Source organism: Prinia subflava, chromosome 7, assembly GCF_021018805.1.
Source record: "Prinia subflava isolate CZ2003 ecotype Zambia chromosome 7, Cam_Psub_1.2, whole genome shotgun sequence".
Lineage (NCBI taxonomy): Eukaryota > Metazoa > Chordata > Aves > Passeriformes > Cisticolidae > Prinia > Prinia subflava.
Genome location: NC_086253.1, coordinates 5,246,573 through 5,315,542, shown reverse-complemented (window position 1 = coordinate 5,315,542; position 68,970 = coordinate 5,246,573). Strand labels below are relative to the sequence as shown.

The window sequence follows — 68,970 nt, the reverse complement described above, 5'->3', positions numbered from 1 at the left end:
CCATGTGGAAAAAGCCATTTCTGCAGATACTTCCTTCAGAAATGCATCATGGGCTGGAAACCCCTTTAGTAGTTAACTAGATTTCTTACTTTCCAGCTAAACTTGTAACTTGTCGGTGTAATTCCTTGTAGTGAATAATATTCAGACTTGAAACAAGCAAACTAAAACTTTCTTCTTCTTCCTACACAGGAGGTAATGAAGGAAGCTGACATATATTTATTTCACTTTGGAGATAATTGAGGGCCAACTGAGTAACAGGCAGAAGGCATCAGGGTGGAGACACGGGTGTCCTGCATAATTAAAGCAAAATGATGTGGGGTGATTTGCAGCCTATTAAGTGTTAAGTTGTGTGTTTCATTGTGTATTTCAGAATTTTGACTCGGACATCAGCAGCGTGGGGATAGATGGGTGCTGGCAGGCTGACAGCCAGAGGATCCTCAATGAGGTGATGGTGGAGCACTTCTTCAGGCAGGGAATGCTGGATGTAGCTGAGGAGCTTTGTCAGGTAATAAATGTGGATGTTGAAGGTTCTCCACTGAGGAAAATGAACCTTTGTTTTACCTTCCTCATTTAAACGTTGCAGGTTTAAGTATTGAATATTTAAACTATCAGATAACCCATTGTTTTTCATGCTTTAACTAAAAGGTGCCTTTTTTGTTTTTTTCCTTTTCAGGAATCTGGCCTATCAATAGATCAAAGTCAAAAAGAACCATTTGTGGAGTTAAATCGAATATTGGAAGCATTAAAAGTTAGAGTTTTGAGACCTGCACTAGAGTGAGTCTACTCATTTCTTTTCCTCACTTTTTTAAAAAATGCTTTGAACAGTTCTTTAGTTATTCACTTTCAATACTGTCTTTAGTATATTCTGATATGTGCCTGCTTGTCCTTTAAGAGGGTAGTTACTGAGTGGATCTTTCCTTGTGTCATTCCCCATGGGAAGTGATTAGCTAAGGGTCTCTTTCTTAGATTAAGGATTCACTTAAATCACTTGTGGTACTGCTTTAAGGAAGAAACATCACTTAGAGGAAAAGTTAAAGTTGTTAGCCAGTGATGGTGCTTGACCTTCTGTGGTATCATTAGTGAACCTTATTTTAAGAGGGCCCATTGTGAAGGATACTAGGATTTATTAAAGGTGTTGGGTACCACAAAGCTTTGGGGTGAGCAGAACTTGACTTGGGATCAGAGTTCTCACTGTCACCCTCCCTTTCCAGACAAGGGACCAGAGGGTGGAAGAGCCTGGGGCTGGCAGTGGCACTTGTGAGATTCCTCCTGAACAAAGTAATAAGAAGCCCCCTGAAACCCCCTCATCCTGGTTTTTTTTATACTTTTCTAAGCTTAGTTTAGTCTCAAATGTAAGAAAAAAAATCAAAACACAGGAAACAAGCAACCAAACAAAACAACTTAACCAACTTTAAAGTGACCTTTTAAAAATAAAAAACAGTGAAGCCAAAATAGATTCAAAATTTCTTTCATTCCAGAGCATAAATCATATACTTGAGATATAAATTTTTGCATTATTCAGTTAAATACATTTTCATATTAACAAGATTTTCTTTCCCCTTTTACATGAACCAACATGGGTGTGTCAATTGATTACTTACTGGCATCTAAACTAAGTGCAGGGACACTCTGATATTCAAATGCTGGTGTTCATCACTAAATCCTGGGTAATGCCTGTGTGTCATGCAAAGTTTGACCTAAATATTTGGTCTTTAAATCCAGTTACACAGGTGGAGAGCTGGGGTGGTTTATTGCTGTTGAATTGGCTAATTGAAGGGATGCAACACTGATAATACAAGTGAAACAAGATTTACTCTCAGCTACACCAAATACATCTTGTAGTTCAAATAAAAACAGAGCTGTTGTGAAGGATAATCCCTGAGGAACAGTAACTTGCTGTTATGACTGTTCCCTTGAAACCTCTAAATTCATTTCAGCTCCAGTTTGCAGTGCTTTAGGCCTTGCTCATTGCAACTGAGTTGTATCATGTAGTTTCTGCAATTTGTTAAATATTTTTCAAACAAAGGAGAAGGCATGGTCACCCCTCAGAGGAATTTCTATTTTCCAGCTGAATGGGCAGACAATGGGGTGTATTGTCAGCACAGTTTGTGTGTTGGTCTCCCCCATCCCTGTCTTATTTCTGTGTATAATGTTTATTCTGTTTAAACTGGACAGTGCAAAAGCTGTCTGCCTCTCTTGGCTGCTGCTGGGCACAGAGGGGCCTTATTTATAGTGGTGCTGCTGATGTGAAAACCATGGCTCTTGGGAAGGATGATCAACATGTGACAAAATGTCATGGTTTGAGCTGTCTGCTTGGGGAGGCAACCAATGCATTAACTCCTCAGTTATCCCACAGAACTGCTGATGCTTGTGAAGGTATTTCCCTTCTGTTTTCTGGCACACCCAAGTGTTCAGGAGGAGGGATAGAAACCACTGCTGTGAAAATGGCCTCAATATGAGAGAGAGAGAAAGTGGCATTGTGCTCCTTGGGCTAAAACTGGCATCAATAAATAAAGCTTCAGCATCAAGCAGTCCCAGACTGGCCCATTGCAGGGTCAGGTTGCTGACAGGGGTGATGAAGCAAAGTGTCACACGAGGATGATTAATTACAGTCTCCTGAACCAGGAAGTGGAGTATAGCAGGTTTTATCCATGCAAAATTGTGAAAAGCTGGGATTAAAAGGCAAACCAGTCTCTCTGGCTCTGCCAGCGCTCTCTGCTTGTGCTCAGCTTCACTCAGTGCTGGAAAAAAAAACAAACACAAGTGGCACCTGGTCACTGCCATGGGAAGGGAGTTGTCAGATTAATGACTTTTCAAAAAGACTTTCAAAGCCCTGCTGAGGTGATGGAAATTAGTATTTGTGTCTCAAAAAAAAAAAAAAGACACAAACTATATTTGTTATCCAGGTTTTCTGTCTAATACAAATTTCAACACTTAAAAATACTACCTTTCAGATTTTAATAGAGACCAAGACTGGCCATAACTTTTTTGTTTTCCCATGTGGGATGTGGAAGTTGACTTTTGTAGAGGCCTAATGTGGCCTTGCACTCTGAGCTGCATAATCTCTGTATGCCTTCAAGATCCCATTAATTTCCAATTTTCTTCAATTTTTTTCAGTAGTTTGGTGATGGGAAGGGAAATCCAGTTATTTTCCAGGGTGTGTTCTGTCCCTTCAGAGCCCAGGTTGGCCCTCCGTGTGAGGTCCTGGTGGAAATGACTTGGAGGTTCAGAGCTTTGGCTGTAATTTGGAAAAGAGATGCTCTCTTCTCTTCTGCCTGTAAACAGCAAGTTGCACAGGTCCTGGTATTTGCTGGGTCCTTGGGGTGTGATTTAAACTTAATTTAATCTTTAGTAGGCTTTGTTAAATTCAGTTTAACATCTCAACCCCATGTGGGAGCTGAAGAGAATCCTGTGTACCTGTGGTTTGCAAAGTATAGTGTAAATTTTTAAAAAAATTCAGATGGATTTGAGTCTCAGAAGTGAGAACACCGAGTGTCATTTTGAGAAGAGGTAGAAAGACAGGTGATGTGATTGCTAATAATTTTGGACAGTTGTAGAGAATATGTGGGTTGAGTATTTTAAACCTCCCTTGCTGGTTTTTTGTTTTCTGTTGGAAATAGGAACAGCATGTCCCAGACCAAGCACCTCAGGCCTTGCCTCTGTGGTTGCTTTCTTTTGATACAAATCTGTGCTGCCACTCAAAGACCTAAAAATGGAAAGCCTGCCTAAAAGCTAATTTGGAAAAATAGACTCGACCTCAGCAAGATGAAGTACTCTGTCATGTGGGTGCAAATATTGGCAGGGAGAGGACGGAGCTCTTTTGATGCAATAAAGATTAATATCTCATTGATGGCACTGTGGACTAGTCTTAGTATTTATTTATAATAGTTTTTTGTCCTTCATCTGCTTATTAGTCTATGTTGTTAACTTCAGGTTCTTGTTTTTGTAGCTGGGATTGAACTTTATTGCCATAATATCCTGTTTAAACTGCACACTGACCATAAAAATACAATTAACACCCCCCCAAATTGTGAAACCACCCCAAAACCCACTCACCACCCATGGTTAGTGAGTGTGCTCTTTACTCCTTCCTGATGGAGATTGAGGAAAATCTGAAACTGCCTGAAATTGGGGACAGTAGGGCTTGTTCTTAGTTCAAAGGCTCTATTTTTCACTGTTTCCTACTGAAAGGTTACTGTGTCTTTACAAAGCCTTGCCAGTGAAGTCAGACTCTTGATCCTTCCACCACAACAAATTGAAAGTGGATACTTGCTCATTAATGCTACATCCTAATGCAGCAGGCTGACTTGCTTTGAAAGCCTTCCCAATACAGTAAGAATGCTTAATTTTCTCATTTTAGTATTGATTGAAAAGAAGCCTCACATAGCCTGTTTTTTTTAAGGAACACAGACTTCCTCACTTCCTTGCTAAAAAGTGAAAAGCTTTTTGCTTAATAGGGCTCCCACAGTGAAAATAGTAGAACTAATTAACACTAATGAGAAACAGATGTATTGGAGAACATTGAAACTTGAGGTTCTTAAGAGAAAGATTGGATTGATTTAGGCCTGACTAAATGGAATTAAAGAAAAAAAATCACCAAAAAACCCTTCCAAAAAAACAAGAAAGGGATGGATAAATTCTAAATAATAAAGAAAAACTTGTATAAAATGCTTTGAAAATTTCAGTTCATTTTACACTATGTATGTGTAAGATTTCTTTCATGTTATTTAGGAGCCAAACATTAGTGTTGTCATGGTGAACGAGACACAGAAAATGAGAATTTTTTTTTTTTTTTATTTTTCAAGTTGAAAATAACACCGAAAGCAAAGTTTAAGCAGGAAAAAATGTGATATTTAAACTGATTTCCCTTCCACCACTGTGAGATCTTGATAATGTCTGTCTTTGAGGCCCCATAGATGCAGTTCCCCTCTCCAGGGCAACAGATGCACACACACAAACACAGTGACTTAGACAACATGTTTGGTGATTGAGGATGTTGGGAAATGTTCTTGGTCAAAATTCTTGACATGCAGCTGAAGAATTGTCAGTAATTGTTAAGATTCAGAGTGCTATTAATTGAAATACAATAGATTTGAGCTATTTCTGCCTTATATTGTGCCTAATTTAGTCTTGCCTTTCAGCCAGTGAAAGTTGAATTTTGCAGCGCTTAACCTCTACAGCAGCACCAGAATTAACCTCGTCCACATTTTGAGCACCCTTTACTTGTAAAAGGCCTTGCCATTTTCTGTGCTCTGCAGAGGCTCTCAGAAGTTGAGGGAACAGTCACATTTTCCTTGAAATAGATGGTAGATAATAGATAATTGCAATGATTTCATGTGGTGTGGGCTGCCACTAAATTACTCTGGTGTCACATCCCATTGTGCCTCCTCTCTTCTTCCAGGTGGGCGGTCTCCAACAGAGAGATGCTCATGGCACAGAACAGTTCCTTGGAATTCAAACTGCACAGGTTATATTTCATTAGTTTATTGATGGGTGGAACAGCAAATCAAAGAGAAGCGCTTCAGTACGCGAAAAACTTCCAGCCGTTTGCCCTGAATCACCAGAAAGGTAAATTTGTGGTCACATTAAGGGGATTTAAAGCTCTGGGGTATGGCACCTTGTAGTAAAACATAAATCATGTTGCAAATATGTTTTTCTCCATTATTTTCAGTTTGTTAAAGGCTTCTTCTTTTTGAATTTATGATGCATAACCCAAATCGTTACAATTAGCATTATCTTTTTTCTTTTTTAAGAGGGCTCAAAAATGATATCTGAAAATTCACACATTTGCTTGAATTTAAGGTTTTTGACTCTTTAAATAAAATGTAGATTACATCTAGAATAGGCCTGCTGCCAGAGTAAAGTGCTAAAAATGCAGAGGAATGTTCTTGGAATAGTCATCTGCTATTTTCTGCTGCGTGGGGTAATACAAAGAGAAATTAAACTTTTGAAAAATGGAGAACATGTGACTTAAATGAACCATCTGAAGCTGAATCCAACAAAGCCTATTTTTTAGGGTACTGTGTGTGTCAGATAAGAAAGCTTACCAAAAAGGTAAACCTGCTAGAAACAAATTCCAAGGCAGCACACCTTGGCAAACTCCCCAGCCAAAAAAGCAGCAGGAGCGGAGCTCTCCTGGCTGTCGTGGCTGTAATTGTTTTGTGTGGAGGTGAGGATGTGTGCTGTTGATCAGATGTTTCTGCCTGTTTTCCATGTGAAAGCTACAGCTGCAGACACAATCTCTTGTTTGTTGCCCAAACTGTGCTGTTGTGGTCCCTCGCAGATATCCAGGTGCTGATGGGCAGCCTGGTGTACCTGCGGCAAGGCATCGAGAACTCCCCGTACGTTCACCTGTTGGATGCAAACCAGTGGGCTGACATCTGTGACATCTTCACCAGGGACGCCTGTGCTCTCCTGGGCCTCTCCGTGGAATCCCCTCTCAGTGTTAGGTATGCTGCTTTCCTCTTGCTCTTGACAGCAGCTACTTTGTGGCATGGTTCCTGTTTCTTGTTGAGGACAAAAGAAATTACTTTTGAGCAGTCTTATCTAGCTTGCATTAAATACAGAATATAGTTACGATTAACAAGATCTGCAAAGATTAAAAACCAGAAATTCCTGTGTGCTGGGCTTTCCCCTGCACCACTGCAGCTCAAGAGTAAGCATTCCTGGATGGAATTTATCTTCCATAGTTTAGACATGACTGAGAAAGATGAGGCTGGCAATCAGCCAGTTATTCCCACAACAAATGTGTGACAACTGTCCCTGCTGTTCAACTGAAAAATAACCCTGAAAATGTGGCCGTGATTCCATCAGCATTTGATAATTTTGGTCTTTAATCCACACATTATTGGTCTTCTTCTTAGGAGAATGGTTAACAATAACATTGCAGTTTCAGCTGCTGAAATTTCCAAATTGTCTGCTGGGCCTCTTTAGCAAAGGAGAAAGAGGCACTTTTAAGCTCAGTAGCTAATCTGACAAAATGCAAATCTGTAGGAGGCTGTTGGAAATATGAAGAAAACCCAACCTAATCTCCTTCTAGCTTCTTTGAAGATAAAACAGATTAGCTGCTATTTAGCCTTTGCCTGTCAGTTCCCCTAGTACATTCCCCTGATGTTCTCATTTTCATTTGAGATGTTAAATAGAAAATAAATCATATGTATCTTTCTAGGGTGAATTTGTTACTTAGCAGAAGCTTAACCACTTCCTCTTTTTTGTTTGTTTGTTTTGGCTTTATTTTTTCTTTTTGCTGTTTCCATTCGCTATTGTTAGACTTCTGTGCTTGGTTTAGAGCTCTCACATTTGTTAAGCCTTCTGCTTTCCCTGTTTGTACCCCAGTCACAAAATACAACAGAAACAACAAAGGGAGCACTTCAGACTAATCGTTTTTCTACCGTAAACTTTCAAGTTTCAGTTGGAGTGTTTTGTAGGTATTTAGAACTTAAATCTCCAGCTTTTCACTTCCATCTTCCTCTTGTTTCATTCAGATAACCAGCAGTCCTTTAGATTTTCATTGCTCATGCACTGATGCTGCAATGCAGTTTTCAGAGCAAATGGCAAAGAGATTTTCGGTGAAGTGGAAAATCCTTGTTACTGATGTTTGGAGTGGTTGGACATTTGCTCTGCTCCTGGTGTGGAATTGATTTTGCTGAAATGTATTGACTGTATAGGTGATATTGATGTTTTTGTCATAAACAAGGCTGTTGTAAGCTGGTGTGACCTTGGAGTGCTGCAGGTCCTTTAGGAATTAAACAAGCTTGAAGTGAAATCCCTGCTGTAAAATATTTTGCTTTCTAGAACATGAGTAGCAGGCACTTTTTTAATGCTGATTGGCATCTCAGTATTTATCTAATCCTGTACAGGCCTCATGGTCTGAGTTATTATGTGGAGACAGTGAAAAACCTGTTGTGTTATAGAGGTTGTGATTTGGAGTCTTAAAGAACTATGGGAATTTGAATTTACTCTTCACTTGTGTTGTTATATTCTGAAAGGGTTCTTCAGAGATGTTTTCACACAAATACTATTTCTTACACTTTTCACAGATTAACTCATGTTACACTCAGGGCTGAATTAATGAAAAAGCAAAGTGTAAGGGTTAAAATGGCCAGTTGGAGGTGAGAGATAGAATTTATTTGTACTTACGTATTTTAGTTTAGACAAGAGATCCACAGGTTTCAAGTAGAGGAAAGGCATGACTTATGTGGACAATAAAACTTGCACAAATAGTAAAATAATCTGCCAAACAAATAGAGCAGGCTGATAGTAAGGTCAAATCCTGTTTCTCTTGCTGGTGATTTCCAGTACTGTCATTAGACTTAAATCCATCAAATCATCTGTTAATTTGTGGAAACTGTGTCATGCTTTCTGTTATAAAATATTGAAATATTTCTAAATAATGTGCTAAGTTCTGGTAGTGGGAAAATCCCAGAGGTGGCTGAACTGTTTGTTGGGACACAGACTTTGGGCAGTTTTATACTGATTTTTTTATCACAGGCCCTGGTTTGCTTCCTTTCCTTACCTACCTGCTTTTCCTACATTTCTTTTCTTGGTGTAAGGTGCAGGTGGAAAGACACGTTTCTTTACATGGTAATTATGTGTAATTAAAGGATTAGGGGTTGTGTGTACGAGTGGGTTACATGGAAACTCTCAGGCTGCCTGTACTCCACCATAGCTGAGAACAACCTCCTGTCTAAATTAATGTGATGTCTTCCTCCTGCACAGCTCAAAATCCAAGTAGGTGGTAGAAGAAATCAATTTATTATAAATCTCAGAGGAGGGATTAACTGTTGTTTTCTGTCCAGAATGTAGTACCTGAGGGCTCCAGCCTAAAATACATGGAGAACTGATAACCTACCCCAAAACTCTTGCTTGTCTGTACTTCTTAGCTCCCTCCAAGTATAACAAGATGTAAATGAAAAAATACAAAACCCTTGTGTCCCAGTTAACCTTTAAAACAGAAATGTGAGAAATGCTGGTTTTCTAACATGCCCTTTATGTCCTTTTTCTGCAGTTTTTCAGCAGGTTGTGTAGCATTACCAGCTCTAATCAATATCAAGGCAGTTATTGAGCAAAGGCAGTGCACAGGGGTTTGGAACCAGAAGGACGAACTCCCGGTGAGTGGGTGCTGAGCTACCCCTGGGGCAAATTTCTAAGGGGAAATGCTGTTTGCAGGTTTCTTTTGTGCTGTATATTATGGGATGTTTTACATGGCCACCTCCTCTGCAGCTCTGGGGCTTGGGGCTCACAGACACTGCCCCAGACACACAGACACTGCCCTCAGCACAGGACTCCCACACAGCACTCACCTCAGACATAAGTACAGACAGCCAAGATGCCTTCCTGCTCCTTGGCTGGAAATGATTGACATTTCACCAGTGAAAGCACAAACTCCAGATGCACAGGCAAACATGTACTCATGGATCCTCAATTAGAGCATGGCCCTCCTAGCCCCTTTTACACCCTTTTCCAGCTGGTCCTCTGCAGTCTCATTCCCCTGCACATTCCTCTTACAGTTAATTTAGTTTTACTGGCCCCCTCTTCTCAGAGACCCTCAGGTTTAGATTTGTATCTGTTGCAAAGTCCAGGTTTGGTTGCAGTTTTTTGATGACCTGTCAAGGTTGTTCTTACTATCTCCATTGTTTCTGTCCATCAGGTTTGTACCTCTCAGTTTTGTTTGTTGCTCCCCCTTTCACTTGTTATGCCCTTTTGCACTGAAAAGGTCTTTGATAAATGACCTTAAAGAAACTGATGCTCTCATGTTCCACTTACCCAGAGATGTTTCTGTATAACTGGAAAGAAAATGGATCCCACAGAGAAACATTCACTTCCCCTAGGTAGGCTTGAGCTGAGTGCAGGGCTTGCTTTGCACTGGCTCTTTATCAGGCAGACAGGAGATGAAAGAATTAGTGCTGCATCTGGGGACATGGGAATTGGGATCCAGTGCATTATGCTGCCAGCACATCTCATTTATATCAGTTGAAATGAAGTTCAGTTGTTATGAAACCCCAGTTTCCCTTTATAGCTCTTACTCAGTGTGTGCAGCTCTCCAGTGACCTGCTCCTGATTTGGAAAGGAAACTTATTTAGTGCAAACTGGGCATGAACTGAGTTAGCCTCTTTGACTGCAGCTGGAAGAGATTCATTTATAGAGTAAGGATGAGTGTCGAGTTTTCTCCCAGCTGTGTTTTCTGTAATGCTGAGAGTGTAACCTCTGAGTGTGACAGATTCCTGCCTTGCTTTCCAGCCAGGAATAAATAGCTAGGAAGCATTTGGAAAAAGGTTGCTGTCTGTTGCAAACCAGTTAATAATACATGTGTGACTCCTTGCATTTTCTAAACTGAAGGGTCTCTAGTGTGTTCTGCTAAGGCAGTATGGGGGTGGAAAACCTTACTTTCGTAGTGCAAAGACATATTAAGTAGCAGATTAAGACATGAAAAGGTCACATTGTCAGGTTTTGTTGAAGGTTAAACCTTTGGAATAGAGGACTGGTCAGAGACAGGTGCTTCAGGTACACAAGGTGTGATCTTTGCAGTTCTCAGTTAACTACTGAAGTCACAGACCTGTTTTGCTCTATGTCCCTTTCTGCAATAATTTTGTTGTCATGGCAAGAGTTCTGTTGCACAAGTATCTTCTGTGTTGGTACTGGAAATTAGTGATTGTGATATACTTTATTATTCACATGACATGAAGGTATTGGCAGAACCTTTCAAGAAGCTGTAGAACGTGAATATAGTCAATCCAAGGGTTTTTCTCTTTTTCAATTTTTCCTCTAAAATCAAATCTATAAACTACATTTTATTTCCTATCCAGTGATTTCCAGAAAGTCTTGATGGTTCAACAGCTCAGTTTTCCTGCCACAGAATAGATCTGCAACAAAATTTGCACTTGTCCCTTGGCAGAATATGCTGTTTTGTTGTTACTCCCCATCCTCAACATAAATCACCATTTTAAGATCACAGTTAAGTATTTTTGGCTGGGAAATTGTCAGGCTTCCACACAATGGATTTAGTTGCTTTCACAGCTGAATTGTGAAATCTGTTAAGTTAATGACCTAAAGGGATACTCTCTGGAAATGTAACTTCCCAAGATAAATTTTTATATTAATTTCTTTCACAGATTGAGGTGGACCTCGGTAAAAAGTGCTGGTACCATTCAATATTTGCCTGTCCCATTCTTCGTCAGCAAACAACAGATAATAATCCACCTATGAAATTAGTCTGTGGTCATATTATATCCAGAGATGCTTTGAATAAAATGTTTAATGGCAGCAAGTAAGTACCATTCTTTTATTTCAAACAACATAAAGACAAGGACACATCTTAAGACTGGAATACTGGTTTTTGGCAGTCCATAATTATGTGATTGGTGGAAGCTTGTTAATCTTGGAGAATGGCTTGAAAGCTGGATAAGCTGGGTTGATGCACTGGAGAAAAGCATAATAAAGTCTCTGGTGTTGTTGAAAGTGAGCTTGCGTGAAGGAATGCAGTGAGCAGAGTAATTTTTCGCATTGTAACCACCATTGTGTTGTCTTAAATTCAAACTGGAAGGATTTATACACAGTTTTTTCCTTGGGAGCAAGGTTAGTAGTGCATGAAAAATTTCTTGAAAAATAAAATTAAATCTCTGGGGGATATATGGCTTACTGATTGAGCAAGGAGGGGAATTATAACTGTGGAAATACTCCTCCTTAGATATCTGTGGGGTGCTTCAGGCTTTTGGGAAGCAGGAAATGGAAGAGAGAAATCTATACAGATTTTCTTTGGGAAGAACAGTGGTTATTTGGATTGAATATATAAAGCTTCTGTGGAGGCTGTCAGCTTAATTTAGAGCTGTAAGTCATTCTGGGAAATCCAGTGTGAAAATAAGTGAGACTATGAATTAAAATGTCAAGTTTGCATTCTGTGCAAAGTGATGTTTCCATTCTGTGCCCTGTCAGAAAAGTCTTAAGGGATGCCTTTGTGGGTGACTTTGGTAACTTTAGCCATTTTAAGCTGTAAACTTGCTGCTGCATCATTCCTGTCCCTGATCACTCATTCCTGGTGCTTTCATTGATCAGTTTTACTGAGAGCACAGCTCTGACAATATTAACTGTGGAGGAATGGGTGGGGGGAGAAGGTAAAATGCCCAAGCATAGGAGATACGGGGCAAAATGGATCAATGCTTCAAAAAAGAATCAATTTCTTCAAAAAGAAGAAATATTTTAAGTAGGTGGGATTGTAGGAGGGGAGACTTCAGCAGGGAGACCAGACTTGACCCTTCAGTCATAGCCTGCAGGAGCTGATCTAAGTGGGTTGGAAAATCACAGCATTTTGGGGACCAGACACTAAAATGAACTGGATATTGAGGAAGCCACAGTGAAAGCCACCAGCTGATTTAAAATTACTGCAAGGCCAGGCTGCATGGGGCTCCAGATAACCTGGTCTAGTGGAAATTGTCCTTGCTCATGGCAGCAGAGTTGGAATGAGATGGTCCTTAAGGTCCCTTCCAACCCAAACTGTTCTGTAAGTCTAAAATGCAGCAAGCAAATCCAAAGGTAGAAATAGTTACTATAGAGAAATTGCTCTTTATGATAATCTAATAAATCAGGGACTTGTGGGTGGAAGGTGAGAGACTATAACTAGAAGGAAAAGCATGGTAAGTTCCATCTCAGCTAAAGGTAATTTCTAATGGAGCCAAGTGTGGTGGCTTAAGAGTGCAATTTTTTCCTGCTCCAGGGGGTAACTCAATACCTTTAATGCTGTGTTGTCACACATTGCCCCAATTCTAACACATTGTCTTTGTCCCCAGATTAAAATGCCCCTATTGTCCCATGGAACAGAGCCCTGGAGATGCCAAACAGATATTTTTCTGAAGAAAAGTTTCATTATGCAGTTTGTAAGTGACGCTCTGGATTTCAGGTCCGTTTCAGGAGAATTAAAATACCCTTGTACTCTTTTATGCAGCAGACTGAGGACTCCTATGTTTGTATAAGCTAATGCTACAGAAACTCTGCCAACATTTAGTATACACATACCAAGTGGAAATGCTACAGAAATATTATTACCATAGGGCTTTACTCTTGGTCTCCATACCTGATCAAGTTACTACACCAGCAGTTGTCATTCAATGCAGGTTTTTGTACTTAATTATATGGTGACTTTTTACTTTTTAAAAGCAGAAATTGATCACCCCCATTTGTTTAATATTCTTCCTGCTATTATTCTATCATTTTATTGATAACTGTCATCTTAGAGAATGTTTGTGGACAAAGTTTTATTTCCTGTAATGTGTACATAATTAAAGGTAAATACTTCAGAAAAAAAAAAGTTTGATAAATTGAATAGTCGTTATAAAACTAATTTGTATTTTTTTCGCTGAAAATGCTGTGATATATTCTGAGTTTTTCTTTCAAACTTTTTTTCAACTTTTACATAAAATTCAAAGTAAATGTGCATATATATAAAGTATATAAAATATATAGCCCCAAGGGGCTACCTGTTGAAATCCATCACTAATTTATAAGGGTGATGTGTGGTTAAACTTCTACTGGGGCAGAGAGGGAATAGGAAATCCTGTTCCTCTGGTTTCACGATGGAGAAATGTTTGTGTAAGAGAACATTCAATAAATTCTGAAGTGGAAATGCTTTTAGTCAATGACATTTGCTCTCTGGCCTTTGTAGTCATGTTCTTTGAACTTTGTATTCAGGATTAGGCTATAAATGTCACGTTGCTGTATAGTTTAATAGTCATTATAGTGTGCTATTTATAAACAGTTATCAAAACCAAATAAATTGTAGAAGTATTCATTGTTAAATGGGGGGAAAGCATGTTCTGATGCAATCTACTGATCACAACTCTGCACTTGGCAGAACTGGGCCCTACATCATATATTAGGAGGTAGCAAGTTTTCTGTAGCTTGAGAACACTTTGCTTCTAGCCTTGTTTTTGTAGTAGAATATTACTGCCATTGCCACTTTCTCTGCTAAATTTGTCATATTGTTGACTAGGTAAATTTGTACTCATAAAGGAGACGTAGATCACGGCAGTTCAATCTTTTTTAGTGTGCATATATTTGTATTTATTGCACTGTCCTATAGTAGGGCAAGCAGCCATATAAGGCATGCAAAGCTACATGTAAAATTATATTTCTGTATTGTGTAGTTCAAAAACAACAACAACCAACCAACCCCACGCTTGTCTGGTTGAACACTGACACACTGGTTGAATGCACTAGCACAATGCACTACAGAGAAGACGTCTTTGGGAAATCCACACCTTCTGAATTTGTCACCTGACTGCAGAGACTTGAGTCGGACTCTTATGGGATCAGTGACAATGGACAAACTTACAGAGACATTATAAAGTGAGGAGCGAGTCAAGGCACACAGATTTTAAACTTCTGATGTGTTTGATACATGTGGAAAAAAAAACAGGTGTGTGATTTTCTGCAAAACTTACATTGTATTCACACTGAGTTCTAAACAGCCGCGTTACCAAGTGGTCAAATCAACAATAAACGGGTGAGGATATTATTTTCCATGTAGGTTTCCTGGTCTTGCTGAAATTGCTTTTAATACTTTCTTTTGACTGGAATTCCTTAATGCTTTGGATCTCTATGAAGTGATTAAAAACCCAACAAACCCAACCAGTAGTAACAAACCTCCGCACAACCAGCCTGAAGTATGAGTGCTGCATCTTTCTTTGTTACACATTGATGGTGTTTTAGTACTGGTGTGAACACCAGTAAATGTTGATAGCTTAGAGCCCAAGGCTGGAACAGTTATTAAATGGAAATAGGGTACAAATTCACCTTGGTTATTAAATATCACCTTAACTAGTGCATGTTATGGATCCACAGTTAATTCAGAAACTTTGTTTTCGCCAGATCTTTGCCATTCTTTCCCTGTCTGCCTGTACATTGACTTAAAAATCCTTGCCTGCAGTTGTGCAGCTCCACCAACAGATGATGCTCATGGTTCAGTACTGGGAGCGTGCGTGCTCACCCTAATGGGAGGCTGTGCTGGGCACTGGGGAAGCAGTTCTGCAGTTTGGGTGGCACAAAGAATCCAGTTTACCCTGTGAAGTTATGTGAGTTCTCTCCTGCTACTGCCTGTTGTGCTGCTGGTAACTGGAGAACGTGCTTGCAGGGGAAAAGTGAATAAAACTCTGTGGTTTCCATACTTATTTTGGCATCTGATGGGTGTGCATTGTCCCTGTCGGAGTGGGAATATCCACAGTAAAAAAGGATTTGATTTTGAAGCTACAGTGGTATCTGAGATGTCTCTGTTACACTTTTGTACCTTGCTGTGATTGTGAAATTGTGAAGCCTTGAACTAGTCCCCAGAGTAGCCCTGTGTGTCCCAAGTGCCTTTCAGTGCAGCAGGATGGAAGTGAAGACACTCAGCGTGTTTGTATCTGCATCCAGATCACCATGCCACCCCTTGGACCTCTGGCCTTGCAGCTGGTGCTTCTCTCCTTTGCTCTGAGCAAGTGCACCATTGGTGGTGTGGATGGGCATCAAATCAGGAATTTTTTGACCAAGCTTACATCAAGTTTAACTTATGGGTGCTCTGAAAATAATGGGTGTTTATAAACTTGATTTTCATAGCAGCAGCTTGTTCGTAGTGTCAGTTCAATGTCTATTAATAGACTTGAATTTTAATATTTATAAATGGCTTAAATAGGGAATGTATTGTGTTCTTTTGGTGTTTCAGGTCTGACTTGTGTTATAAAGCATTATCAAAACTGCAGAAGAGTAGGAAAGGAAAGTAGCACACAGCCTTTTTAAACTTGAAAGGTATTATTCATTTTTGCTTGTCATTCACACAAAGTTCATGTCCTTACCTTTTGTTAGTACTCTGGATGTTCATCTGCTCTCTGAAGTATTTTTTAATTAAGTCTTTTCCTGCTGTGACCTCAGCATTGCACCTTGCAGCTAGGCATGGATGAACTAACAATCTTCCCTCCTAAAGCACTGTTCCTCTATGGAAACACTGTATTGATTTCAGCCTCTTCTCTGCGAGGATAATTAACGTGTGGAGAAGCTGAAGTGGATGCTGTGTGTTACCAGTAATGAGTCAGAGTGTCTGATCTCTGTTAGCTCAGACCTGTCTCCATCCTCTTGCTTTGAATCTTTCTTCTTGCCACTTTACAGGATGGCTGCTGCCAAAATTCAAGGTTGAAGTTACTTATCACTCGGAGCCAACTTGCCAAGTTAAAGGCAGTAAGTTTGGGTTAGAATTTCCTTGCAAGGTTTGTTTGCCCATTGAAAGACAGAGTTTTTCTTTCTGTGCTTATCACTTCAGAGGTTGATTTGTCTCTTGGGCAGGGAGGGATAACATGGTCCTTAATCCATCCCAAGCCTTGCTCCTTTCCTTTTGTGAATAGGAGACTGAAGTGTAGGGAAAGAAGCTTTTGGAACAAGAGAATAAAAAAAAAAGAGCCTGGCAGCAATGATTTGTAGTGAGTAAAGCTGTAATGTGTGGTTACATCACTACTCTGAATTTAATTCAAGCCTTAATATGTAAAAAAGGAGGAGTGGTTTACAAAAATGTACATATGTGAGATATGAGTGACTTCATCTTTCTTTATGACTTCCAAGTTTGCATTAAATTAGCAGCCCTGTAGAGAAATACAGGAAGTGGAGCTGTTTACAGCCTCCTATGAGCTCTTACTGAGTCCTGCTGGGTCTGTTTGTAGAAACTGGTGTTTCATATCATGCTTACTTGTACTAATTTTCACAGGACAGCTGTATCTGTGTACTCAAATGCAAAAGCCCTGGAAGTGTTTTCCAGTTCCTGTTCCACTTCAGAACATTTCGCTTTCTAGAGAGTGTTTTAAAACAGCAGTGCAGGCTGGAACAGAGACTCAGTGCTGAAGCTGGTGGGGGCTGTGACCTGGGCTGCAGTGGGCAACCCTTCCCTGAGTTCAGCCTTTCAAAGGAGATCCCCTTCTCTCCTGCATTTCCTCTGCCTCGTGTTTATTTTCAGACCTGGAGACTGCTCTTGGTTTCTTTCTTCTAAGTGTCAGGTTATGGCTAGGACTTTTCCTTTGGCTAGAGAAAAAAGGGGATGGGAAGATGCAAATAATGTTTCAGTTCAAGTCTTGAGCATTATCCATGAGACATTTACCAGTGGGGAGAGGAAATAAAATATGAATGTAGCTATTTTGACTGACGATTTTTTCCCCTCAGAACTGAGAGCAAATCCAGCATTTTCCAAGGTTTCTAAATTATGGGGGAAGTTTCAGGGAATGTGGAACACAGACAGAAGTGGTTGATCTCCCATGACAAAAATGTACATGTATTCAATTTATTCAGCACAGTTCAGGATGGGAATCTGGTGATGGAGAGGTTGTGCTGACCCTGCATGTCAAAAAGTTTTAATGTCAGATGAATCAGAAGGAAGAAACCTACAGGAAGGTTGTGCTTCACTGCCTATTTACTGTTCTCCCAGAGGTTTCTGTACTTTTTTCCCCGCCTTAATTTGCTTGTCTGTGTTGAATGCTGCAGAAGCAGCAGCAAGGGGATGGTTTTGGGATGCTTCCAAGCACTTGCACAAAATGCACCACAGAATTAGTCTGAGGAGTCTGGGAGGAGCTTACTGTGACAGATGACCTGTCACAGGTTACTTCCCTGTGACAGGGCATCTGTCAAATACAGGCTTGGACAGACAAAGTGACTTTAACTGACCAGTCCAGTTACTGGCTCTGGTGGCATCATCTTGGCTGTGTTTTGTATCTGGAGTTCATTTATCAAAATCTTTTCTCACTCAGAAAACAAATTCTGGATGCTCTGTGTTTTGGGGGCATCCAATACCTTCCTCATGTTCACAGGCTTTCAGCGACCATCTTGAACTCTTTTTTTTCTTTATTAGTTGAGGTTATGCTTAAATTGTGCAACAGCTCTTGCTCTCCCCACCATCAAGTTAATTCCTGGGTTGTTTGTCTTAAGCCCATCAGACTCTGAGTTATGAGCTACTGCATTATTAGTTTGAAGCAGGTATGCAATTAGGTGACCATTTGAACAAATGTATTCCCTCTGCTCCTCTTTGAAAGTCATTCTCTGTGCCAGCCTCCACTCTGCCCTGTGTCAGCCTGTAACAGCTTCCAGCCTTTTCCTCTGCCCCCTGCTCACTCAGCTCGCCGTGGAACAAGAACCGCTTCCATGTGCTGTGACCAAAAGCTGTCAGATCTGTAGGGCCTGTCCAGCTGCAGCTTCCTGCATGCTCAAACAAACACCCTTGAGCTGCTCCTCTGCACACCAGCTCAGCCAGTCCTCTTTTTATTGGTGCAAGCAGCACTCCAGGCTCCTTGCCCACACACTGCCACTCAACCACAAACCCAGCCAGTCTGGGTGAGCTGGCATGATTTGCTAGAGGTGTATGCATGCAGGGCTGGAGTTGCTCTTGGCATTTTCCCTTCTCACTGCTGCACTGATACTTGCAATTGCTTCTTAATATTTCAGTGCAAAAGTTGGCAGTTTTGGTTTTGCCTTCTGCTGGTACCTTATTAGTAGGGGTGCAAAGGTCTTCTAAAGGAAATCCAGATTGTAAGTGGATTATGAAGAATATTGTTCCTCAGCTCTACCTGTCAGTGGAAAACTTTACAGGCTCTTTTGAGCCATAGGTTTAAATCCAAGGTGCAGTGCTGGGTGCAGCTGAGTTGAGCTGGTACACAAGCAGATCAAGGGACTGTGTAAAGAAGAACTGGGAAAGGAAAATCAGTGTTGCTTTGGAGAGCTGTGCTGGGTCACTGCCTCTGCTGGAGGGTTCTGTGGTGAAGTTGGTAATTTTTGGGGTATTCAGTGAGAAACTGTGGCAGTGACTACAAAAGGATTTGTTTTGGTGCTCACCCCAAGCTGTTCTGGTCCTCTCAGCCTTCTGGCCTGCTGCAGAGAGCATTGTGCTGCCTTTGCAGCAAAGATGGAATCAGCATTTCAGTGCAGTGCATTGGGTGTATTTGTAATAATACAAATTAAAGCTAAAATTTAAGGAGCTCAGTGATTTAAGGAGCTTGTGTAAGAAGAGACAGAAGAACAAGTTTTACCTGCTGGGTATCTTAGGATGGACAGCAGTCCATGAACATGTAGGATCTCACTAAAAATCCACAGGTGCAGAGCTGGATTTGCTTTTCAACTTCCCTTATAGGCTTATGCTAACTCATGATACCTGTTACAGTACTAGAGGTCCAAAAAGGGAAGATTCCACTCTGCAGTGGATTTGGGGCTGTGTTCAGGGGGATCATTACCACTGTTGGTGTTGTAATTCTTTTTTTAGAGGTTGATTTCCTGTGCAAGTAAAAGACTGCAGAGCAGCACCAACAAACAAACCCAACAAAATGACGAAAAAACCCAAACCCAAAGATTTCCTACTCCCAGTTCTTCACTGCATCAGTCTTGTCTGGATCAATATTGCTTCAGGACTTAGTGCAGCATCACTATTAGTAATGTCAGGTAATAATGCCCAAATATATGTCTTTTTTATTGCTTGGGGTTTTATTTTTCTCTGTTTCTCCTATTCTAGGATTCCATGCAGTTGTGAGGATTTTTTGTACATGTGTTCATCTTATTGAAATGCTTTGTTAAGTTTAAATACCTGTGTCCCATTTCTCCCCCCAGGATTGTCCTCTGTAGGCTCCCAAGCAGTAAACAAGGAATAAATAATTAATCTCTGGGTCAGGACATAGTAATTTAATTTAGAAGAATAACAAAGCTTACAGGGATTGCAATACAGAAGAGTGCTTTTGCTCAGTTTCCTGAATTCTGTTCAATGTTCATTTAATTTTGGTGTGTGTCACCTGCCAGATTCAACAACATAGGATGGAGAAAATACATTTTCAAGGCAATGCTTCCCATGGCCTTTTGTTGGGAAAGAACCCCTGATGCTACAGTCAGATCATTGCACCTCCTTTGTACACAATCATTGGAAAGGGCTGGAGTGGGAGGGGAAGGGCACTCTGAAATTGTGCAGATGATTTGTTGGAAGATATCCAGGCAGTCACCATAGCAGGGATCCTTCTCTTGCTCTGTGTCCTGGTTATCCCATGCCTCCCAAAGCAGCCAGAACATGCAGCTGCCCCCCTGAGGGGCAGGGCTGTGGTTTTAGACCAATCTAGAGAGGATAGAGGTGAGCCTGTGTCGACAGAGCACGATGGCAATGCCCAGGAGCTGGAGCAGCAGGAAACAGAGGCTTGCCAAGCGCACCCAGAGGAAGACGAGACAGGAGTGATCCAGGTCTGCCTGCATGCTGCTGCCTGCAGGAATAGACAAGAGGAAGGTCAACTAGTGCTCACAGCCAGTTCTGGTGGAGCCAAGGGAGCTGCCCAGGGCCCTGCCTGGTGTGCCTGAGGCAGAGAGCTTCCCCCGGGCCTGCAGTGATGTTCTACTGCTGTCAGCATTCCTGGGAACTGGAGGGAGGACATGTGGCCAGACGTTTTCCTGTGTCCTCTGATGGGGCTAAAAGCAGACCTGGGCCCTGAGGCTCTACCTTCCCTCCCCCTGTTCCTGATGTGCCTGTGAGCATGGGACATGCTCATGATTTTTACATCATCCTTAGCTTTCCCTACGGGGATAAAACAGTGAAATTTAATCCTTCCAACTCTGCTTAAGCCATATGGATTTTCACTCTCTCCACACCCCAAAATATCTGCAGGATCTCTCTTGGTATAAGTGGACAAGGGTCGAGCTCTTTTCCTCCCCCTCCCTGCATCCAGGCTATCTGGATCTGGTGTCTTCAGGCAGGAGTCCTTTTCACTCATGCCCCACTGGGTGGTGGGTGCCACTACAGTGGTGTCTGTAAGTGAAATGGATGAATTCAGCATGTGGGGAAATAAAATAAAAACTTAATTCTCTCCTGCCTTTCTGCTCTCCTCCCTGGGCATGGCAGTTCCTGTGCACAGTGAACACCCCAGCTCTGGGGGAACTTCACAGAGCCCCTTTTGGATGGGGACACCCCCAAGAAGGGTCTCCCAAGAGCCAAGAGGGAGCTGCAGCCTCCTGACTTCTCACCTTCTGACATCATCCTCACAAAGCCTGAGCCCCCTGAGCTTGGTGGTACTTTTGGGACCTGCGTGTGCTGAGGAAGGAGGGGTGATGGTGGATTTTGTTTGAATCTTCTCCCATCAGAGCCATGGGTGGGATGGAGCAGTGGGGATGGGAAGGTGATGCTGGGTCTGCCCAATCATGTTTGCCTCGGGCAGGAGCAGTCCCAGGAGGAGAGGTGGGAAGCAGGGAGCCTCTGGCAGGAGCAGCAGTGGGTTGGGCACGGGATACCTTGGGCAAGCAAGCAGGGCAAGGGGGTTTGTGGGAGGGATGGGGGTTGAAAGGGCAAGGGAGAAGGTGCTGGGCATTTTGGCAGGGCTGAGTGAGGTTGGGTGAAGTGTTGCTGACCTGGAAGGAAGACATACTGGCCAGGGCTGAAGTGCAGCTTATGGTTGAAATTCATCACGCAGAAATATTTCCCCTGGTCCTGCAGTGTGAAATATTTCACCACCAAATGATAGGACAGGCCCTCTCTGCTGGCCTCAAAGCGTGTGGATGTTCTCTGACTCCCCTCAAATGTGGTCTTGGAGGTGGAGCTGATGAAGACAATGAAGTGAAGGGTCCCACTCGTGTCCTGGCGGATCCAGAAAGCGCCGCTGTGCCTGTCAGTGCGACACTGCAGCTCCAGCTTCTGTCCCAGCTGCAGCTGCCTGATGTCCTGGGGAGAGCTCACCTTTATCTCAAGGGACTGGCCTGCAGGAGAGAAATCCTGGCTGGAACCACTTGGGAAGGGTTAAAGGGTTCTCTGAGGAAACCTCCCTCCCTGTCTGTGGGGTGGAAGTACAAGTGGAAAGGGACGAGCTGAGTGTGTGGATGAATGAAGGTTTTCTTGGAGTCCTTGATGGGATTTTGCAAGGAGGGTGCTCAGCAATCAGGCACCCAGGCTTTAAAGATGGGTGCTGCCCTTCCAGTGCCTTCTCCAGGACATTACACCCTCCCAGCTTCTCTGAAGTGACTCCCTTTGCACTTCTTGCAAAGCCCTTTTATTCCCACCCTTCTCTCTCCCCTCCAGAACCACCCGTTGGATCAATCTCCCTTCCCAGTGCAGGTGGTGCTGCAGTCACCCCTCTGGCTGCCCTTTCCTGGCTGAGGTGATTCTGACTTTTCCCCCACAATTATTGAGCACATATCAAACCCAGCCCTTTTGGTGTGATTTTTTCCTCCCCTGTAACTAGTTGTTCCCATGTCTTGAATTCAGTGGAAGGGTTTTCTTGCCCCTCCCAGTGAAGGGGCTGCACACGCCGGTGTCTGTACTCACAGAATCCCAGAGTGAGCAGCAGGAGCAGGGCAGGAGAGGTGTCCATGTTCTCCTGGGGTGTCTGTCCCTGGGGCTGGTGCAGCACAGCTGAGATGGTCTTTGTCACTTGGCTTGGGAGGCTTTGGGGGGATGTGATGTCATCAGGACCCTCCTGGGCAAAGTGACAGTGCTTGGCATCTATGGCAAACGTTGAGGTAAAAAAAAAAATCTGAAGAAAGTAGTTTCTAGTCCAGAATTTGTGTTTTGCTTATTCTTTGTTTTATCTCCGTGTGGTTTTTTGTGTCACCACAGTTTCCTTCTGTCCTGCCCCAAACCCCGTTTTGTGGTCCAGTGGAGAGGGCCCTTGCTGCTGCCTCTGGGTGACCACTGGCCCAGGGGCATGAGTGGTATTTCCTGCAACTTTGCACCCACAGGCTTTCCTGTTGATTATCTTTCTCTGTAAGGTTTTCTGTTTAATTTCTTGGTTTTTTTGCTAACCCTTTGCCCAAAAGCCTCTTGAGTCCTGGGTCTGCTGGAATGCAGGTGCCGCTGTTGGTGCTGCTACTGGCAGCTGAGTTATAGAAAATGGTTTAGGAACTGTGCTTGTATCACTGGGCAGCAAAGTTGGTGAGTGGGGAAAGCTGCTGCTGGGCTGCTGAGAGGTGTGAGGGTCACTGGTGCTGTGTGAGCTGTGCCCTGCAGAGTGTGGGTTGCAGGATCAGGGTGAAGATGTGCTGAGGGAAGCAGGAGCCATCCCAGAGCCTCCCGAGCTTGGCACTGGGCTTAAAAGTGATCAGATGTGTTCTGAAGTAACAAACAACCCCTCTGAAACAAATGAAAATTCCCAAAGCAAACAGATCCTGCTTCTGTTTCTTCTTCTGTTGGCAGAGGATTTGGCTGTGGGGGTCAGTACCAGGAGCACACTGCACTTCTGCCTGGGCTACAGGAGCGTGGTGTGATGTGTAAGGTGAAAAAGTGCCTATGACAATATGAGGAAAAACCTGGAGCTTTTTGTCAGAGACACTTTGAGTTACTGCTTTTCAAGTGAAAAATTCTAGCTCACACTAATTCAATAAGAGACCACCCAATAATTAAATTGATCTCATAGCCTCAATGTTAGGGCTTTTCTGTTATTTTTTTTCTTCATAATGTGTGTAGTTCTGAGGAGTTGTCATTCAGTATTTGCCTGCTGTTGTTCAGATACACTTATCTAGTCCTGATTTTATTTTGTATTTTTTTTTAGTTCTTCCAAACAAGTAAGTTTGGAAGAACTTTGTTTTTCCCTGATTTTCTCTCCTTCCCATCTTGTTTACAGGGAGCAGGCTATCAAAAGGTTTCTTCACTCTTTTTCTTGCCAGGTTTTATCAGCCCCGTGACAAGAATTCCAGAGCACCCGCAGACTCTTTATCTCAGGCACCTTCTTGGCACTTTCCTGGGATGTGGGAGTGTTACTGGGCCCATCAGCAAATCCCTGGGAAGATATCTTTAGATGATTTTAGGCTGTGTAAGGTGGAAGCTGAAGTCTGCACCCTAAAGCTCAGGATGGTGTATAAATCACTGGCTTTTTCCTTATCCAAGACTTTTTCAACCCCTTGTTTATTAGCTTCCTGAAGGATTTTAGCTTTTCTGAGAATAGGAACTGAAGAAAGAAAAAGTAATGGTCATGAATCTTATGAGAATAATTTTATTTTATAAATTGCAAGTATGCTAAGGAAATATTTACATGAAATACAGATCTGAAAAAACAGAACTTGCAGCAGTCCATAACATGGGGGAAATATCAACATGTTAAATGTCCTGCTTAAAAAAAACAAGTGACAAGGATTTTTTTTTAATCACTCGGGCATTTCCCTCAGAAAGAAAGCAAATCTCACTTTCCTTTCTCAGGCCAAACTCCTGCAGATATAGGTGGATCAGGGGTAGCAGCAGAACAGGGATAGTGTGAGCAGAACAGTGACCCTGAGCCCCCAGGACTGTAAAACCTCAGTAGTCAGGCCCTTTAATCCATATTTATCTTCTCAGTGCAGTCTTGTAATCCATTTCATGAAACAATAAAAGCCCTAGGAGAAAGGTACCACAACAAGAAGATGTGTTGAGTGAGGATAATTATTTCTAAGGCTTTGTGTGGCAAATTCCACCTCTGGCTGCTTTTTGGGAGGCAATCACACACAGCCTTGAGCAAAGGTCCAGCTCGTGTCCTTTATTTCTCAGCAGCTTCTCCCTGAGGCATGGCAGCATCAGGATTGGGGTGGTTCTTGTGCCTGAGCCCTGTCACTGGGGACAGGGGTGGCCTTTGGCCTTGGGCATTGCTTGGCAAGCTCAGGGTTTGGAAGGAGCTGTGCTTTACCCTGCAGCTCACGGGAAAGTGCTGCTGCTTGTCTGCGTGTCTGAGCTCCCTCTTGTCTCCTCAAACCTCCAGGGCAGAGTGGGTGAGGTGCAGGGGCGTTGTGGATAGTGCAGGAGAGGTATTTCTGTGCTGACAGCTCCTGGGAGAAGATCCAGAGGCCAGAAGGTGCAGGTGCTGATCTGTGTTAGTTTGGAGTCCTGGGTTTTGTGGGGGGCTTCCCGTTTGCAGGTCTGGAGAGAGAAGAGGGTTTGGTTTACTCAGATGGGAGAGGAGCAAGAGGCAATTAAGGCTCCTTTAGCCTTGGGCTGTAGCCAGGGACTTCCCAGAGAAGGATGCAAAGTGTTCCCAACTCCTGTTTGTGCAAGTGAATGATCTGCCAGCGTTTTAGGTAGTGACTGACAACAGAAGGTTGTATCTCAGGATATGCTGATGGTCAGATCTAATATTAATTAAAAACTAATGTGGGCTTTTTAAATTTACCTCTGACTTCTGCACACTCCTGTCCTCTCATTAAGCCTTTCTCTACATTCAGAAAGGAATGAAGAAAGAAGAGCTCAGGGTTTGCAGGGGTTTTTTTTGGGTTAGATAGGGTGTTATCATTTCAGAGAGACTCTTTCTTGTTGGAATGTGTTACCTGCAGAGAAGTTTGAAAGGAGGCTTTCCAGACAGGCCATGTGCTCCCAAAATGACAGAAAAGGCTGCTCTCCATCAACTGAGAGTTTTATGCTGATCTAATGAGTTGGGGATTTGGCACCACTTTTCAGGGCAGATTCATTGGTGGTGGAGAATGAATCCTTCTGCTGCCAGCAAAGATCTCAGGCCAGATCCTGGGGTGCTCTTTGAGGGAGTGAATTGCACTGGTAACTTCCAAAGAGCTTCCTTTCTAAGGAAGGAGCTGCTCAGAGCAGCAGGAAATTCCTCTCTAAATCAAAACTGAAATGTGGAACCATAGCTAAAACCAGAGTTCTGTCAAGTTTTGGGCTGCTGAAGGAGAGCCATCCTTGGGGAGGTGATTTCCTGGGGCCCCTGTTTTACAACCACTGCATCAGGGCAGAGTGGGAGAGCTCTGCAGGGTGTTTTTCTTCCCACAGAGACAGAACATCCTTGCACAGAGCTGGAACAGGGGTTGAGATAAGTGAAAAATGCAAACATTCTCCTAAGCAAGGCTGCATGATGAGCTCTTCCTTATCATTTCTCCCCTGGAAAGGCAGATGAGGATCAGAAAAGTGCTGAGGGTAATAAATATCCCCTGTGAAAATAACAGTCTGTTCCATTTTACAGACAGTTTTAAAAAATGCAACCTGCCTTTAAAAGAAAAATAAATTTGTAGGGATCCATTTTCTACTAATGTTGGGGAGAGACTGTATGAATTTGGAGAACTAAATGGGAATTACCTCTTGTATTAAAAAACCCATGGGTGTATAACAAGGAACAGGAATTGATCTGATTTAAAAGGTGCTGTGATTGGCAAGGAATGAGGCTCCAGAGGTGTGAACATGCTGTTCCAAAGTTTCTTGGCAACCCAGCAGTTCCAAGCACTAGCCTGGTTGCCCTTGAGCTGGAGTGGGGACTCCAAGCCCCAGGGTACACAAGGCTTGCAAAAGTGCAGAAGTTATTTCCTGCAGAGCAGGAGAGGTGAGCAAACCAGCTGCAGGGAGGTTGATGTGCAGAAGCAAAATGTGTGTGGGCAAAAAGCATTTCCTCTTCCAAAGCAGGAAAGTGCAATTCTCCTTCTGATTGTGTTTTCCTGGTGACTCAGGGTGAGGGATGGGATGGGGAGGCAGGAGGGAAGGCATAAAGAAAAGGTTCCTGTGTGCCCTAGAAACTGGGTTACCCTTCAATCTATTCCTGTCTGCACTGGTGTTTGTCAGGAGAGTCATGAGAGGCTGCAGCAGCCTCTGCTGCTGTTCCTTGGTGCCTGCTGGGGAAACAGGGGCAGCCAGCCTGGTGCTGTTGGTCCAAAATGGTGCAGAGAGGGATTTGGGATGCAGGAACTTACATGTAATCCCTGGGGACATCTGAATATGCAGCAGTGAAATCAACTGAATGATTTGGGGAGGGGGAAGAGATGAAATGTGGCCATCCCAAAGATCAAGTTGGGAATGGTGCACTGGAAGCACAGAAATGGGGTTAGTTATGAGCACTGGGTGATGCACAAAGTGTTTGGGCTGCCACAAACACCTCCTGTCTTTGTGTTTTGTATATGCTGCAGGGTCAGAGCTCAATGAATTGAATGACTTAATAGTTGAAAAACCAAACAAAAACCCCAAACAGACAAAAAGCCCCAAACAAAACCAAAAATAGAGGACAGCAGAACCGCTCTGTTTCGTTTTTGCCCTTAAGTCATTGCTCAGGCTCCTCCCAGCTATCCTCTATCACATGAAGAATTTTTAGGTTGCTTTTTGGCACCTGCCTCCTTTATCTCTTGAGGGTGAGAGGTTGCCAAGCTGAACAGAAAAATGCCAATGCCTGTCACTCACCTCTTACACCTGCATCTTCGTCTTCTGGTTTCTAAGAAAAGAGAGAAAATGTTTTAGTTCAAAAGTACCAAGTGACAGCTCAGGAAAGAAACACTCTGCTGAGGTAGGGCTGGTGTTCCCCTGCAGCTGATATCATTAATAATGCATAAACCAAGCCTATGTTTGAGGAAATCCATGACAGGGAGTGGTGCTGCAGCTCATGTTGCCCCAGTAATCCACTTAAATATTTTCATGAATTAAGATTTAAGGTGAGTAGCAGCAGCAGGGTCAGCCTGGGAACACTGAGGGTGAATTATTTCTGTTTGCTGTCCACAGTGACTTTGGCACATCCCTCAGCAGCAAATATTTCTGCAGCAGGTATGCAGGCAGGGATGCCTGGTCACATACACTCAAGGTAATAATTCTCTTCCCCATTTTAGCCTCTGTGTTGTTACTTTGGGGTAGATTCAGCAAAATAAAATGCCCAGCCATTAATTTTAGACTAAGATAAAAATCCATCCCGAAGGGCTTGGAAATGGCTGCAGAAATTAACTGCAGCTGAGGGCTTTTCACTGATCATAAAGTAATGAAGTTTCTCATCTGGTTCCATCTGGACTCTCAGCATTTGCTGCAGCAAATTTACTCTGTTAGGTCAGAATGTTTCAGGCTCTGGGATTTTAACCTCTGACACACCCATTTATGAGCCAAGACACTTGATAGAATAAGTACTGTCTTTTTTGTAATCTGTTTTTCTTCCTTGAAAGTCTTTTCCAACATAAATAATTTTCTGACTGTGTGATTCTAAATTGGTGATTCTTTCTCATCCTAATCCTACTGATGAGGATTAAAACGCACTGATTTTAACAGTGGCCCTTGTCTGGCATTGACTGTGTCCTGATTATCATCTGCCTCCCAAAGCAGGCACAACATCCAGCTCCCTTTGGGGCAGGGCTGTGCTCTGGGGACAGAGGTGCTCCTGGAGAGGGTGGTGGAGCCTTACGTTGGCACAGCACGATGGTGACCACCAGGGCGATGAGGAGCACGAGGCAGGCACCTGCTAAGGGCACCCAGATGAAGATGTGACAGAAGAAATTCAGATCTTCCTTCATTCTTCCCTCTGCAGGAATAGAGAAGATGGAATGGCCACCAGGTGCTCATGGCTGGTGTTCCAGAGAGTGCTGGTGGAACCATTTTCCTGGGCACTCAAGGGAGGATATGTGGGCAAAAGTTTCTTTATGTGTCTGTCTGAGGCTAAAAGCAGCCCCAGCCCCCAAGGCTGTACCCTCCCTGCCCATGTTCCTGGTGTGCCCAGGCATGCTCATGATTTTTATGTCATATTTACTCTTTATTGAGGTTGAATGAAATACTGGAATTTGATCCTTGCATCTATGATAAAGAAGCTCTGTGGATCTTGTCTCTGCCTCCAAATCCCAAAACGACGGCGGGATCCCCCTTGGGGTCAGTGGAGCAGAGTCCAGCCCTTCCCCTCTCCTCCCTCCACTCAGGTTACCTGGATCTGGAGTCCTGGGGTTGGGCTCCTCAGTTGTGCCTTGCTGGGAGGTGGGTTCACATGTGGTGGGTGCCGCTGTGGTGGTGTCTGTAAGTGAAATGGATGAATTCAGCATGTGGGGAAATACAATCAAACAGATCTCTCCTGCCTTTCTGTGCCCTTACCCTGTAACCCAGGACACAGGCGCTGCTGAATTCAGCTACAGGAGAACTTCACAGAGCCCCTTTTGGAGGGGGTCTCCCCCAAGAAGGGTTTCCAAAGAGCCAAGAGGGAGCTGCAGCCTCCTGATTTCTCACCTTCTGACACCGTCCTCACAAAGCCTGAGCCCCCTGAGCTTGGTGGTACTTTTGGGACCTGCGTGTGCTGAGGAAGGAGGGGGTGATGGTGGATTTTGTTTGAATCTTCTCCCATCAGAGCCATGGGTGGGATGGAGCAGTGGGGATGGGAAGGTGATGCTGGGTCTGCCCAATCATGTTTGCCTTGGGCAGGAGCAGTCCCAGGAGGAGAGGTGGGGAGCAGGGAGCCTCTGGCAGGAGGAGCAGTGGGTTGGGCACGGGATGCCTTGGGCAAGCAAGCAGGGCAAGGGGGTTTGTGGGAGGGATGGGGGTTGAAAGGGCAAGGGAGAAGGTGCTGGGCATTTTGGCAGGGCTGAGTGAGGTTGGGTGAAGGTGTTGCTGACCTGGAAGGAAGACATACTGGCCAGGGCTGAAGTGCAGCTTTTGGTTGAAATTCATCACGCAGAAATATTTCCCCTGGTCCCACGGTGTGAAAGATTTCACCACCAAATGATAGGACAGGCCCTCTTTCCTGGCCTCAAAGCGTGTGGATGTTCTCTGATTCCCCTCAAATGTGGTCTTGGAGGTGGAGCCGATGAAGACAATGAAGTGAAGGGTCCCACTCGTGTCCTGGCGGATCCAGAAAGCGCCGCTGTGCCTGTCAGTGCGACACTGCAGCTCCAGCTTCTGTCCCAGCCGCAGCTGCCTGATGTCCTGGGGAGAGCTCACCTTTATCTCAAGGGACTGGCCATCAATCCCAGGGCAGCCTGCAGGAGAGAAATGCTGGCTGGAACCACTTGGGAAGAGTCAAAGGGTTCTCTGAGGAAACCTCCCTCCCTGTCCGCAAGGGAAGACCTGAGTGTGTGGATGATGTGAAATGCTTGGAGGGTGCTCAGCAATCAGGCACCCAGGCTTTAAAGATGGGTGCTGCCCTTCCAGTGCCTTCTGCAGGACATTACACCCTCCCAGCTTCTCTGAAGTGACTCTTTTTGCACTTCTTGCAAAGCCCTTTTATTCCCACCCTTCTCTCTCCCTTCCAGAACCACTCATTGGATCAATCTCCCTTCCCAGTGCAGGTGGTGCTGCAGTCACCCCTCTGGCTGCCCTTTGCTGGCTGAGGTGATTCTGCCTTTCCCCCCACAATTACTGAGCACACCTCAAAGCCAGCCTTTTTGATCTGATTTTTTCCTCCCCTGTAACTAGTTATTCCCATGTCTTGAATTCAGTGGAAGGGTTTTCTTGCCCCTCCTGGTGAAGGGGCTGCACACGCCGGTGTCTGTACTCACAGAATCCCAGAGTGAGCAGCAGGAGCAGGGCAGGAGAGGTGTCCATGTTCTCCTGGGGTGTCTGTCCCTGGGGCTGGTGCAGCACAGCTGAGATGGCCTTTGTCACTTGGCTTGGGAGGCTGTGTCGCTCTCTGGGGAGGATGTGATGTCATCAGGACCCTCTGGGGTAAGGAGGTGATGCTCGGCATCCGTGGAGGAATGAGGATGAAAAGTTTTCTGAAGAAATTTATTTCTTGTCCAGAGTTTGGGCTAATGTATGCTTATCAATTCTTAATGGTGCCTCAAGGCTTTTTCCTGGATGTCTTCCCTAGAGATCCAGAGTGATGCTGCCCATGGCTGAGGTGGGATCAGCCACCACAGCCGGCTGTTCCCAGCCCTCTGGGGATCCACAGCAGCTCCAGCTCTGCAGGAGTTATGGACAAGTTCCACGCTTTTGATGCAGGCTACACTTTGCTTTTCTTGGCAGGGATTCTGCCTCCTTCTCTTCAGCACCCCCAAGGGTCTCATGTGGGTGGCAATTTTGTTACCCAGCAAGTGAGACACAGGTGTTTCATGGCATAGATTTATATCATTTATCTCCAAGCACACGTGCTGCTGGCACGCAGCTGGGTTCTTCAGGTGCTCGATTGTTCTCTTTGCAATTCTTCGTTTAAATCTTCTTTGCAATTGTGAATCTCTTTGTGCATGTCAGGTGGTCTGAGAGCAGAAACTTCACTTGAGTGTCCAGTGTCCAGGGTGTGCTTTGCATTTTGTTTAACAACTCGTGGCCCTCTTCTCTCACCACAGGTGCTTCCTCTCTGCCAAAAAAAATAAACCCCTTGTGTGCCTCAGTGGAAAGGCCCTTGCTGCTGCCTCCAGGTGACCACTTGGTCATGGGGATGGGTGATGCTTCCTGGAGCTTTAAACACACACAGTAACAAGAGCTTCACCAGCCCGTGAGGGGCTGGGCTAGTGTTTGATTTCTTTCTTTCTTCATGGCTTTGCTGTTGATTTTTTTTTCTATATTTTTCCCCCCATTACCCCTCTGCAAAGAAAGCCCCTTTTCCCTGGATCTGTCAGAGAGTAGGTGCTGCTGGGTTTGATGCTGTTTCTCTTGGGGCTCAGAGCTAAATCACTGAAAATAGTTTATTTAGGAACTGGGTTTATTTCTCTGGGGTTCAATGTGTGTTAGTGAGTGAAGAAAGCTCCTGTTAGGCCTGCTGAGATATGTGAAATCCATGCCTTTGTTAGGCTTGGGAGACTTGTGATGTCTCCCTTGAATAAAGCAAATAAAAGTAAAATGGAAATTAATGTGCTGGCCAATGAGGATGGGACAAAAAATTCATCAATTTTAGGTTCTCCCTCTGCTGTTGAGTGAGCATGCAGTGCATGTCCTCAGAGATGTGGTGGTGGATGTGCTGGGAGAACCTGTACAATTAAAGGATCATCCAGGAGGGGCTGGTGCCTTTCTTAACAGGGATTCTTGTCTCTGACAAATAGCAAATTTTATTATGAAACAGTCCAGGGTACCAAAGTGGCACCCAGATATTCCTCTCCTCTCTGTGGAGGTGTCCTTGATCTTGGCCCTCCTTGCTCACAGATTAAGTTGATTTCTAGGCAAGGCCACCTTTTCCTCTACTAGTGAATATATCCTTTAAAGCAAGGCAAATCTTATTGTCAGCTGGGAGATACAGCTGCAGGAGGGCTGTCACACATGGCTTCTTTACTTCTGTCATAAGATGTTGTATAGTACAAAGCTATTTCTATTTTGCATAGCCACAAAGAAGAAAAAATGAAGTTGCAGTGGCAATTATTTGTTTAGAAAAAGCTCCAGAAAACAAGCAGGACCTCCAGGAAAAAGCTCTGATTTAAAATGAAGACTTGTATAAATAATTTAGATTGGTTTATGTAAGTTTAATACTGATGACCAGCTCCAAAACTGGGGGGAGAAGGTAGGTAATCACATTGATTAAGGAATGTCCTTGATTTTTATATGTTCTGGTTTGCCTGTTTGTTCTCTATACAGTATTTTAGAATAGGCTGTCATTGTTTGAGTACCTAAGCCAAATCAATGAATATTAGCATTAATAACATATTTTATCAGTAATTTAGTTAGTCATTTCTGTTGTAGTGTCACTGGTATGATATGACTAAGGAAGAAGAAAGAACTCAGACAAGAAGTTACTTCTGCAGAGCATCATGTAAGAGAAGTCAGACTAGACAGATTGATTAGAAAGTAGAAGTAATTTCTTTTTTTCCCCAAACCTACATTTAAGTTTTATTTTACTCACAGCTAGGGTTACAGGACTCTGACTGCTTTGAACAATTGAAATTGCTTATGACTGAGGTTTATCTTTATATAGTAGGGCCAGCCTAGTTCTGTGTTTAATTAATGTCAAATAATTAGTAGAAGACAGGAGCAAGGAGACAAGAGACAAAATCATGCAGGGATGAGACAGAGTAACAAGGATTCATCAGCTTTTGATCATCACTTCCTAGCAGGAAGTGAATTTAGGATTAATTTTCTCTGCTTTTTACATCCATTTGACAGAGAAGGAATGGGAAACGAGAGGGAGCTGAGGCACCAGAGCTGAAGAACATGCTGAGTTTTGGATAGGTTTGACTTCTCAGTCATTTTGTGGAAAGCTCTCAGGGCTTTTTCCTGGGGTAAGAACCTCTTCAGTTTCTCAGTGTCAGTCAAAGCAGACCCTGCCTGGGTGTCTCCCAGCACTGCGTGTCTGGAGCTCCTCTGGGGACATGGGAGTCACGCTGCCATGGTCGGTGACACAAAAGGAGCACCAAAAGGACTGAGCTCTGACAAGCCCATTGTTCTGTGGCCCAGGGTGTCTCCTAAAGCTCCAGAGGGACATCCCATTGCCAAGGAGAGATGCCACATTCCCGAGGAGGAGCAGGGGCTGTTGGACCCCTGTGAGGGGTCAGCGATGGTAACTGAGCGGTGGCACCGCACTGCCTTTCCCACAGACTCTTCCTGTTCCTAACCCTTGAGGGATTGCATTAAAATTTTCCATTCCACTTTCACAAGGAGGAATGGAAAGTTTCGATGAAGGTTTCAAAATTTGGTGGCGAATTACGAGCATTGTTTTTTCGAACAGAGGTAAAAATACAATGCTGAGGCTCCAGCACGCAGCTTTTCCGGTGTGAAGTGGAGCTGTGGTTTAAGAGCCCCTTGCTGCCCCCCTTCTCTTTGCAAAGCTGCAGCACTTAAAGGGGTTTGCAGAATGTCAAGTGCAAGAGTCACCCACCAGGTACTCACACTATTTACCCACTGCAGCCTCGTGTTTCCAGCTCAGTGGCCAACACTGCCCACTCTTCTGGGTACACTCAGTGTGCACGTCACACACCTAAAATCCAGAATGCAAACCACAAACACTCCTGTGCTCTCACCTCTCCTTGCTGTAGCCATTCAGCTGACCACAGGGTTGAAAATCTCCATAATTTCCAGGCTTGTTGGTACCTCAGCTGAAAGTTTGATAGGAGACCTGGATGTGTTGTGAGTTTTCCTTGCGGGAAACTTCCTCTCTTGGTGCTGCAGAGCTCGTTTGTGCTGGCTTTCAGTAAATCAGCAATCTGTGGTGGTGTCTTTTGGGGACTGGTGACAGTGTACTCTGGCAGTGCTCCAGCTGCACTTAACAGTGGACAGCTGCAGTTAACAGTGGTTTTCTGCCCCTCTAATCTAAATACCACAGATTCAGACTAGAATTAGAAAAAAACCTAATGTTTTTCTAACTCTATATAGACTTAAGAAAAGATAAATTTTTTGCTTGGCTCCAACATATATTTGTTTGTTGGTCTGAACTGTTCAAGTAGGTGAAGTGGTCTCGTTATCTAATTTCTAATTCTCAAAATCAGATTTCTGTTGGGTTCAGGGCACAGTTTGATTGTTGTCCTGTGAGTTCAGCTCCCTTCCAGGGTCTCATAGCCTTGGTGTAATCCCCACATCTGGCATCTTCTGTTGCCACCAATCCAGAGTCTTGCCATGTCTGGCCTCCTTTTCTGCACACTGACCTTTTTCCCCAGAGACCTTGGGCAGGAAATCCTGGTGGATCCCTCAGGGATTTTCTGGGTCCATCTGTGTGGGGCAGCAGGACTTGCCCAGAGCAGGTTGTTGCTGTGCATCCTTACTGTTAAAATCTTTGAGAGGGAACTAATTTCCCCAGCAGGTCAGAGCCAATGCAATGGAGGAAATGTTCCCATTTCTGTTCTCCACCTCTCCTGCTGGCAGAGCTGGCAGGATGGAAACCCATGGCTTGCTGGAGACAACTTGCTTCATCCATTTTGTGGTCCTATTAATAGCATTTCCTGGCTTACACAGCTTATTTCTTCTCAATTTTCATTTATTTGAAAAAACCCAACCTCCTCTGTTGAACTAGACCTGTGACTTGCAACCCTGAGCCACAATACCCTGATCAAAAGGGACAGGGCTGGAGGGAGGGTGGCATCAAAAAGCAGCAGCTGGTTTAATGCTCTCCTGCCATCAACAAAACAAACTGGATTTGGTGTTGAGTTTCACTTTTAACAGCTTCATCCCCACCAGTACTGCAAAGAGAAATGTGTGATTATGTGTGATTGCTCTTCCCATGCCTGTTCTCCTGCAGGCACCACTGCACTCCCTGTTTGTGAGCATTGGACCCAGAGGTCAAACAACAAATCGTGTCTAAAACAAATCCTGCCAACTTTATTTTTATGCCCATTAATTCTCTTGCATTTATGTACTGTAAATACAGAACAGCAGAAGGATTTTATAGGGACTGGGCAATACAGGGGAAAGTGAAATTTGAAGTAGGCCATTGTGAAGTGTTGCATGAAAGGAAAACCAGTCCTGGCTTGCCTACAAAATTTGGGTTAAGACAGGTACTGCCATGGGAACATCAACTCTTTGCCCAGCAGGAAAAGCAAACTGGATGTCAGCAGGTAGGAAGAAAATTAGGTATAAACTAGAGAACACAGCTTTGCCCTTGTATGGTCCAATGGTGCAGTCCATAGCCATGGCATGGTCCAAGGCACTGCATAAATCATGTTGGTCTCACCCCTCACCTCACAGAGGGGGCTCAAATAAGAAGTAGGAGAGCAAGAAAAGGTTCAGAGCAGGACAAAATGTGGGATCAGATGTCTCTGGGATGGATTTTGTGTGGCTAGGACTCTTTAGCTTGAAAACATGATTTAAGTGGATTTACACTGAAGGTCTCCAGGGTAAGAAGTGGCTGGAAAGGAGTGGCTGGGGATTGATTATTCACTGCCTTTTCCAATAGAGAAAGTAAGGGGCAGCAGATGATGGTGAGTGAGTCTGAAAGTAAATGAAATCCTCTACCTTGGGATGTCCCTGACAAAGGACACTGTGGATGCAGAGCCTGGACAAATGCATGGAACAGAGGTTCACTCAACAGGCAGCAACAGGCTCAGGAAATCTATTTAGTTAAAAATAGACTGATTATTAAAGGAGAGTGTCATATATGATTTTCTTGTCATTATTACTTAGCCATCTGCTCACAGCCAGTGCTGGAGACAGGATGGTTGTCTGGATGAACCTTTGCTTTGAACCAAACCAGTCATTTTTATATTCTTAAATGTGAGATCTCATTACAATGTGTCATTCTAAGGAAGCCATTTGTTACAAAACTCCACATCCATTTCCTCTGAAACACTATTAATTTTCCAATTATCTCATTCTTTAGTGCTGGACACTTTAATCTTCCTTAGCTGTTCACCCTGCACAAGGACATTTATCCCAACAACAGATCCTGTGGTTTTTCACAGGAGAACGTTTACCCCTCTTGGAAAAGGGATAATGGCCAGGAAAGATGTTTGACCCTGGGCAACTAACTCAGTTGGTGTTCCAGTTTTAGGAAAGCAAGGAGAGATCCAGGTTTGGGGACCAGGAGAATTTGCACAGAGGCAGCTTCCTCCCTCTGGCATCTCCTTGGAGAAGTCACCTTGGGCTCTGCACAGTGGGATGTGACCCATGTTTTTAATTGTATTAAAATTATCCTGGCTGTGGCAGTGATGGGTGTCAGATTAAAATGAAAGGACCTGAGGAGAGGCATCTATTTTAGTAATGACTGTTCCACCACTGCTCTGACTCATTTCCTCCCGCATCGAGATGACTTGAGACATGTATTTTAATAACAGGAATGTCATTTGTAGCTCATTTCTCAGGGCAGGAATATACAATCCCAGCCCGAAGGAATAATTTGTGTCAATTCTTTTTAAAAGTGACCGATAGGAAATATCCCAACTTGAATTTTGCATTCAGTGTTGATGTTAAGGCATAATGTTTTGAAGCCCCATAGCTGGGCATCAGTGCAGCCCAGCACCTTTCCCTAAGACATCAGTCAGTGAGTTTACCTCGTGCTTGTGCTGGATGATTGAACTTGGACATTGCTGAAGAATGGCAGCAGTTCTTCTGTGACCATTCCTAGAAGCTCAGCATCTCATCTCTGGTGTGCCTCAAGAGGGGTTAGATATTGACAGGACAAGGGGAAATGGCCTCAGGTTGAGCCAAGGGAGGTTCAGTTGGATATTAGGAAAAATTTCTTCACTGAAGGAGTGGCTAAGAACAGGAACAGGCTGCCCAGGGCAGTGGTGGAGCCACCATCAATGGTAGTGCTCAAAAAACAAGCAGACATCACGATTTGGCATTGAGGTATTGGGTCAAAAGTTGAGCTTGATGACCTTGGAGGTCATTTCCAACCTAGATGACTCTGGTGTGTGGTGGCACTCAGCTGTGCTGCTGCCACGTGGAGGAGCAGCACGCACCCAGCTCCTCTGGGGCTGCTGTCCCTGTCCCCAGAGGCAGCTGCCCAGCCCAGCAGGATGCTTTTGTGCTGCATTTCATGCTGCCTGCACAGCCCCAGCCCTGGCCCTCCGTGCTGGGAGGGCGCAGCAGGATGTGTGGTGGGTGAGACCGCAGGTGCAGCTCTGGGGCAGAGACGTCTCTTAAGCCACAGCTCTCCTCCCTGCTGAGCTGTGAGGGGAGGGAGGGTGGCTGCACACCAGATTTTGGTGCCCAGCCTCCTGCTGGATGTGTTAACCACGGGCAGAGAGGAGGAGCAGAGGACGCGGCGTGGCTTGCAGCTGGGGCAGGGTAAGGCTGGCTCCTCGGAGCCCGGGGTGGGGAGGAAGGGGTGGGATGGAGAGGGGCTGGCCTGGCAAGGTGCCCGTGGGGGCTGGCACCAGCCCGTGGGCTCAGCACAGAGCCACAGAGATGTTTGGGTTGGAGGAGAACTTGGAGACCATCAAGTCCAGCCCTTCACCCAGCACGGCCAAGGCCACCACTAAAGCACGTCCCACGTGGCACATTTATGTGTCTTTTAAACCCCTCCAGGGATGGAGACTCCACCACCTCCCTGGATGGCCTGTGCCAGTGCCTGACAACCCTCTCAGTGAAGAAATTTTTCCCAATATCCAATCTAAAACTCCCCTGGCACAACTTCAGGACATTTCCTCTTGTCCTGACTTTTCTTTGGAGGTGTCCATTGCTCCCAATGCTCTGCAGAGGGAATTCCAGAATTTTTTTGGTGTTTCCCAGCAAATCTCAAGCCCTTGAGAAAATCAGTATTGCAAAACTTCTCCAAACTTCTCCAGGATCAAGTTTTTTGCTGCCTGATGCAGAGGCTCAGTCCAGAGCAAGACAAACCAGCCCTGACTCATTTCTGGGGCCAAAAAAAGCCAAGGAGAGAAACTCTGAGGTGCCTGTGTCAACCTGGCTGCCTGAGAGCTCCCTCCAACCCAAGGAGCTTTTGGGAGAGGATGGAGAGGGCTTTGCCATCTGAGCAAGTTTCCTTTGCTTATTTACTTCCAGCTGAGTGATTCATCTTAGGTGTTTGGGGGTTTTATATTAAATGAACTAAATAATTTTGCAGTGTGATATCCCTGTTGCAGCAGCACTTATATATGTTGTACCTGGCAGATAAAAGATTCTGGGCTGATGTCATCACTAAGATATTTTTTGGGGGGAGTGTTTCATATAATTAATTATTTATTTTTTCATTTTTTAAATGAAAATTTAAAATTTAAAGTTTAAAATTTAAATATAAAATTTAAAATTTAAAATAATTTTCATCTTTCATTTATTAACTAGATCAGAAAGTGTAAATAACAATAATTAGACTCTCTCTCTTAAAAGTGTGATGCAGCTCCCTTTCATGCACATGTGCCTCTTAAAGGCTAAATGAAAAGTTGAACTTCAGTAGAAAAACACAAATGCCTCAGGGAGGAATGTTAAGGCTTCTGTCATCTTGCAAACCTTTAAAGCATGGGTGAGTTTTGCTTCATGTGAAAGAACCACTGGTGTATGAACTCAAATTAACCTTTCTTATAGCAAGGCAGTAGAAATACACAACTTACAGAAATTTATTTTTGGCTTGGTCCAATATGTATTCCACTTAAATGAATACTGGAATTACAAATATTTGTTTATAGTCCCACAGAAGCTGCTGGAATAAGAAATATTTGTTTATAATCCCACAAAAGCTGCAGATCTCACCCTGAGTGCACTCATTATAGATATATTGATATGCACAAGTACTTATTATTTCAGCAAATAATATATACATTAATATCCAGAAATTATATTAAACAATTAGAATAATATATTTTAAAAAATAATTTCTTGTTTATACAAACCAGAAATTTAGCATGTTGCTATTTTGGCTTATTGAATGAAATGCAGGGAAGTCCAGAGAAACAGGGGCAAGGAGTACTTATGCTACCTGGAGGTGTTTTTTTTATTCCTCAAGGGTTTTTTTGGTATTTCCTTGCAGTTTCTGGGACACATCTGATTTTATACAGTGACAGAAAAAGACATTTAGAATTTCCCATTTAACAGATCTGACCCGAATGCTTAGAACTCCTGCTGTGAATCCATTTCTCCTGCCAGGACAACATATTTAATAAACAGCTACAGTGCATGGAGCTGTTCTGGATGAGGAGAAATCTGAAGGAATTTAAACAGCACCCATGGATAACATATCTCCTTTATTTTTGCACAGATTTCAGTTTGAATAATTTAATAGAGATTTTATTCAGCCTTTCTCTGTTATTGTGCCTTATTCAGCAGTTTATGATTGATTTTTTTATATATATTAGGAGCTTTAAACTCAGAGATAACTTGACTCTCATGTCAATAATTTACTTTCAGTTGAATGTCTTCAACTGCACCTGATTTGATTTACTTTTTTTTTACCATAAAAACACAGACAATCCACATAAAAATGACTGAGCAGCTTAAAACAATAAAGAAGAACTGAGCACTTCCAATATTAGATTAACAACTGAGATAATTCTGTAAAGGCTGGCAACTTTTTTAAAATGCATTTACAGAACTTTAACAAAACCATAATGACTACTGCAATGCCTGAAGTATCTGTGTTTCTGCTCTGTGTCTAAGTCTTTTGAATATTTTAATCCTTTCAAGATCTGCACTGTTCATTGAGAGAATAACTGGGTTATATTTTTATAATATAAAATACATATTCTTTGTATATAGTCTATATATTCTATATTCTATATAGAATATCTGTTCTATAACATGTTCTATATCAAATATATATATACACTATAAAATATAAAAGAAATAATAGTAATAATAAACCAGTCTATTGCAACACATAATTTTTGATCTCTTTTACAATTCCTTGCCCAATGATTTGTGGGGATGACCACAGACCACAACACAGGTGAAGTTTTGTTCTTGAACCCATACATCTGCAAAACCCCCTTGTCCTTTTGTCTTTATCCAAATTTTGTGGTGTCTCCTTTTGTCACTTAAGAGGAAATAGTTTATTTACATTTGAAGCAAGGCATTTGGGTTATATATATAAAATCCCCTTATTTTTCCTTCTAGGTATGGCTGTTCCTTGCTGCAGGAAGGATGGTGACAGGAGAAGGCTGATCCATTGTTGGAAGGAATCAAGGAATAAATTAGGGACCCTCTATACCATCTATCAGCAGAGATGCACAGAAACACTTTCCCATTAATTTTCAAGTTGGAAACACCATGCCACAAACAGAACATGGCATCCCTGACCCTTGGCTGGCATCACCATTGTGCTCTCAGCAGAGAGTTTGCAGATATCAGGGAACTGGGATCATTTTCTCAGCATCTTTTCATTAGTGTTTCTGTTTCATGCTTATTTATGCTCTGGGGAGAAAAAAAATTCTGTGAGATGGGAATCTATTTTTATCCATCAGCTCTCACAATTGTGAAACCTGCTGCTAAAATCTCTCCCAGTTTTACTGTCTAAAACACTGTGTTGATGGTGATAGAAATTACTATTGCTTTTTCATGATTTCTACTGGTAAACTGCCCAAACCTGTGTTTCAACAGGCCAGACAACATTTCTGGCTGTCTCTGTCCTCTCCTGTTTTCAGTGCACACAGGTGATGTAGAGTCTGGGTGGGTTTTAGTTTTGCATTTTTTTTTAAAATACAAAGAAAAAGTGAAGACCAATTGGAGAATTCAGACATTGAGCAAATTCTTTGCTGTGGGTGAGCAGAGAGCCAAGGGATAAATCCTTATCCTTTGTGCTCGTGCTATTGGGGTTGGGAAAAGTGGCTGAAATCCATCAAGAAAAGATGGTGCAGTCCTGGGGAGGGGTTTCAGACACTGTGAGGATATCCTGGGTGTGGAGAAGAAGGAAGAGGAGTGGCCAGGGCAGGGTTAGGACACCTCAAGTGTGAGAAAGGGAGATGGGATTTCAAAAGCAGCTGCAGGCGGAGGGAAAGCCCCTGGTTGTTTTTTTTTTTTAAGAATAAACCTTTGCCTGTGGGAAGTTTCAAAGGGGTTTGCTCACAAGTGTCCTGAAAAATATCATAAAAACCACCTGCTTCTGGGGCAAAGCTCTGCTGCTCACTGCTTGCAGGGTAGGGAAATGATGGTTTTAGTTAATCTGAGCTCTCACCGAGGATAAATTGGGATGTCAGAAATGCTCAGAGTCCCCTCCCTGCTGCACCTCTGGTGGGATGGGGTCTCCAGCCAGTGTCCCCACAGCCATCAGCGGGGTGGCCTGAGAGCTTGGGTGAGTGTCCCAGCCTGGGAAAGGCTCAGCATGATCCACTGCCAGCTTTATCACTGCAGAATTTAGGGGAAGCACCAACAGCTGGGCTTGAGACCAAGCTCTGCAGAAAAATCACTACTGAAGTGGAAAACAAGCAGCACACTGTGGCTGGGAGGGGAGGGAGGGGAGGGAGGGGAGGGCCAGAGTGATGCTGCTCTGCCATTGTGCTGCTTTACACCCACAAGCTCATCCCAGGACTGTGTTAGCCCCAACCCTGGGGGCTCTGGACCACCTTTCCCTTGCCCTCACTGTGGCTGACACGGTGCTGGTGCCTGTGTGTGAGCAGATGTGGGGCTGGGGGTGCATCTGAGAGCCAGTGCTCGCTGCCTGTGCTCAGCAGGATGCCAAATTTCCAGCCCCAGCTCTGCCTTGGCACCCTGGGCAGCAGCTGAGCCTTGTTACCATCCCTGGGGAGACCTTGTCTGCTTCTGGCATCACCCAAGGCTCAGCACACACGGGCATTGCTCAGGGCTCAGCATGCAGGGATGTCACACAGGGTTCAGGGCACAGGAGTCACTTGGAGCTCAGCACACCCAGGCATCTCTCAGGGCAGTTCCCTCTGGCCATGCTGTGATGCTGGGCCCAGGGCCAGCCCCTGGGGGCCTCTGCTCTCAGAGGTGCTGTTGACCTTCAGGCTGTGCCAAGTGTTTGGCCTTGTTTGCATGGCTTTGTCTGGTTTTCCTCTCCCACTCCTGGCTGTTTGCAGTCTCCCATGGGAGAAGTCACCCTCCCAGATATGCTCACCCCTGGAGCTTTTGCTCTGCCTTAACTCTTTCTTGTTTGGAGGCCAAGGTTCCTTGCCTCCCTCACTGAACAGCAACAAAGGACAACAGCCTGCAGAACAAATAACTGAGTGACATATTCACTTTTGGTTCTGAATAAACCTGCACACGTTTGCAAGTTGTCTCTTTATAAGTTGCCTCTGCCTTACCCCTGCTGGTTGCTCTCAAAGTGTTTGTTACCACATTTTTATCAACCAGAATTAACAGGAGCAAAAAAGCACTTTTGTGCTGTCCTGCAGATGAGCACAGATGAGAGCCCAGGAGCTCACAGCTTTGGTACAGCAGCTCCTTCCCCCGTGCAGAGCCAGAGGTGGCATTTCCCCACTCAGTGTCCTTTGAGAAGTGTTCAGGATGCTGCAGAATCCAGCCTGGTCCTTTTGCCAGCTGTTGTGCCAAGGAAAATGTTGAAGCCATGGTCTACTGCAGGGAAGGAATGTCTCTTTTGTGGTACAAGCCCACGGCTGTCCCCTGCCAGGTCCTTCCTGACTCAAGTCCAGGCAGTGCTCAGCCTCTTGCAGGGGAGACTCCGTGGCAGGGGGGGCAGTGGGATTTACTGGGATTTACTGGGGTTTACTGGAATTTACTGCCTGTGGATGCGAAGCCACAGCCTCCGCCGCAGACCTGGGAAGAGACAGCGTCTGTCAGTGCCAGGAGCCCCTCCCAGCTCCCCGGGCTGCCCCTGGGCTGCCCCGGGGCCTGGCACCCCTCAGAATGCTGCAGGGTACTCACGGTAGAGGCGGTGGGCAGCGGGCACCAGCCCCAGCAGGAGCAGCAGGACACCAGCGGCCAGTGGCACCCAGACCAGGGGGCTGCAGGGACCTGGAGAGGGGAGAGGACTCAGCACCTGGCACCACCCTGCCCCAGCAGCTTTGGGGGACGGAGAGTGGGGTGGAGAAGGCAGAAAAGCAAGGCAGGTCCTCAGAGGAGGGGTGCAGGATGTGACCATCGCTCTGGGGTGTCCTTTGAAGGATGCACTACAGAATCACAGAGTCACAGAATCACAGAATCACAGAGTCACAGAATCACAGAATCACAGAGTCACAGAGTCACAGAATCACATAATCACAGAGTCACAGAATCACAGAGTCACAGAATCACAGTCACAGAATCACAGAATCACAGAATCACAGAATCACAGAGTCACAGAATTACAGAGTCACAGAATCACAGAATCCCAGAATCACAGAGTCACAGAATCACAGAATCACAGAGTCACAGTCACAGAGTCACAGAATCACAGAGTCACAGAATCACAGAATCACAGAGTCACAGAATCACAGAATCACAGAATCACAGAGTCACAGAATTACAGAGTCACAGAATCACAGAATCACAGAATCACAGAGTCACAGAATCACAGAATCACAGAATCACAGAGTCACAGAATTACAGAGTCACAGAATCACAGAATCACAGAATCACAGAGTCACAGAGTCACAGAGTCACAGAATCACAGAGTCACAGAATCACAGAATCACAGAGTCACAGAATCACAGAATCACAGAATCACAGAGTCACAGAATTACAGAGTCACAGAATCACAGAATCACAGAATCACAGAGTCACAGAATCACAGAATCACAGAGTCACAGAGTCACAGAATCACAGAGTCACAGAATCACAGAATCACAGAGTCACAGAATCACAGAATCACAGAATCACAGAATCACAGAATCACAGAGTCACAGAGTCACAGAATCACAGAATCACAGAATCACAGAGTCACAGAATCACAGAATCACAGAGTCACAGAGTCACAGAGTCACAGAATCACAGAGTCACAGAATCACAGAATCACAGAATCACAGAATCACAGAGTCACAGAATTACAGAGTCACAGAATCACAGAATCACAGAATCACAGAGTCACAGAATCACAGAATCCCAGAATCACAGTCACAGAGTCACAGAATCACATAATCACAGAGTCACAGAATCACAGAGTCACAGAATCACAGAGTCGCAGAATCACAGAATCACAGAGTCACAGAATCACAGAATCACAGAATCACAGAGTCACAGAATCACAGAATCACAGAATCACAGAGTCACACAATCACAGAGTCACAGAATCACAGAATCACAGAGTCACAGAATCACAGAGTCACAGAATCCCAGAATCACAGAACGGGTGAAGTAGGAAGAGACCACATTGGTCACCCAGTCCAACCTCCTTGCTCAAGCAGGGTCATCCCAGAGCAGGATTGTGCCCAGATGGCTTTTGCATATTTTTGATAAGGGAGACTCCACAACCTCTCTGGGCAGCCTGCTCTGGTGCTCAGTCCCTCTGACAGTAAAAAAGGCATTGCAGGGAACTTTGCTCTGAGGTCTCAATAACCCAAACTGAAATATATCCTGTCCCCCAACCCTGTGGATATCCCAGGGGATCCCTCCCACAGGCAGAAGTCAGCTCTGTCCACACCAGTGGGTCTGTCTGGATGCAGACACCCACTCCTGCACGGTGACATTGTGGTGGCCCCACCACAGGACAAACTCCAGCTGAGCCCAGAGGACCCCAAGAGCTCAGCAAACCCCTTTTTCCAGAGGCACTGAGCTGAGACAGTGCCATACCTGTCCTGCTGACAGCTTTGCTTTTGGTTGTCCGTGGTACAGGCTTTCTTGACACTGGAGTCTGTGTAGTCTTTGGAGGCAGAGGCAAAGCATCAACTGGGGATAAGGAGAAAAGAGGATGGTCAGTGTGGCACTGGGCACAGCAGAGATCTCCAACAGCAGCCAAGAGGGCCTGGAACAAGCCCCATCCTATGACCAGTGTGACAAAGGGCTGTGTCACCCAGAGGGGTGAGCTTGACCTGAGCCTCTTGGGCATCACAGAAGTTACCAGGAGCTTTTAAAAGTGTTAATAAGACAATGTACCAGGTAAAGAAGGAGAAAAGGCTAATGCAGGGAAAACCCCCAAACTTACTTGAGTGACATTTGCTGCCAAGCATCATCTCAGCAGCATTGCACAAAACCATGGGTAGCAGGAGATTTCGGTAGCATTAGAATGTTTTAAGGGATCCCTGGAGCTTTTCCTTGTTCACATTGCTCTAATCTTTGCTCAACATTTGATTTTCATTTTTTCTGATAAAATGAGGGCAGGACTTATTACGATGTGTCTGAATTACAATGGGACACATTCACTTCTGAATAAAGTTGGCCAGGAAAATATGCCAGTAATGTCATTAAATAGCTGCATGTCTGACTGCTCAAACCATACTAATTCAAAATTTTAGGTGATTGAAAACTATTTTTTTTCTGTTTCTATCCAGGATGTAAATTCTTACAGAAACTATGATACTTTTACATGAAAAGATGAGACATCAGGGCTCTGGGATTTATCTGGACAACTTCCCCTTACATTATAACAGACTCAGGGAAAAGAAACTTAAAGACAATTTGTTTTATCATGAGAACTAAAAGGAAAAAAAGAAAATATTCAGCAAAGCCCGAGTCCTCCCAGAGCACCTGCTACTGTTTATTTTTTAATTGGTGTCCTTGATCAAGCTGCATTTCAAGCCTGTTTTTCATGCTTTGCACGGAGATATGTACCCAGCTGTTAAAAAACAATTCTCCATTATCTTACACCAGCTTTTCTCTGAGCCTGCAAGGATCCAAAAGAAATTTTTCATCCAGTTTAAGGTACAGAGTATATTTGCAAAAATACCCCAGAGAAACTGGGACACTGGGTCGGCTTTAGAGTCAGAAGCTGTAGCAGCATTCCTGTTAAATAAGTTACTTGTATCTTTGTTAAATAAGTTATTTGTCTCCCTAAAAGTCTGCAAAAATAGAGGCTGAATCCCACTTCGAATACATTAATTTTTCTGCATCAACTCCTGCTCTGTGGTCAAAAAGAAAACAGGCTGAAAAGAGCTTCTGTATGACCCAGATGCCTGTAAAGCCTCTCTTCTCCCTGCAAAAAATGTCATTTCTGTTTGGATCTCCATAGGGATGGTGGGGTTTGAGCTTTGAGGAATAAATCCCATTGCAGTATTTTTTGTGAAGGGTGGTCTTGAGAACTGCCATCAGAGATGTGAGGGGTGATGCTCTCTGGCCTCGATGCTGCCCTTGTCACTTGGAGTGAGGGTGAGGAAGAATTATGGCACGGAAGGATCTGGGAGCTGAGCAGGGCACACATCCAGCCTCTCATGCAAAGTACAGCAGGGAGTGAGAAAAACACAGGGCATGGCAATACCAGGTCTTCCCATGGGAATCCTGAAGCACCGGGACCAACGCTGTGCTCAAGGCATGCCCACAGCAGAGCAACTGCTGATGGCAAAAGAACTATCACATGAAGCTGCCTGAAATTTTAGCAATTAGGATGGTGGCATCCCCTTTTCCAGGGGATGTCACCACACCTACTGGTGGCCCATTTTGGAGCCCGAGGGTGCTGCTTACCCACTGTGAGCCGCGTCCCACTGCCCAGGAGGAGCTGGGAGGACTGGGACACGGAGCAGTAGTAGGTGCCGCTGTCCGAGGGGCGCAGCTGATGGATGTGCAGGCTGGAGGAGCTGTGGGACCTCGCCTCAGCCACGCTGAACCTGTCCTGGCTCATGTTTGTGCCGTAGGTGGCTTTGCCCAGAGGGTTGGAGAACACCAAGAACTCGAAACGTTGCCTGTCCTGGCTCCAGCGGTACCAGTACACCCCGGTGTGCTCCTTCCTCAGCTCACACAGGATTTCGGTTTTATTGTCAGTTTGGGTTAGGATATGCTCTGGAGTCTGGGTTAAAAGTAATGTTGTATAAAAACCTAAGGAAAATGAGACAGATACATACAGTTATTATTTTAATTTCATTATTTTTCTTTCATGAAAAGAACAGATTTTCTTCACGGGCTTAATAAAATCATGCACACACAGACCAGGGCTTCACACGAGCCTTTTTGTCAGGATGCTCCCATATTCCCTCAGAGGCCTTTTTGGATTCCCCAGCTATGGTTTTGGCCAAGACAAATTATAAGGCAGACTTTTCTCTGTGAACACTCATCTAGGGAGGAGGCTCACTGGCAGGGAGAGGGATGGAGGGATGATTTTGAGGGTGTCCTCAGGGCCATATGTACAGGAAAGAGCATTTCTGCCTGCTCCTGTGGATGTTCCTCTCCTGCCCTCCTTACCTTTTTCATTTTTACCATTTTTCTTTTTTACCATTACCATTTTTCAGACATTTCACCCCTTTTTCAACAATTTTTTTGTGCCTCTTAACTGGTTTGCCAGGTTTTTCTTCTAACAGATGCAACACTGCTAAACATCTCAGGGACAGAAAAAGAGACCAAAAAATGTGCAAAACATCTCAAAATGAGCCAGATTGATTAGTTTTCAGACAATACTATTTTTTCAAAGGAATTTTGAGACATGAGGAAGGAGAGGGAGTGAGGGGCAGCGATGGGGTTCAAAGCTTTAATTTGGCACTGCCAAAGCTCTGTTTGGGCTTTGCAGCTTTTGTGGAAATTATCTAAGTCTTGTTTGTCTCAGGCAGATGTGAGGGGTGTCTGTGTGAGCGAGGATGTGTCCTTGTGGGAAGGATAACAGGTAACTTGTGATCCTTGCTGCTCAGCAAACAGTTCTGCCAAGCTGCAGATGCTCTGAGACCCAGTGAAAAACAGCCCTCTGAAGATAAGGGTACTCCTGCTTCCCCCGTCTCTTTCCCAGGCGTGTTTTAAAGCTCTGCAAAAAGCTCAATAATACATGCTTCTTGTCTTTTTTTTTACCTTAAAATGTTCCTTTTATTTCAAAATCCCAAAATTGCTTACAGCAGGTTTTGTAGTTTCATGCAGCCCTGCAAGGCCAGTGGTGTGGGGATGGGTTGGCATCACCCAAGAACACCTAAAGCCATTCATGTGCCACCAGGTCCTGATGTGGGACACGCAGAGGAGAGGGCTCTGGTGACTGACAGGGGTCCAGAGTCTTCCTCTGTCCCCACACCAATGACCCCATCACTGCCAGTGCTGCAGAATTATCATTGCAATGCCAAAATTCAAGTTTTCCACAGCAGCTGCAGCATTCCGGCACACCCTCTGGCTCTGTGACAACATTAATATCTCCTTATTATTAAAATACGTATTTTTAAGGGTTTAGAACATAATTCTCTCAATTTTTGCCCTGGCAAACACCTGTGTGGTTTTTCAGAGGATGAAATGTGTGTGGCCATGGCACATGGGGGCTCCAGGGTTTCCTTGAGTGCCCTGAGGTCTGTTTCTGTTGGGCACAGGAAACACAACTCTCCATGAAAAACTTAACTTTGACCTGTTGGAGACACTGTTATCTAAGTCAGAAAAGATAAGAAGAGATTCTGGAAGATCTCAGCTCAGTGCCAGTGGTCAAGCCAGCAGTGAGCTGGGATGGAGACAGAGTAGAAAACTCATCCTCAGTCATACCTTCAACACCAAAACCTCCCTGTTCCCTTTCCTGGTGTATATTCAGGAGGACCATGGGGAATCACAGTGTTTGGCCAGACCAGCATGCAGCAGCTGAAAAATTGCCCTTTTTCCTTTTGCATGGGCAAAGTGAAATCTCATTTATTGAGGTTTCCTCAGCGGGCTCCCCACCTCACAGATCTACAGGATATCAGAACCTGTAAAGTTTTATAATCTTACAGGTTAAAGAATGGTTTTACAACACACCAATTCCAGCTGTGGCCCTTGGGAAGCACTCAGTCTTTGGATGATACAGAAAATTTGATGGGATATTTATCATCGAGTTACACAGGCAGGGAGAGAGGAGCTATTTTAGCTTCTCCATTAGCAGCTTCCTACGGTTCATCTGCACTGAGGGTGTTGTAAAAACTCTGTGGTGTCTATACCATGATGTACTGAAATATGAGTAGAATATAGAATATAGAATATAGAATATAGAATATAGAATATAGAATATAGAATATAGAATATAGAATATAGAATATAGAATATAGAATATAGAATAGAATGGAGTAGAATAGAACAGAATAGACTATTTCAGTTGGAAGGGACCTACAGCAACCATCTGGTCCCGCTTCCTGACCAGTTCAAAACCCAACAGCGTGTTCTAAAGTTATTGGAAATAAGTAATAATATCCTGTAGTTCTATATTGTGACGGTATATTTAATCTTCCATCGTCCAGCTGCTGAAGAGGGGTGGAGGAGAGGCTCCAGCATGATTTTAAGCGCCCTCAACCCTTAAGAGATGTGTCCCTCTTACCTGGGATCTGGAGGCAGATGCAGAGATGGAGCCATGGCCGGGCCATACTCGGTGACGGAGGGGTTTTGTGCCAGGTCCCCCTTTCCACTCACTGTCACCTCTTGGTGGCAGGGCTGGCTTCACCTCAGGAAGTCCTTGCCCCTCTCTGCACAGATCTCTCACCAGCAGCTGCCAAAGAGCCTCTGCCACAGCAGCACCTGGAGCTTCAGCCCGGCAGCTCCTTCTGTGCCGAGCCCCGAACCCACGAGTGCATCAGGGCAACAGCCCTATGCTCTTCTCCAGCACTTAACAGGGTACCCTTAAATCCCCTTGAGAAAAATAAAACCAAGAAAACTCACTGAGTTTTAACTATGCTTCCTTCGTATTTCACCACCTAGTTATTCCTCCTTCTTTTAATCTACTTCTATCCTATCAAAAAATCACAAATGTAGGACCATGGTCTTAAAGGCAAAAGCAGGAACGCATGAATTTTGGCTGATTTTCCCTTGTTGAAATAAAAAAAAATAACATTCAAAACAAGGAAAAGAGGCAATTTGATCTGTGAGGTTGTCTTCTTCAGCAGAATTTATAGCAGGAGGGGTTTTTCTCTGGAAAATTCTGAACACCAGACCAACCCAACATAAAGCAGAGATGTGAGGCATCACAGAAAGCTTTGAAATCAAGAGCAAGAAACCTTGAACAAATTTGTGGCTGAAAAACCGCAAAAATGAGGAAATTCTGCTGGGGCTCCTCACCTCACACCATGTTCTGCTTTGGTAGCTGTGACAGCATACGGCTCATAGGCAGAAACATTTAAATAATAAAATATCAGAATTACTTTGAAATGTCTGTGAGGAAGAGACTTGAAGCACTTGGGGTTTAGGATTCAAAGACAAGCACGTGAGGTGAAATTACGGAGATGAACTGGTGTCATCAGGCTTCAATATTTTCATGTTTGGGGGAAAAATAGGAAGTATTTCAATTGTTTATTATATCTATTTATTTGTTGTGCTCTTGACTGCCAAGTGAGATTCAGTTTTCTTTTATGCCCCCCTCATGCAGACACTTGTGGTCCTTAAAATGACTCCGCATCTCCCATGAAAAGGGAATCTCTCATGGGGGTACTGAGAAACCTCCCTCAGGGCTGAGCAGGCACATGAATAGAAAAACAATATTGCATCTTGTACTCTGCAAGCTTTTGGTCCATTTTGTACCAGATTTTTCCTTGCTGCTGTAACACATCCTCTCCCCATTTCTGTTTAACTTAATTTCCTGCTCAGAGGGTTGCTAACTGCAAAACCCTTGCCACAAAAAGCTCATCTGCTAAACTTTAGGGTGGGCTGTATTGCTCCTTAACTCTTTCCTGGCAGGAGAAGGCAATTTTAGTGTTTCCAAACCCACTTCAGTGTTTTTAAGCTCTTGTTTTCAGAGCTGAGCCCCTGACATGGGTTGCAGCAACCCTTGTCTCTGCTCTCACCTCCTGCTCATCTGTCCCCTTCTGTTCCACATCATGCCAACACTGGGCCCTCCCCAGAATCAGGTGAAACACTTCTTTATTTTTGAAGTGAGGGGGCAGGGAGTGCTTGTTATGAGAAATGTCACTGCAAATGAATTTTCCCTTCATCCCTGTGTTGAAGTCTGTGAGTTGAGCTCAAAATCCCCAGCCGTGCAATGGCCGAGTCCCTCTTTTCCCACTGCTGCTGTCACCTGGAGCAACTTCTGGCTTCCTGGCCAGCACAAGAATTTTTCCCAGAGGTGGCTTTTGCCATCATTACAACCTTGGATATGGGGATGTTACACTGGAATGACTCCCCAGGACATTATTGCAACTTTCGAGAAAGCAGAAGGAATATATGAAATGTAAAAGCATAGTGTACTGGAACATGGATTAAATGTAATTTTTTTTTAATTGTTGTTTACATGCAGTGGAGCTGTTTACCAGTGGCCAGGCTGTTCTCAGGACTGGCTGTTGCTCCTACAAGAAAACATTTTGGAGGAGGGATACTTTTGTCTGGCAGCATATCACCAGCAAAAATCAAAGCACTGTGTGAACAGGAGGAGACAGCTGCTGTTTGTAACATCCCAAAACTGTTTGGGGCTGCTGTCCTGGGAAGAAAACGGGAGGAAAGAAGGGTGTAAGTTGATCTGGTCTGTTCACACAAGCAAGATTTGTTGGTGACCTTGCTGAGGAACAGCAGCTCCTAATCACCACTGTTTGGCTCATGGCTGGGCCATGATGGGGGAGTCATTGAATTTTGGTGTATTTGTACTGTGTAGCTGCACAGTTTCTAGGGGAATTTTATTCTTTTTCTGAAATTAAAGACAACCATCCCTGTCCCCAGCCCAGCCAACTCCCTGTGAACCCGTCCTAGTGGGAAACAGCCCCTCTTCTTTTTTCCAGCCTGCATCCTGCTCACCTCACCACGTTGAGATTAATTTCTGGTGTTTTCACCAGTTTTGCTGCACTTTTTACTCTTTCTTTTCTCCCTGTTATGAATTTCCTACAATGAAGTGTTTGTTTTTGGGGGCTGGAGCAAAACATTGGTGTAGAAGAACAGGGTTTAGAGCCAAGAAGCAGGACCTGGCTGGGGTTTCATCTCTCTTAAACTCCCATGCTGCAGAGGAGGTTAATTGCAGCTGGGCTGTAAATGCCAGGCTAGAGAAAACAGATACCATAAAAACAGAGAAAAATCCATTCTCTCTGTGCTTTTGAGGTTAAAAGGATTGATTTTGGGGGTCAGGGAAGGCTGTTCAGCCTCCAGGCCAGTCCAACACAAGCCAGTGCTGCAATATGTAGAAATAAGGGCTGCTCTGGGGGTAGAGGGGTGCAGGATTGAAACTCCCTGGGGCTCCACCAACCATGTATGAAAATTTTTTCCTTTTAAAATTTTTTAAAAATGATTTTATTCTACTGAAGGGTTTAGCTTCTGGAGTATTCCATTAGAGGTAAAAGCAGCAATGAAAATGATAGCATTTTCATTGAGTGAGATGATTGGTACCCTTTTTGAGTATAATAGCAGAAAAAAAAAACCCCAAAACAAGTGGGTCAAATTTTCTAAACTTCTCCAGGCTAAAGTGTGGTTTGTATGGTGAGGTTGGGGAGGGTCCCTCTGGTTTTGCAGGTGCAGATTTACAGCTGCAATTCAGCTGATGCAGTATCACAGTGGAGGCTCCTGACATCTCATGGGATAACCCCAAGGTCCACATTAGTGTATGATGAGCTGGGCTGTGGCACGGAAAAAAATGCTGCTTTTAAAGACCAGATGCCAAAATGGATCTAAATGACGACTTGTGTGAATTTTCCTGTCATTTCATCCCTCCCTGGCAAATAGATCTGTGCTTAGAGGGAGGTTTGGCAGGAATGTGTTTGTTACAGGTGTCAGATGTGAGCTTCATGTGTGAGCTCCTAACAAACACCAGGTGCTAATGGGGTGTGCAGCAAATGAGGGGGCCATGGGGGAATTTGGAAGGATGGACGATCAGAGGACAGGCTCCAGCTCTCCCTCTTCAGGACATTTGGTGCAAGCAGAAGTTTAGTGAGAACCATGACTAATCCTGGACCTCCCCAGACAGATAAGGGGCAGTGCAGGTGCTGCCGTGTGATTTCAGCTTTCCTAATCAGTGCTGAAGAGGATAAGGAGAGACAAGGAAAGTGTCCTTGGGAAGGCAGCACATGGAGGAGGAAAAGCCACCAAGGAAGTAAACACAGGTGTCACCAGCCCCAAACAACGACCTGCCATGGCTATAAAAATCACCAGGCTCAGACTTCGTGGCCACCTTTACCTTAAAGGTGCCAGATCTGCTGGACCTCTGCAGAGACCATCTCCAATCTCCTGGGACTGCCAGAACTTTCAGCCGAGGATTGGTGAGATCTCATTATTGGGGTCCTACTCCTTCTCTCCTTTGCTGCACCCACTCCTGTGTCCCTTCCCTGTTCCCTCCCTGGGAGCCGGCGGCTCACAGCAGCTGCTGGCCTGGCCGTGGCCTCCTGTCCCCACCTTCCCCTTCCTGTGTGCCCAGGCTCGGTGTCCCCCCGGGGGCTTTTCGGACAGGTGGGCTGTGGGGTTGCAGCCTTGCTCTGTGGAGGGGTTGGAGGGATTTTCCTGTGTGCTGGTGTGTTATGGTAGTTTTGCCCTGAGACGGAGCTGTCTCAGATCTCATCCCCTTCACCATGATGAGCGACATCGTTAGCAGTTGGAAGCTGGAGCAGTTTGTGCTCCAGAAGTGTCTCCCCCCGATTTGGTCACCGGGGTCTTTCCAGGGCCCAGACGCGTACCAGCAGCTGTGCCAGCAGTGGGAGAGCTGGTCAGAGGAGAACAAAAAGCCCAAACCCACTAACAAGTGTAAGAAGCGAGCGGCTTTGCAGGGTTTGCTGATGGTAGGCAGGGAGTTGTCCAGATTGGTGAAGGAGGCTCTTGAGAATGTGCAGAACTTGGAGCAGGCCAAGGAGGAGCTCAAAGTCCAGGTGGACAACCTGCGGGCGGAGGTGCAGGGTTTGTGTGGGGACTCTCTGCGGAGCGCCGTGGAGATCACCCGGCTGGAAAGCAAGCTGGGCTATGAGAAGCTCAAAACAGAGGAGCTGAAGAAGGAGGTTGGGAAGTGGATCGGGGAGACCCATGACGCGCAGAGCGCGGTGCGGGCGGTCCTGCAGGATGTCCAGCGGGACCGGGGCACGGGCCCTGATCACAAGGTATGCCACGCCAAGATCCAGGAGCTGGAGGCAGAGCTGGGGGTGTCAAGGGGCATCGTGGCTGCCATTAAAGGCAAGAGGGCCCCGATGGGGAATGGTGAGGGGGAGGACTCCCTGGACCTGCACCCACCCCACTACGATTATGAGGATGATGTGTGGGGTGCTAACGGCCCCACCAGGCCGTCCCCCTACGCTCCTCTGCGGGAGGAGGTGTGCCAGCTGCAAGCAGGGGAGGTAGAGGCTCCCAAAGATAAAAAGGTCCCCCACGATGAGCCAGTCACCCATGCCCCACTCCAGCCCATAGACACCAACAGGGCTGTGCTCTGGTTTACCCCCGAGCAGCTTAAGACAGTGGGGAAGATGCTGGGGCCGCTGACAAAGGAGACAGCGATTAACTGGCTGTCCAGGGTCCAGCGTCTGCCCAAGTGCCAGAATGGCAACTTTGTGAGTGACCTGATAGACATTGTGAGAAAGTGCATGAAAGCGGACGATTTCGCGGCACTGCCGGGGGATGTGCAGATGGGCAATGTGCAGGATATTGGGGATGTCCAGCTGGCTGTGCTGAAGGTGTTCTTCCCAGAGGTCAACCCCTTAGTGCTCTTCCACCAGGAGAAGCAAAACCCCGAGGAGAGGCCCGATGCCTATGTTAACCGTAAAAAGATGCTCTACCAGATGGCCGGGCTGCCTGGCTCAAAGGACTCCCCCCTTGATTTTGACAGGCCTGAATTCAAGGAGCCGCTGGTGGTGGGGCTGACACCCCCACTGCGGGTGATTGCTGGTGGGGATGCAGCCAAAAAGCCTCTGTCAGAGCTGGAGCAGATCCTGAACCAGAATTTTGAGTTGCAAAAGCAGGCATTCCCAGGGTACATGTTGGGGGGGAAGAAAGGGAAAACCATGGCCATGCCTTTCCAAAATGCAGGGATGAGAAAAATGCAAGGAGACAATCGAAAAGATCCTGACGTCAAGGGGGGGCTGGGGAAGGAGAACCAGCAAGGGCTGAGGTTTCAGAAGTCTAACCCTTGGCGGGCTGAGCTGAGGAAGCGCTTGATAAAATACGAGAAACAGGAGGACATTGATGGCTTGCCGGATGCGGAGCTCTTCCAAAAGCTGGCCCTGCATGAGGCCAAAAAGCACAGCAGCTCCCACCTGATTGACCCGGGGTCTAAGGCTCAGCAATAGGGCTGCCAGGCACCCACATCGCCCCTTTTTGTGGCACCGATTAAGACCGATTTGTGGGGGCGCCTGATAGTTGATACAACTATTGGAGGAGGGGTGCTTGGACAAGTGATGTTAATTAATACTGGTGCCTCTTATTCAATTCTGAATATGGCCCCCGGCAGAGCCGGGATCTTCCAAACCTCTGAAATTATTGAACTGACAGGGCCCAACGGCCAGAAATCCTCAGTGCCGTTCACAGGGCCCATACCCTTTGAAATTGGGGCTGCCAAAGGGTCTGAAAAATTTGGGAAAATGGAAATGAAAGGAAAGCCAGGAATTTTAGCCATCTCTGCACTTACAAAGATGGGGGTGGTGGTGGACCTGGCAAACCAAGCATTGCTACACTGCCTACAAATTGATTTGCCCGTCATCCCGGCAAGCCACAGGGTGATGTCAGTGAAAGCCCCTGAGAGCCTGGTCCACCCTGAGTGGGAGCCACGGGTGAAACGGGTCACAGAGCAGTTCCCCCAGGTCTGGGCAAGGAGTAAGCTGGACTGTGGGCAGATTGATGCTGCTGTGTCAGTCAAAGGGCCGGATCCGCCTCCTCAGCCTCAGCCCTGGTACCCGGCTGAGGCTGAGGACAGCTTGTGGGACACAGTCAAAACCTTGCTGGACCAGGGCGTGCTGGTGGAGCAGCAGAGCACCACCAACGCCCCAGTGTGGCCCCTGAGGAAAGCTGATGGGAAAACGTGGAAGCTGACAGTTGATTTCAGCACCCTGAACCAAGTCACCCCGGTGCTGACCTCCACAGTGGTCAAGTATCCCAACATCATGGCAGCCATCTCCCGGGGCTCCGAGTGGTTCTCGGTGCTCAGCCTGACCAGCCCATCACTTGCCATCCCCTTGCACCCCGAGTCCTGGCACAAGTTTGCCTTCACGATTCGAGGGCGGCAATTCGCTTTCACCCGAGTCCCCCCGGGTTTCCACAATGCCCCTGCCATCTGCCACGCCCGCGTGGTGAGGATGTGGGAGCAGGTCAGCCACCGGGAGAGCGTGCTGTCCTGTGCTGGTGATATCCTCATCCACACCCAGACAAAGGAGAAGAACCTGGAGGTGCTGGCAGAGGTGCTGGGGGCTGTCCAGAAGACAGGCTTCAGGATCAACCCCACCAAGGCCCAGCTTTGCTGGAAAGAGGTCTCCTTTTTGGGGGTGGCCGTGGGGGAGGAAGGGCGCTCACTGGAAAAGCAGAGGGTTGAGCTAATACAGAAGATGTCAGCACCGTCTGATGTCACCACCCTGAGGTCCTTCCTGTCTCTCCTGAGGTTGTGCCGTGAGTTCATTGAGGGCTATGCAGAGAAAACCGCCCCCCTTTGCCACCTCCTGAAAAAGAACAGCCCCTGGGAATGGGGGCCAGAGCAGGACGAGGCAGTGAAGACCTTAAAGGAAAGTGTGGCACGAGCCCCCATGCTGGCCCATCCTCAGGGGGACAGACCCTACGTTCTGCAGCTGGCCAGCACGGGCAGGGGGCTGCAGGCCACCCTGGGCCAGCAGCACAGTGCCAACCTGCTGCCTGTGGCCCACGCCTCGCGTCTCCTGACGCCAGCTGAGCAGCAGTTCAGTGACTACGAGAGGGAGGCTTTAACCTTAACCTGGGCCCTGCAGCACTGGGAGTACCTGGTGGGGTCAGCCCCTGTGCTGCTGAGGACCTCCTGCACCCCGGTGAGGTACCTCTTGTTGGGAAAGGGGGATGAAGGTCCCCTGTGCTGTCCCAGGATGGCCAACTGGGCGTTGGCACTGCCCAACAAGGAGGTCCCCGGGGACCCCTCCCCTGGTGCCTACAGGGTGGGAATCAGTGCAGAGAGGGACGGGGAGGCACCGGGAATCTCCCTTACCGACCCCAAGCCATGGCGGGCACCCCTCTTTGAGAGCAGCCTCAGCCTGGAGGAGGCCAAGGCGAGAGGCTACGTCGTGTGGTTCGTGGATGGGTCCAACTACTACGAGGAAGGCGTGCCCTACACGGGCTACGCCGCTGTCAACCGGGGCACGGGGGAGGTGGTGAAGGGCAGGTGCCTGCCGCACTCCATCCAGGCCGCCGAGCTGGTGGCCGTGATGGCCGCCCTGGAGAACACGCCGGCCGACAAGCCACTGGCCATCTTCTCAGACTCGGGCTGGGTGGTGCGTGTGGCGCTGGAGTGGCTGCCCCTCTGGAGGGAGAGGGACATGCAGTCTGCTGACGGCAAGCCCGTCACCTATGCCAAAAAGCTGCTGTACCTTGCAAGGCTGGCAGAGCAGAGGGTGTGCCCAGCACAGATCGTTAAAGTCAAGGCCCACAAGAAGGGAACAGAGGAAGCCAAGTGGAACAAGGAGGCAGATGCCAAGGCCAAGCAAGGTGCCAAGGAAGGGCTGATGTGGAAGGCCAGCAAGATATCAGAGAAAGGTCCAGTGTCGGTGGCTCCCAGCAGGCACTGGGAGAGTGTGGATCTGGTGGGCTTACAGGCACAGGACCCCAGGCTCCGGGAGTTAGCGCAGGGCAGGGAGTACAAAGGGTGTAAGGTGTGGAAAGACGTTTCAGGGCTGGTCCTGGCACGGCGGGAGGGGGCAGATTTCCCAGTCTGGGTGGTGCCTGAACTGGTCCGGACAGAGCTTGTGGCCCTGGCCCATGAGCAGGGGCATCTGGGGACAGACAAGACCATGGTGAGGCTGCAGGGTGTTGGGTGGTGGCCCGAAATGAGAGAGGATGTGGAGAGGTATGTCAATAACTGCCTGACTTGTGCAGCCAACAATACTGATGCCAAAACAGCCAAAGCCATCCTGGGCCACCAGAGGGTTTCTGGGCCATGGAGCAAGTTGCAGGTGGAGTTTATTGGCCCTCTCCCCCAAACAGCCCAAGGCAATAAGTACTGCCTGGTGGTCAGTGATATCTTCACCAAGTGGGTGGAAGCATTCCCAGCTCGAAACAACTCAGCCAGTGCAACTGCAAAGATCCTGGTAGAGCACATCTTCTCACAGTGGGGCATCCCAAAGGAGATCCACTCAGATCACGGCCAGCGCTTCATCGGGGAGGTCACAAAAGGGGTGTGCCAGGCCCTGGGAATCAAACAAAAGCTTCACATCACAGGGCATTTCCAGAAGCCAGTCTCAGCAGAGGGGCCCAACCAAACACTGAAGGCAGCGCTGAGGAAGCTTGTGAGCCAGCAAAGGAAAAACTGGGATCATAAGCTCCCACTGACCTTGCTGGCACTGAGGGGGTCTCTGGCATCTCAAACACTTTCTCCCCCAAAATTTCCTCCTGCAAGAGACCCGAAGTTTCTGGAGCACTGGTGGCAAGGAGGGGAGCCCCCGGATGAAATGCAGCCCCGCGTGCTGATGGACAGGTGGGTCCACGACATGCTGAGGACGGTGTCAGCCACCTACCACCAACTGGCCTCAGTGCAGGAGACCAGCATCCCTAAGATGGAAAAGCAGTTGGGAGTGCTACTGCGCCCCGTGGAGTGGAACACAGGGGACCTGGTGATATACCGAGGGGTTAGGGAGAAGAACCAGGTGCTGGAACCCCAGTGGCTGGGGCCTGTTAGGGTTGTGAACAAGGCCAGCCCCTCTGTGTACCAGGTAGAAATCAGAAAAGGGGCAAAAACGCAGGAGAAGTGGTTCCATTCTTCACAATTAAAAGCATGGAAGGGAAACTAACGGGGCTGGAGAGCCCGCCTTGCTTATGTTTTGCAGATAAAGGAAAATGGAAGGCGATTGTGACCAGCGGGAAGGGCGAACTTCGTGGCATCACCAGCCCTGTTTGTGCTGCGGGGAAAATGCTTTCAAATTTGTGATTGCAGGAGTTACTTTGCTTTCTGGTATGTGCATAGTGCTGAGCACCCAAAGTGTCCAACCAACCCATCAGCACCTTGGACAAGATGTCATTCATTCTCACTTAGAAAGGCACCTTGACACACAGGCCACAGCCCAGCACAGGGTTAGGAGGCACACAAAAATAGGGACTGATTGGCCCTGGTCCCAAGCTTACATAAAACATACGGGAATTATGGGATTAAATTCTAACAAAAACTTTAATTTGTCAACAGTGGTTATGCATGGGGCAGAGGTGTACTTGGAAAATGAGTGGGGCTGGGATAGCACAAACAGACTTCCACAGCTGCTGGGGAAGGTGGGACAACAAATAAAGGTGGGGTGCAGGGTAATTAACGGATCTACTCACCAGCAAGTAACTCAAATCTCTGTCACTGAAGTAAAAACTAAGAAAGATCAGAAAAAAATCTGTGCTGTGGAGAAATTGGACTGCTGGTACAATTTTACTTTGGTCCAGCCAGTCTTTGTGGTTTGCCTCTGGGCACACAACAGCGTGGGGCTGTCCTTTAAATTTAAGATCAGCACCACAGCACCCTCCTTTGCTGCCATTAAGATCTCAAAGTGCCATTTTTTGGCCTGGCATGCAGCCCCTTATGCTGAAATTGGCAACCAGGTAAAACTGGAAATTAAATACTCCCAAGAAAGTGTAGCTGACCCCATGCAAATTAATGGCACAGCTGTGACAGTCACAGCCCCTAATGGCCGCAAGTGGATCATTCCATTGACCTGCCTCTGTGAGACCAAAACACTTGACAGATCTGAATTAGACACGGATGCTTCCTGGTATAATCAGGATTATGGACGCTGCCCACACCTGATCATAACCCTCCAGGTGTGGTGTCAAGGAAACCTGAGCGTAGAAATGTCCCCTGAACTTGGAGGGAAGTGGTGGATAGGAGGCCCCGAAGGATTTAAAAAAGAATTTGTCATCACTGCTGTCATGGCCCCTTTTGTTTCCAAAATAGGTCCTTATGTAGTGAAGAAAAATCACATCCAGGAGCTGTTGACAGGGCCTGTCCGGTCCCTAAAGAAGGTGGTGCTGTCTCTGTCCACTGTTAATATTTCCTCTGTCAGACCACACTGTGCCCCCTTCCTGCCCACTCTGCACGCTGGCTGGCTGGCGTGGCTCCACAGCCGCTCCCTCCAGGGCACCCGGGCCAGGAGAGACCTGCTGGCCACAGCTCTGGGAGGAGGAGGAGCCGGCCTGGGAGTCCTCAACAGCATGAATGCTGAGGTCTTGGCAAACAAGCTGGAGACTGTCACCTCGGGCGTGCAGGGCCTCCTCAAGCCCCTGAACTCATCCCTGTCCAGCCTTGGGATGGGGCAGTGGCTTGTGTCAGAGGTGCTGCCCACCTGGGAACAAATAAGTGAGAAAGACCATCAGGTGCTGTTGCGAGCCCTGGGCATCGAACAAAGTAACGTCTCCCTTGCTCTTAGCTGCATCCAGGCCCAGATGTGGGTGCAGAGTGTTGTTGCAGGTATCCTGAGAGACGGCGACAACGGCGTCCTGCCCACTGAGATCCGAAAGATCGTGTGGGACGCGGCCACAGACAAGGAGCGGCAGCTCCAGGCCTGGTGGAGGCTCGTCAACTTCACCCACGACCAGGCCCTCAACGCGGTCATTGCCCACGTCCTCACTGTGGCCGAGGCTCGCATTGAAAAGGTCTACCCCATCGTGGCCCTGGGGGTGAACGCAAACGGGTCTGTGGTCTACCCCCTGGAGCACCGCATGTGGGCCAGGGTGTCCGACGGGAGGTGGCAGACGGTAGATTTGGAAGCCTGCATTTTGGAGAGGGGGCTGGGATTCATTTGCGAAGACGATGCCCTTAAGGCGAGCGATGTGTGCTTTGACACCAAAGAAGGGGAGTGCCACTTTGAGATCAACCCCCAGAGCAGCAACAAAACCATGTTAGTGTACGTAGGGAAGGGCTGTGTGTGCTTCAGAACGATGTGTAAATACGTGCAGATTAATGAAGCTTATAACCAGAGCGTGTTTAGCGACTCAAATATGTGTGCTTGCAATGTAGCTACTATTAGAGGCTGTGATTTTGTGTATAAACCACCCGTGTTTACTAGCCAGTTGTTAATCAGAAACTATACCTTGTATCGTAGTATAACCCCGACCCCCATCGGTATGGATTTAGCACTCCTAAAAGAAATGTTAGAGCATGCAAATTTGCAGCAGCTGCTAGAAAATGCCAAGGCCGAATCCAAAAAGATCTTAATAACAGTTCACCACGATGGTAAAGTTATAAAACAGGTAATGGAAAGAATTAAGAGGGCGGGAGAACACCACTGGTGGGAAGTGTTTTTCGGCTGGTCCCCCACGGCCACTGGCATCTTCAACACGCTGCTGCACCCTGTTGTAGTCGTACTGCTGATGCAAATCTGTGTGTGCTTTGCCATGGTAGCCACTTGTTACCGGATGAGGCAGGTGAAGGTCTTCTTTGATAACCAGGTGAAAGAAGCGGGGCAGGCCAAGAGCCTCCTGAAATAGTCAAGGGCAAGACTGGGTTGGCCTCTGTGTTTGCCACCAAGAAGATCTTTTGGCTCCGCTGTTGGCTGCAACCCAGTAGGCGTTGAGCGGTGGGGACACACGCCATGCCAGACCTTGATGAGAGGGATGGACTCCTCTGGCACCAGAGGGCCATCCAGGAGAGGAGGACAGGCCAAGCAGCCTGCAGGTGGCATGAGTCACAGGACGGCTGAGGTTGGAAGGGACCTCTTGAGGGGTTTCATTTAGTCTGAACCCACCTGCTCAGGCAAGGTCACCTAGCGCAGATTGCCTAGGACTGTGTTCAGCTGGGCTTTGACCATCTCCGCAGATGGAGACTCCACAACCTCTCTGGGCAAACCTGTTTCATTGTTTGATCACCCTCATAGTAGAGAAGCAAAAGTTAGCATAAGTAACTAGGTTTTGAACTTCCCATCCCCAAATATTAATGTTGAGAAGCTGCTCTTGTGTGATTTAAGAGTCCTTAAACCAGGGAAAAGGGGGTAAAGAAAGCTAAGGACACTGTCTTTGGAAGGAAAGGGAAGGAAATGTAACACCTGAGCTTGGAAAAGCACCCACTGAAGACAATAGGGATGTGAACAGCCTCAAAGACTTGAAAAGATGGTAAAAGATGAGCAGAACAGAAGACCCTGTAATCACCATGGACTTTAAGGAGCTGAATCCACATGGACCTGTGCAGCACCACCTCCAGGCTCCCAAGGCTCCCAGCACGTCTGGCCAGCGGATTGGTGAGATCTTGTTTCTGGAGCCTGGACATCACTGCTTTGCTTTGCTTTTCTTAGTTGTGCCTGAACTCAATAAATCTGTGTGTTAGAGAATGAGCTGTCTGTTCAATCACTGCCTCTCCCTCACTCCCCAGGTTTGTTCCTTTGACTACATTGGGAAAGAGAAATCCTGGTAAATAGAATAATAATGTGGGGTTTTTTTCTCTTTTATAAGCCCAGATCTCTCACTTGTTTTTTATCTGCAGAATATTCACTCAAACACTCAAACAAAGATTTCTGCCTTGGGCTGCACAATGGGGCTCTGAGCTGATGCACAGACTCATCCCCCTCTCTCACTCTGCCTCTCCTCACCTGCATCTCTCCCCTGCCTCTGAATACAGAAAGAGGATCAAAATACACATAGGGGGTCTCAAACAATTTTAAAACATGGGCAATTAAAAAAATTAGAATAATTACCTCGTTTCCAGCCCATGTTCAATTTCATCTCAGAGGTGCTGCACTCTCTGAGAATGGGGCACGGGGTGGGGGGATACACAGACAAAAACCTCTTTGCAATTCAGGTTGAAATAAATAAAGTCCTTTAACCCAGCAGAAACCAAGTGAAAACTGAGAAATTAATTTAAACCCCACTTTTCACAACCACCAGGCTGGGAAGTGCAAAGAAATATCATGCTGCTACAGCACAGGTGTTTCAAAGAAATGCAAAACTTTCATAAAGACACTTCCCCTTAAAAATATACATTATAACTGACTTAATGAAAATATAAATAAATAAATCATGGTCTAAGCCCATACAAATCCATATTTTCCTTTCCAAAAACCACGAATACACTCCCTTCACCCTTAGGATGGGAGGTTGAACTCTCCCTTCATCTCTCCCACCTGACTGGGAAGGGGCCATTACCTGGTGCCCTCTACACTTTACTGCTCCCTTCAGTTTCCCCTTCACAAAGTCTCAGAGAAAACACATGGTTATTTTGGTTAAAGCACCTTTCTTACTTGCTAACACCTCACATGTTTCATGAGAACCAATTTTCCAGTGAATAATTACCCTTTTATACACAGCCTTTACCCCTTAAACCTGTTTTGGGACCGTGTAGCAGAAAAAAACCCACAGAAAATTCCCATGATCCACTCTTCAATCCCAAACATGCACAGTGAGTGTTGTCCAGCAGGGATTAGCCTGGGAGTGATGATATAGCCATAGGGAAAGGGGTTCCTACACCTACACACAGGTTTTAGCTGAGCACAGAGCCCTGCACGTGCATCCTCTGCAGCTGCACCGAGCTGCTCCCTCTGCACAGCTGGCCCATGTGTGCACGTGGGTTGGGAAAGTTTAGAAAACTATGAAGTTTCCCCCCCTTTGCTGCCATTTGTTTATCACCACAAAGCAAGGAGGGTGTTTTCACAGCAACAGCACAATTGCTGTGGCTGGGACACGGTCAGGGTTGCAGTCTGGGGGCAGGACTTCAGGATGTGGCTGCTTTTCCAGCACTTTCAGTAGATCCCAGAAAAGATTCTACCCATTCTGCCTGCTCCTCTGAGTCAGATGGGTAACACAACTGGATTTATTTCCTGGTCGTTTTGTCCCTGTCCTCTCTGCTTTGGGACAGAGTGGACTCTGTGCAGTACATGTGAGCTGTGGCCTGTGGAAGCTCCCCATCCATCCACAATGCTCTGGCTTCCCTCAGCTCCAACTAGGCAGGTCAAAGAGGCAATTCTCAGCTCTAGCCCAGCCTGGCTGCCTCTGTGCCAGGTTGTGAAAAGGTCACTAGCCCCACTGACCTGGCTCCATGGCAGGAATTCAGATTAAATTCTGAAAATTAGGGGTTAAGGTGCTACTGAGAAGCAGTTTTGACTCAGCCTGAACAAAGTGATGTAAAAAGAAGCCTTGGTGGAACCCCAGACCTGCTGGGGTCCTCTGAAGAGTCTAAAAAACACCCATAAGGGACAGAAATGTACCAAACACATAACTTAAGACAAGGTAAGTGCTGATCTCTGGATATAACTCATGAGACTGCAGAGATACTTCTCTGTGATTTCTCTTGTGTACCTGGCGATGGACATTTCCTGCTGCAGCAGACCCTGGTGGTTTGGAAGGTGGCCTGCAGTCACACAGAGGTGCCACAGCAGGTTCTCACTCCATCTGAGCAGACACAGAGTCTCCATCTCCTCCCAAGCACAGGTGAGAGGCTGTGTGGAGATATCTGATCATGGCCATCTCCAGAGCCAGCCCTGGGGTAAGGACCTAGCAGCTACCCTGAACCTAAACACCCCACAGAGGCACAAATCAAATGCAGAAGGAATTTGCACCTTGGTCCTTCCCTGGCCAGGCTTGTACCTGAGCATGTTGCTCAGAAAAAGCTCAGACTTGGATTTCCCACCCCCAAAGAGATTACAACATTGTATTTTCAGAAAAATGTTCAACAAAGCTTGGGGGTTTTTGGGGGAGTTCTGTCTCTGAAGCCCTAAGGACCATCAAGATTCATTTCACACCTCTTTGGGCAGGGCAGATTTCTCTGACAGAGCTGCCTCTCAAACCCATCATCAGCATTTTAACCACTGTCACCCTCTGCTGTTAACTTTGCTTTTCAGGCTTGAGGCTTGGCCATGGCTCTTTTTCTAGGCTTTCCTTCTCCCTCTTCCCTCTTTCCTACCTCCAGCTTTTATCCCTTCCTGCACCAGCTGCTTTCCACCTTCCTTAACACCTCTTTTCTTGCTTTTCAAGTGTGACTGTCACTGCAGATCATCCTTCAGGAGTGAGAAAGCCCCAGGGACAGTGATAGAAGTGCAGTGATATAACCTGGCTGATCACAATTTGTTACGTGTGGGCATGATGGAAGAAAAGAGCTTTAGGCAGAGGAATAAGGAAGAGCATCAGAACTGAGAGGTACAGTAAGGAGAATTGGTTTGAGAGATAAAATGCTGGGTAGCTCATCTGGGATGTGGGACAGATTATGGTTTGTGTTGATTTTTTTTTCTCTTTCATAGAGTCTCAGAGAAATCCTGTGATGTGCCAGCACTCAGCAGGAAGGGAGATGCTTGATTTATTCCTCACAACAGCCTCAGGAAGTGATCAGATCTACATCAGCCTGGCTGAGAAGGGTCATGAATAACTCAGCAGGGACTTAGTTTACTCTTAGGAGTGGTGAAATGACTGAAGATGTGTCCTGCAGAGGGGATTCTTGTGGGTTCACTCATCTTCTTAGAAATAAAACACAATTGAAACAAATTCCAATTTTGAGAGATACTTGTCATTAATGTGACTGTTGAATTTGGCAAGCCTAACAAAAGACTGTAATTAAGAATTAGGCCTTCTACAGCATGGGACAATCAAAATGCCCTTGTTCCTCCAGCTGCTCTCAGCATCTTCACCTGTGGATAGGAGTCACAGTCATGTGGAAAGAGAATAAGACATGAAGTTACTTGAAATAGTGCAGGCTAGAAGATATGGGGGGAAAATACCTGCCTTAAAAACCCTGAAGTTATCCTTCCTCTCCATTAGCAGATGTTGCAGTAAGGCTACAAAGATGCCTGTTTGCTTATGTTTGCTTAAGCAAATGGCACCAGAAAGTCTATTAAAAATTGCTAAAAATAGAAAAAGAAACAAAGGTTCATTTGTTTTAACAGCACACCCACCAATGAAGAAGAGAGCACCACCACAACAGCAGTGGTATGTGTGTCCTCACTTCCTTCACACTTCATCAGAAACCTCAGTGGTAACCTTGACCCAGTGAGCTGCCAGAGCAGTAAAATCATGATGAGAGGGGATGTGGCTGTGAGATGAGCACTGGAGGGTGGATAAGGCCACGTGGCGAGGTAGAGATGGACACCAGCTTGGGGAGGCTGTGTCAGCCTCCTTTCCTTCTCCAGCTGTGCCTCTCACTGCTCTGAGCACAGAGTGGAGAGATGAAAAGTGCAGGGCAGGCAGGGGCTGGCTCTGCTGGGGCTGCTGACACAACACCTCCACCACAGAGGTCGGCACCCGGCAGCCCCAAACACGTGCGGTCGGATTTCTTCACTTGTTGAGCTAAAAAAAAATAAAGGAGAGACGGAAAAGAGCTGTAAACAAGCCAGGCAGGCAGTGAACAGCTGGCATCACCTTCTCCATCTGATTTGAGAGGGTTTTTTCTGAGAGCAAAGCCACTTCCATGAAATCCCCTCATTTTAAGGGCAACTCTAAGGAAATGAGTCTAAGGAAAATCTCATTTTTAGGCTGTGATACCCTTAGAGAGCGACCTGGAACAACTGAGCAGGGAAGAGACATGCATCCCAAGAGTTTTTAAAAAATATCACAGAACTGCAAATGCTTGAACAGACACAACTGCCAGCAATGCCAGCTGCTGCTCATTCACAGGTGGTCCCAAAATGCAGACTTCATTTAAATCTGACGGGATCTGATGCTGTTTTCCAGGATACAACTCTACTATCATGGTTTTGATTTCACATCAGCTTCCCAGCTATCCTTCTCCATGCTGAGCACGACAGCATGGAGCAGGGATGGAGCTCACCTGTGAAGAAACTGCTGCTGCACACTCAAATTTGAACACTACACACAGTACAGGTGAAAAAGGTGCCTTCCCAAGGGACCCTGAGGTCTCTGCATCATGAGCACCACTGACATGAGCTACTGGGCCCAGGGACCTCTGTGCATGCACAGATGTTGCTCTTAAAGGTGAGCCCAGGTGCTGCCCTAGAGAAACCCACAAGAGCTGAGCCCACGGTGCCCTGACCTGGACTTGAAACTGCAGCACCAAAACTTCTCTTGGCCTCTAAGAAATGGGCAAAAGAGCCAAATCTTGCAGGCTGCTGAGAAGTCCCATGTTTCAGTTGTCACACAGCACCTTGCCCAGACTGAGTGACTCATTTGTCCAGACAGAAATGCAGTTTCCTGGTGCTGCAGCAACACGGGGAGTGCAAAGCAAGAGAGGGAGCATTTCTGGGGTGAAGCTGGGCAAGGCAGAGTGATTTGTTGTATTTCTTTAAGCACAGCAGTTGGCCATGCCCCCAGCATTAGAACTTCTGGATCTGCTGAAGTGAGCCAGAGGAGGCCATGAAGATGCTCAGAGGGCTGGAGCACCTCTGCTATGGTGACAGGGTAAGAGAACAGGGGATTTTCAGCTTGGGAGAGGCTCCAGTGAGACCTTCTAGCACCTTCCATCACCTAAAGAAGCTACACACAGAGACTGATATAATACAGTTCCAAAAGAAACATTTTGAGGGAAAAAGCTCACCTAAATGCAGGAGTTATCACAGCCAATATATTTCTCAAACATCATGATATTATTGATAACTGGGGTTCAGTTTGTGAATCACAACTTGAATTGTGATTGTGAACCACACCTGGATTTATAATGCAGATGGTTTGGAAACATCTAGCACTTAGCTTTGGGGAAAAAAAAACCAACTTCATTTCAACTATTTTTAGGTTAGTGCTCGGAGCACTGCTGGGAACTGTTTCATCCTTAATTCTAAGGAATCCTACTTCACTTTAAAGGTGTTTTTTAAATCTCCCCTCTCCCGGACAAACAGTTTTTCAGTTTTCTCCACAGCTCTCACAGAGAAAAAAACCACAATGTGCTACTTCTTTCACAATCCCCCCACTGAGAATCTAGTTTTATTTCAAACTTTCATATCTCAAGTACAGAAGCAGCAAGGACCCGAGCCTGTCAATGCAGGAAGAAAAGGTCTGTGACCTGAGGGTCTGTGGTTTTGCCAGGTGTTGTTAAATACCAATTCTGCAATGAAGCTCAACTGTGTGACAAGTGGCACCAGCACATTGTGCAAGGTGGGCTCCCACAGGTGGTCAGGACTTGTGGATATGTCAGTCACCCCTGGAAACTTTGATTTAAGCCTACACTCAGTTTCCCACTGACAGCACACTCCTAGGAGCAAATCTGGGCAGGTAGTTTTCTGCAGCCCTCTGAAATTAAAGCAGAATTTTCTTAAATTCAATAGGAATTGATGCCTATACCTTCATTTTGCCAGAAAAAACCCCCAAACCCAATCAAACAAAAAAAAAAGCCACCCCAAAACAAAACAAAAAGCCCCTCAAAAAAACTCCCCAAAATCCCAAACAAACAAGCAAAAAACCCCAAAATACCCCACAAAAACAAAACACCCCAAACCCCAAACAACCCTACCTGGTTGAAACAGCACTTCATTGTTTGCAAGTGTAAATTGAGCTCTGAAAGGGAGATGAAGACCATTTGGTGCCCTTTTCCAAAGCTGTCCCACAGATTTGTGGCACTGCACATAATTGTATTTTCCTATTCATTGGGGGGGGGATTGTGACTATTTTTGTGACACGTGTTTTAGGGTATAATCAAGAACTGTCACAGCTGGTCAGGGTTAAAAAAAGATGCCATGGTTGGCTGCTCAACACCTTGCTCTGAAAACAGAAGCAGGATGGGAATCAGGAGAGACACCAGCAGACCTGGCAGGGCTCTGACCTCCTCCCTCAGGCCATTTCCACCACGGGATGTCCAGAATAACCAGCAGCTACATGTTATGGTTAAAAAAGCTGCAGCTGGGAGTGTTCATCCAGCACCACACTTGTGGTAACTTGTAAGTGATAGGAGAAGCTTGTGGAAGGAGAGTACAAATCTCCCAGTCCTCACCCTGGTGCTTTCCTCTTGGTGTTCTGGCAGATAAACACAGCCAAAAAGCACACTGTCAGCTTCTGTGGTGTGGGATGGCAGTGCTGAAAAAAGCCCTGAATTCAAACAGGCTGTAACAGTTCTCTGACTTGCTCAAACAACTGTTTCACACAGTGACCTGGTTCCACAGATAAATGGCACATTTGAGATGCAGCACAAGGCATCTTTGGGTGATTTGTAATGGTTTTGGTTGAATGCCTCTCAATCTTCAAGGAAACATGCTTGGAAAAGTTACCAGGGTAGATGTGACAAG

The 68,970-nt window shown here is 45.9% G+C and overlaps 5 protein-coding genes across 5 annotated transcripts in view; 3 read left to right on the top strand and 2 right to left on the bottom strand.

Moving 5' to 3' along the window:
* RMND5A (required for meiotic nuclear division 5 homolog A) overlaps positions 1–14,517 on the top strand; it is a 25,190-nt gene extending 10,673 nt beyond the window's left edge. The window contains exons 3-9 of the mRNA XM_063401413.1: positions 371–505; positions 674–774; positions 5,402–5,568; positions 6,284–6,449; positions 9,008–9,110; positions 11,112–11,266; positions 12,783–14,517. Of these exons, the coding sequence (XP_063257483.1) occupies positions 371–505; positions 674–774; positions 5,402–5,568; positions 6,284–6,449; positions 9,008–9,110; positions 11,112–11,266; positions 12,783–12,846 (891 nt within the window). The 3' untranslated portion in view covers positions 12,847–14,517. The remainder of the gene's footprint in view (positions 1–370; positions 506–673; positions 775–5,401; positions 5,569–6,283; positions 6,450–9,007; positions 9,111–11,111; positions 11,267–12,782) is intronic.
* Positions 14,518–23,919: 9,402 nt separating this feature from the next.
* Positions 23,920–30,494, bottom strand: CD8A (CD8 subunit alpha). The gene is made up of 6 exons (XM_063401174.1): positions 30,127–30,494; positions 29,245–29,607; positions 28,566–28,652; positions 28,056–28,172; positions 27,077–27,107; positions 23,920–24,826 (listed from the first exon to the last, which is right to left on the bottom strand). Exons 1-6 carry the CDS (start codon positions 30,170–30,172, stop codon positions 24,781–24,783), a joined length of 690 nt encoding a protein of 229 aa, XP_063257244.1. The 5' UTR covers positions 30,173–30,494; the 3' UTR covers positions 23,920–24,780.
* Positions 30,495–42,219: 11,725 nt separating this feature from the next.
* Positions 42,220–49,268, bottom strand: CD8B (CD8 subunit beta). The gene is made up of 4 exons (XM_063401173.1): positions 49,131–49,268; positions 46,358–46,708; positions 44,534–44,629; positions 42,220–42,781 (listed from the first exon to the last, which is right to left on the bottom strand). The coding sequence occupies exons 1-4, from the start codon at positions 49,174–49,176 to the stop codon at positions 42,669–42,671; spliced, it is 606 nt and encodes a 201-aa protein (XP_063257243.1). The 5' UTR covers positions 49,177–49,268; the 3' UTR covers positions 42,220–42,668.
* Positions 49,269–52,680: 3,412 nt separating this feature from the next.
* Positions 52,681–61,315, top strand: LOC134552640 (uncharacterized). Its single transcript, XM_063401406.1, has 2 exons — positions 52,681–52,974; positions 58,681–61,315. The coding sequence occupies exon 2, from the start codon at positions 58,691–58,693 to the stop codon at positions 61,313–61,315; it is 2,625 nt and encodes an 874-aa protein (XP_063257476.1). The 5' UTR covers positions 52,681–52,974; positions 58,681–58,690.
* On the top strand, positions 55,087–59,911 carry LOC134552639 (protein NYNRIN-like). The gene is made up of 2 exons (XM_063401404.1): positions 55,087–58,805; positions 59,784–59,911. The coding sequence occupies exon 1, from the start codon at positions 55,087–55,089 to the stop codon at positions 58,642–58,644; it is 3,558 nt and encodes a 1,185-aa protein (XP_063257474.1). The 3' UTR covers positions 58,645–58,805; positions 59,784–59,911.
* Positions 61,316–68,970: the final 7,655 nt, after the last annotated feature.

Excerpts from the sequence above, each read along its gene's own strand:
- CD8A (XM_063401174.1), bottom strand. The coding sequence starts at position 30,172 with ATGGACACCTCTCCTGCCCTGCTCCTGCTGCTCACTCTGGGATTCT. Across the intron at positions 28,653-29,244 it reads CCAGTATGTCTTCCTTCCAG|ACACCACCACAGCGGCACCC; the intron begins GTCAGCAACACC and ends TTTCACTTACAG. Across the intron at positions 24,827-27,076 it reads CGAAGATGCAGGTGTAAGAG|ACCTGCAAACGGGAAGCCCC; the intron begins GTGAGTGACAGG and ends TTCTCTCTCCAG.
- CD8B (XM_063401173.1), bottom strand. The coding sequence starts at position 49,176 with ATGGCCCGGCCATGGCTCCATCTCTGCATCTGCCTCCAGATCCCAG. Across the intron at positions 46,709-49,130 it reads CATCTGCCTCCAGATCCCAG|GTTTTTATACAACATTACTT; the intron begins GTAAGAGGGACA and ends CATTTTCCTTAG. Across the intron at positions 42,782-44,533 it reads CAAAGCTGTCAGCAGGACAG|GTCCCTGCAGCCCCCTGGTC; the intron begins GTATGGCACTGT and ends TCCCCTCTCCAG.
- LOC134552639 (XM_063401404.1), top strand. The coding sequence starts at position 55,087 with ATGTTAATTAATACTGGTGCCTCTTATTCAATTCTGAATATGGCCCCC.
- LOC134552640 (XM_063401406.1), top strand. The coding sequence starts at position 58,691 with ATGGAAGGCGATTGTGACCAGCGGGAAGGGCGAACTTCGTGGCATCAC.